This window comes from Manis pentadactyla, chromosome 1 (assembly GCF_030020395.1).
Source record: "Manis pentadactyla isolate mManPen7 chromosome 1, mManPen7.hap1, whole genome shotgun sequence".
NCBI classification, from domain to species: Eukaryota; Metazoa; Chordata; class Mammalia; order Pholidota; family Manidae; genus Manis; species Manis pentadactyla.
In genome coordinates this window covers 26,582,905-26,654,993 of record NC_080019.1, presented here as the reverse complement: position 1 = coordinate 26,654,993, position 72,089 = coordinate 26,582,905, and the positions used below count along the sequence as shown (strand labels likewise).

The 72,089-nt window shown below is 35.5% G+C and overlaps 1 protein-coding gene and 1 long non-coding RNA gene across 10 annotated transcripts; one reads left to right on the top strand and one right to left on the bottom strand.

Moving 5' to 3' along the window:
* Nucleotides 1-20,026: 20,026 nt before the first annotated feature.
* On the bottom strand, nt 20,027-35,258 carry LOC118913749 (uncharacterized). The gene is made up of 3 exons (XR_005025316.2): nt 35,108-35,258; nt 23,627-23,786; nt 20,027-22,659 (listed from the first exon to the last, which is right to left on the bottom strand). It is a non-coding gene; the product is annotated as an uncharacterized LOC118913749 (long non-coding RNA).
* An 85-nt stretch (nt 35,259-35,343) lies between these two features.
* On the top strand, nt 35,344-70,003 carry MAP9 (microtubule associated protein 9). 9 transcript variants are annotated; one of them, XM_057496933.1, is made up of 15 exons: nt 35,345-35,575; nt 36,393-36,558; nt 37,168-37,252; nt 38,346-38,666; nt 43,880-44,112; nt 49,616-49,712; nt 51,451-51,698; nt 54,419-54,489; nt 55,600-55,768; nt 57,577-57,666; nt 59,066-59,227; nt 59,348-59,493; nt 59,667-59,799; nt 62,604-62,670; nt 65,968-66,101. In XM_057496933.1, exons 2-14 carry the CDS (start codon nt 36,484-36,486, stop codon nt 62,649-62,651), a joined length of 1,878 nt encoding a protein of 625 aa, XP_057352916.1. In that variant the 5' UTR covers nt 35,345-35,575; nt 36,393-36,483; the 3' UTR covers nt 62,652-62,670; nt 65,968-66,101. The 9 variants fall into 9 exon arrangements, with proteins under 9 accessions (XP_057352913.1, XP_057352916.1, XP_036743760.2 ...); XM_057496930.1 differs by lacking the exon at nt 62,604-62,670 and having other exon boundaries at nt 35,344-35,575; nt 59,066-59,203; nt 65,968-70,003; XM_036887865.2 differs by lacking the exon at nt 62,604-62,670 and having other exon boundaries at nt 35,345-35,534; nt 65,968-70,003.
* The last annotated feature ends 2,086 nt before the right edge of the window (nt 70,004-72,089 follow it).

The following is a 72,089-nucleotide window of genomic DNA, read 5'->3' as shown; positions in this document are numbered from 1 at the left end:
CCCAAAATCGTTTAATCTTGCCAATTTAGAAAAACTGTCAATTCCAGATTAAAAATTGGTATTTTCTGAAATTTATCATTAAAAGATTTAGTTAATAAGGGATTCCTTCCCCTCACCTCCACTTTCCTTCTCTCTGGGTAACACAGAGTTTAAGGAGGGGCTCAGATAGTAATCAAGGTAGGGAAGGGGTGAAGACTGGTGCCCCCAAAGCCCGTGGCCCACACTGTTTCCTGGGTCAACCACTGCTAGCCATGGAACTTTTTCATGCCTTCATGAGGGAGGTTGATGTTCAGAGACCTCGGTTTCAACTGACCTACTCAGATCCTCCTCATTCAAATGGTAAAGAACTGCTCGATTCCCTGGCTTTCTCTCTTGCTTCTGGGCCCTTCTTGGGGACACAAGAAATGTTTGACAACTCTTCCAAAACTCATAGTCTTTGCAAGAGTAGAAGACCATTTCAGACTCCTTTTTCCCTAGTCTCACTTTCCCTCCCTTCCAATATGTACTCTGGCTCCATGCTGAGGTCTCTAAGAAGGATGTGGTGTCCTTAGACCATGTCCTGAGAAAAAAGACATGAATCCTTTGTGCTCCGGGATCCCTCTAAAAATGCCTGTTTTATGTTTTCCCTCCAGGTCATAGGATGTGGCCTGACAAGAGGACAGTGGGAGGTGTTGCTCATTAATCTTTAAATTCTTGTTCTCCTTTTTCTTTACCAAGTTCTATGCCTAGGTGTTTCTGTTAATGCAGTGAGAAAAAAAATGACTTACTTTGTCTCATGTTCTTTTCCACTTTGTACTTTATTTATTAAAACCATCTTCTGAATCCTTCAGACTTAGCTCTTAATAATCAATGCCAAGATGATCATGTTCAAAGTTGAGCACTGACACTTTTCTCTGTTCTTTGTGTATGAAGTAACAAGCCTACACTGAAGGTGGTACCTATAAAAAACCATTAATGAGGCCTGAATGAGAGAGGAAGGGGTAGTAGTGAGCAACATTGAAAACCACCTGATTTAAAATAAAAAAATTTATTCCATTAGTATGTCTTTTTTCCCTAACTAATATAAACTCTCTCTAGGCACTGATTTATGCATCTTACATATTCCCAGAAGCTAGGCATTTAGTATTCTTGACTTGAGTGAATAAACAAAGACAAGACAAGAAAAACAGATATTCAGAAATGTGTAAAATGCCTTACAGGCATTGGAAAGAGGAAGATGAATGCTAATAATTGTACTAATAATAACTGGTAGGCTCTGGGCCAGATGTAGCTCTAGTGCTTGGCATAAATTTACTCACTTAATCTTCCAAACTCTTCTGTGAGTTAGGTACTATGACGTAGCACACAAAGGTGCAGCGATGTGCCTGGGGCCAAACACTAGAACTTTGGGGAGCAGAATTCCACCCCAGGCACTCTGGCTGCATTATCTGACCTCTTACCAACAATGCCAGCGGCACCTCTCAGTAAAATCCTTTTTTATGGATATGCCAGTTGAAACATACAAATTAATACCAAATCATTCAATGCATGTTACACAATCTCTTCTTGGCCTCCAACCACTTTGAACTTGAAATTATTTTTTTATATTTATTCCTGAAAATCTTCCCTTGAAAATGTCAGAGGTTGAGGTAGCTGCTTCTTCCTCCTTTTATACATGGCTTCCTCCTTTCTCTAAAGAAAGATGTCCACACAGTGGACTTTCAGTGTGTGTGTATTTTACTTTTAATGAATATGTCTCTTATTCTAATTTCTTGAATGCTGGCCTGTGGAACTGATCTTCCTAACTCGTATCTTATGCCAGTTATACCGATCTGTGCTTTCTCATTCTGCTTTATTTTCTTCTCTCAGGGCATTTTCTAGGTTAATTTTCCAGGCTGTCCTGTCGTTCGTGACAAAGCCTCCTTTTACTCCATTAATGATCTGAAAACAAGTGCTGTTTGCATCAAGTGGATGTTGCAGCTACCCACTGCAGACTTTTCTCTATTACGGCTCCAAAATTGCATCCAAACTATCCTCCTCACATCTGAAATGGCTTCAAAATTTCTTCTACATCTGCTAAAATCCTAGGTTCCCATATGCCAAAACCTGTAATAAGTATCAGGTACTTATGAACATTTTATAATAAGCAAGAGCACATCAAAGCCTAACAAGCAAACTCAGCATCCCTGTCCCCCACCATATGCTGTGTCCTTATCCAGATCTGTGTCAGTACATCTCTTTCATGCAGGTCAAAATCTCTCCAGTGACAGGAACCAGGACTGCTCAAACTTAAGCCAATGTTATACATTCCATGGATGTTCAGCAAACAATAATCAAAGACAATGATGATGGTGACACATTGGTTCCAGTTGGCCTGAAGTTAATGTTATAAATGGGAGATTATAGCCTCCTGTGTTTATGCTAAATCAAGGGTATCATGATTTAATGAAACACAGGAAAATGTTTTTCATAGTGCAAAATTTTGAACAGAAACCTAAGTTTTACTAATTCTTCTATATTTCAATTGTTTATCCTTCTCTGATTATTTGGAAAGAAACTCTCAATTGGATGACTATAGCAATAAACACCACTCATTAATGTTTTGGCTTATAAAACAAAATATACTTGTTAGTTTTCATATTAGCATCTTGATAAGTGTCCAGATGAGAGCAAAGGAGTTATACTACCATATCAATTATGAGACCAAATTCTTTAACAGAAATAGTGAGAAAATAATCTGACTTTGCTTTGCCCCATCTAGCTCAAAAATAAGAAAGCAAGGAATCAAATGTGGTTATAATACCTATAAATTAAAAATCAAACCCATTTAGTTGTTTGGCATTTTTAAATGAAGTTTAATTGCAAAAATTATATATTTATATTTAATTTATCCTCTGATAAAATAACTAATAATCAATACACATTCATTTTAAATACATAAACAAGCATAAGAGAGTGGCAGGCCTTCACTAGTATTCTCACTGTCTCCATGATACTTACTGCACTCTCTCACACACACATAAATATGTGCATGTGCGTGCACACAAACATATAAAAGATTAGAATCTATCCTCCCAGGTAAATGACTGGAGCATTTTATTGTCAGTTGAAGATTTCCCAAATTAAATTGAAAGAAAACTATTTAAAACACTGCAAACAAACTGCCCATCAGTAATCCCCACCCATGCCCAAAGAGCTCCCAATCAGCATTTCGGTGCTTTACTTCTGAACAAAACTGACCACAAATTCTAAATATTTGACTAATTCTCCAATCTGAAAGAAATTTTCAAAAAATATACTAAGTAGACAGAATAGAAACAGACCCAGAAACAAATTTAAAAAACATATAAAATGTTAATCAATGATTTCACAGAGATATGGAAAGATATATCAGTTGAAAAACATGGGCGGTAGAAGTGAGCAGAAATCATAAAACTGGCTGGTAGAGAGAAAGATTCTAGATGATCTTTTAAAAATAAAGCAGAGAAGCAAATCATAGGACACTATGAGCAGGGGGCTGGGGAAGTGAGATGAAGAGCTGAAAGATCAGTCCATGATGTCTAAATAAAGGAGACTAAAAAGAAAGAATAGAAGATGAAAAGAGGGAATTATCAAAAGCATAACAGAAGATAGTTTTCTAAAAGTGAAGGAAATGGATCTTGATTGAAAGCAGACCAAATTGCAAGACCAAAGAATGAAATTATACACATTCCATTTTCAGAATACCATAAATAAAGCCATCATTTCTAAAATCTTTCAGGAAAAATAAATAACAGAAACAGAAATTATATTTCTCAACAGCAAAATCAGATAACAGAAGACATTAGTGCAAATCCTTCAAATACAAAAGTATTGCTTTTTATTTAAAAATCATAATGGAGGCTTATTTTATTGAATTGGGAGAATTCTTTTCATATACAAGGAGTAAGAAAATTTACACTATGTCCCTTTCTCTCAAGAAGTTCTTGGAGGTGATATCATCAGCAAAATGGCAAAAATAGGAACTAATTAATTGACTATTCTTTCTCCCATGGACATACTAATCCAACAGCAATACACGGATCACATACATTTGTGAGAAGTCCAGAAGTCCAGGAGTAGAAAGGCTCCTGCCTGGATAGGTGCTGAATGAGCCACACCTAAACTGATAGAAAAATTAGAGATACCCTCTCACCATAATCCCCATCCCTGGGACAGTGCCGCATGATCAGGAAGGAACCTCTAGCTCTCAGTTTTTCCCTGAAGAGGGAGAGGGAAAGAGTTGGATTGTATAACCAACTTTCAACTTTCCCAGGTAATGCTCAAGGGGCTAGCTCTTGTCTTGCCTGTCTAGGAGCACAGACATGGCCTGGCAAACACTGGACCCTGGGGACTATAAAGAACAAAGATGGCAGTTTGAACTAGTGCCTGGGCATTCACTACAGCTTGTCCCCTAGCTCAATGCAGGTGATTGGGCATTAAAAAAACATTTCCCGGCTTTATCCTGGAGAGGGAAAGAATTGGCCCACATGTCAAATGTTCCAATGATTCCAGGAGTTGTCCAAGGGACTGGATTTTTTTTGGAGTGCTGATATGACCTGGCATACTCTAGAAACCTAGAGGCCACTAAAAACAGAGTGGCAGTTTGAACTACCACAAAGGTTTGAGAGGCCTACAGAATCTCTGGCCAAATTGGTGAAGATTTTACTTTGTATAAGGCCAATCCATGGATTTATCATAGTTTTATTCATAATTGCTGAAACTTGGAAGCAAACAAGATGTCCTTGAGTGGGTGAATGGATAAATAAATGATGGCACATTCCGACAATGGAACAGTACTCAGCACTAAAGAGAAATAAGTTACAGAGCCATGAAAAGACACACAGGAACCCTACATCCATATTACTGAGTGAAAGAAGCCAAGCTGAAAAGGTTGTGCAGTGTATGATGCCAACCATATGACACTGGGAAAAGGCAGAAACTACAGAGACAGTAAAAGGTCAAGGGTTACCAAGGTTGGGGGTAGGGAGATGTAGCTGTGGAAACAGAGGAGTTTAAGGGCAGTGAAAATACTCTCTATGATACTATAATGACATGTCATCATAATTTGTCCAAATGTGTCAAATGTATAACACCAAGAGTAAACCCTAATGAAAACTATGGACTTTGGGTGATTATGATATGTAAATGTAGGTTAACCAATTGTCACAAGCATACCACTCTGATGTGGGCTGTTAATAATATGGGTAGCTTTATATGTATGGGGGGAAAGGTATATGAGAAATCTATACTTTCTCAACAATTTTAGTGTGAATCTAAAAATAGTTTTTAAATAATAGAGCCATTAAGACTTTTTCAGACAAACAAAACCTGAGGGAGTTTATCAGCACTAGACTTGCCTTACAAGAAATGCTAAAGGGAGTTCCTCAACTTGCAACAAAATAACACAATAGCATAAGAGTGTATGAAACTTTTTGGAAAAGGTGTTGTAGTAGATAAATATAGAATGTTCTATTAATGTAATCGTGGTGAGTACATCACTTTTACGTCTAGTATAAAAGTTTAAAAACCAAAAGTACTAAAAGTAAGTATAAAATATATGTTATAGATACACAATATAACAGATTTAAATTATAATGTCAATAACATGAAGTAGAAAGGGGACTAAAAGTGTAGAGTTTTGTATGCTATTGAAGTTCAGTTGTTATTAGCTTAAGATAGACTATAATAACTATAAGATATTTTATGAAAGCTCCATGGTAACCAGAAAGAAAGAAAATAATTAAAGAAATTATACAAAAAATAAAAAATAAAGGAATCAAAGCACACCAGTACAAAAAAAAAAGATCAGCAAAACACAAAATAAGACAAAAAGAGGAAAAGAAGGACAAAAGAAATACAAAACAAACAAAATGATGAACAAAATGGCGATAGTAAATCCTTCCTATAAAGAATTTATATAAATGTAAATGGATTAAATTCTCCAATTAAAGTCATACAGTGGCTGAATGGATAAGAAAGCAACATCCAACTGTATGCAATTTATAAGTGACTCACTTTAGATTTAAGAACAAAACTAAGCTGAAAGTGAAAGGATGGAAAAAGATATCCCACGAAAATGGCAACCAAGAGAGAGCTGGAGTGGCCATACTGACATCAGACAAAAATAGACTTTAAGTCAAAACCTGTCACAAGAGACAAGAACACTGAATAATGGTAAAAGGTTAAGCCACCATCTATCTAAAAGATAGAACAATTGTAAATATATATGCACCTACCATTAGACCACCCAGAAAATAAAGCAAATATTGACAGCACTGAAAGGAGAAATAGACAGTGATACAATAATAGTAGGAGACTTTAGTATTCCACTTTCAATAATGGATAGAACAACCAGACAGAAAATCAGCGAAGTAATAATGGGCTTGAACACTAGACCAAGTAGACCTGAAGGATATATACAGAAACATTCTACTCAGTGGCAACAGAATATATATTCATCTCAGGATCACAGGGAATATTCTCCAGGGTAGATCACATATGAGATTAAAAACAAATCCTAACAAATTTAAGAAATTTGAATCACACTAAGTATCTTTTCCAAGATGGATAGCAGAAGGAAACCAGATAATTCACAAATGTGCAAATTAAACAACACACTTTCAACAACTAATGAATCAAAGAAGAAATCAAAATTGAAATAAGAAAATATCTTGAGTCCAATGACAATTAACAAAATATTAAAACTTATGGAATACAGTATTAACAGGGAATTTTACAGCAATAATCACCTACATTAAAAAAGACTTGTCTGTGTTAAAACTACCCAAAACAATCTACAAATTCAATGCAATTCCAATCAAAAGATCTCAAATAAGCAACCTAAACACAACAAAAAAGAACAAACTTGGCCCACATTTAGGAGGAAGGAAATAGTAAACAATAGAGCAGAAATAAATGAAATAAAGAATAGAAAAAATATCATCAAAATTAGGAATATTTTTTGAAAAGTTAAACAAAATTGAGATGCCTTTAGCTACACCAAGAAAGAAAAGAGAAAATTAAAGAAGTAAATTTAGAAATAAAAGAGAACACGTTACAACTGTCTCCTCAGAAATAAAAAGGATCATAAGAGATTACAATGAACAACTACATGCCAAAAAACTGAACAGCTTAGAAGTAGATAAATTCCTAGAAACATACAACCTATGAAGACTGAATCATGGAGAAATAGAAAGTTTGAACACCTGTTAAGGAGACTTAATCATAACAAAAATTTTCCCAACAAAGAAAAGTCTAATACCAGATAGCTTCACTGATGAAGTCTACCAAATGTTTAAAGAAGAATTAATTAATTCTAATCATTCTCAAACTCTTCCAAAATATTGAAGAGGAAGGAACACTTGCAAACTCATCCTATGAGGTCAGTATTACCCTAACACTGTATTACCCTTATCAGACAAAAACACTACAAGAAAACTATAGACCAATATCCTAGATAAACACAGATGAAAAAATCCTCAACAAAATACTAGTAAACCAAACCACCACCACATTAAAGAATCTTTAGAAGGACCAAGCGGGACTTATCCCTGAGATGTGAGGATGATTCAACATATGAAAGTCAATTCATGTGATACAGCAGATTAACAGAATGAAGGATAAAAATCACATGATAATCTCAAGAGATGCAGAAAATGTTTTGATATTTAGTACCCTTTCATGAAAAACTTTAAACAAATAAGAAATAAAAGATATACACACTGAACACCACAAATCATTGAAAGAAATTTAAAAAGACACAAACAAATGGAAGGAAATGCTGTGTTCATGGATTGGAAGACTTAATAGCATTAAAACTACCCAGAATGATCTATAAATTCAATGCAATCCCTATCAAAATCCCAATAGTGTTTTTTATATAAACAGAAAAATTTCTAAAACTCATATGGAACCACAAACCAAATCACTTAGGAAAGAACAACAAACTAGAGTTGCCATACTTTCTGATTCAAATATATTATGAAGCTTCAGTAATTAAAACACTATGGTCCTGATATAAAGACAGAAATATATCCCAGTGGAACAGAATAGAGAACACAGAAATAAATCCATGGATACATAGTCAACTGAACTTCAATAAGGATATCAAGAATACATAATGGAGAAAGAATAATCTCTTCAACAGATGGTATTGGGAAAACTGGATATCAACATGCAAAATAATGAAATTGAACCCTTATCTTACACTATATACAAAAATCAACTCTAAATGATTAAAGACTGGAATATAAGACCTGAAACAGTAAAAGTCCTAGAAGAAAACATAGAAGAAATGTTAATGGTATTGGTCCTGACAATGATTTCATGGATATAACACCTAAAACACAGACAACAAAAGCAAAGCAGACCAGAGAGACTATATTGAATTTAAAAGATTTTGTTCAGAAAAGAAAGCAATCAACATAGTCAAAAGTCAGCCTATGGAATAGGAGGAAATATATGCAAACTATATATCTGATAAGGAATTAATTTCTAAAATATATAAGCACCCACAATACAGTAACAAAAACAAACCTAATAACCCAATTTAAAATTGAACTAAAGATTAGACATTTTTCCAAAGAAGGCATAAAAATGTCCAATAGGTATATGAATAGATGCTTACTGCATTAGTCATCAGGGAAAGGCAAATCAAAACCATAAGATACCTCCTCATGCCTACTAGGATGGCTATTATCAAAGAAACAAAAGACAATAACTTGTTGGTGAGATGTAGAGAAATCAAAACCCTGTATGTTCTCAGTGGAAATCCAAAATGTGCAGCCACTGTGCAACAGAGTATTGAGGTTTTTCAAGAAATCAAAAATAAAACTACTATATGATTCAGCATTCCCACTTCTGGATGTTTATCCAAAAGAATTGAAATGAACATCTAGAAATGATATCAGCACTCCCATGTTCATTGAAGCACTAATCACAATAGCCATGATATGAAAACAACCTAAATGTCCATCAGCGGATGAATGGGTAAAGAAAATGTGATATATACATACAATAAAATATCATTCAGCCTTTAAAAAGAAGGCTGCAACACATGGCAATATGGATGAACATTGAGGACATTATGTTAAATGAAATCTAAGCCAGTCATAGAAGGACAAATATGCATGATTCTACTATATGAAGTATGTAAAATAACCAAACTCATAGAAACATAGAGTAGAATGGTGGCTGGCAAGGGTTGGAGTAGGGTCAGAAATGGAAAATTACTAAACATAGGGCCCAGTTTCTGTTGTGCAAGATGAATAAGCTCTAGAGATCTATTGTACAACATAGTACCTATAGTGAACAACTCTGTATTATACACTTAAATATCTTTTAGAGGGTAGGTCTCATGTTAAGTGTTTTGACCACAGCAAAGCAAAAAAATTTTAAAAACAAGCTCAAGTTCTTGAAGGTTGTGCTGCAGGAAAATAGGGGAATAAATCAAGTAAGAGAAAGACATATAAAGAATCTAAGAAAAAGTGAACCAATCCAAGAGATGGAAGAAAACAAAATCAAAGTTGATATTTCTTTGTAAGAAGAGAGTAAGGAGTTAACCTAATAAAACAAGAGGGTAGAACGTAGGTTTACAATTGTCAATACAGAAAATTAATGCACTGATTGGTACAACAGATAAGCTCAGCAGTAGGTTTTGAGAAGTAGAACACATGATATCCCACAAGTCCAGACCTGGTCTAGATCAAAGTGGCACCAGTAAATGTATCTACAGCAGGAAGAGACAATATAGAGGACTTGATAAAACTTGATACAACTCTGGAGTCAGAATGCCACTTACTAGTCCAATGACCTTGAGTAACATATTTTCCAAAGATGGCCATAAGGGTACCTTATCTTCTAGAACCTTGTCCTTGAATCTTGGCAGGCTCGTGACTTGTTTGTAATCAATAGAATGCAACAAAGTGACATTGCGTGACTTGCACATGTTAAGCTAAAAAAGACAATTCAGTTTCTCCCTTATAACTGGGATACCTTCCTCCCTGCTTTGGGGTCAGGAGGCAGCACAGTAAAAATCTGCCAGCACTTGAGCCACCATACTATAAGGAAATCCAGATCACTGGGAGAGGACACTTGTAAGTGTTGCATTTGATGGGCCCAACTGAGATTGCAGCCAAAAGCAACCATCAACAGCCAGATATGTGAATGAAGAAGCCTGCAGATGATTCCAGCTCCTCCTCCCCCACGCTGGTCGGTCCTAGATGATCTTACAGCAGGGAGCGCCAGACTATCCCTACTGTGCTCAATCCAAATTTCTAACTCAGAATGGTAAATGTATTCATTGGCTACTTTATATCACTAAGTGTTGGGTGGTTCATTCCAAAAATTATAGTAACTAGAACAGATAAATGATGTAATCTCTGTGCTTTTGATTCTTCATCTGTAACAGGGACTAGAACAGATAAATGATGTAATCTCTGTGCTTTTGATTCTTCATCTGTAACAGGGACATATGGACACTGCATAGGAATGTGGTGAAGATTTAAAAGTACATAGAAGGTACCGCGTTCGCCCCTTGTTGCGGTGACGACAGCGATACGTACACAGACCTGGTTCACTTCAGTTCTTTATTGTTGCTCGGAAGGCCGGGAGAAGGTGAGTGAGAAGAAGCAACAGCCGGGGGGAGCGAATGAGAAGAAGAATGAGGGGAGAGAGGGAGACAGAGATTGAGAGAGTAGGAAAGAGAGTGAGTGCTTCTTTCCTGCTTATGCCTTATATAAAGGAAGCTGGCCTATGGTGATCAAGCCTATAGGAGCAACTTCCTTATGCTAATGCCACCTAACCAGGCAGGGTGGCGCCCAGGAAGCGTGCGCCACCTTAGGGCATTGGTCAACTAGAGTGGAAGGGCGGTGTTCAGCCATAGTGGGACTCAGCCTCGGCCGTAGGCCGGCCCCTACAGAAGGGATTGAGAAAATGCCTGATGCTTTCTAAACACTGTTTATTGTTGCAGTGGTAGCTATTGTTACTATTGTTCTTCTTAATATTCTTCTTCTTTCTCAAAAATCTCAAAATAGGAAATAAAATATAAGTATAGAGTGCTACCTATAACAATATGCTGCTAAGGGTAACAATATTATAAATATTAGCAGAAGTGACCTTAATCTATTGGCAACCTTGTTACCATACTTAGGTAAACTAACTATTTTTATGTTTTCCCTTTTGGCTTTAGATAATATATTATGTGCATTTCTATAAAGAAAAAGATAGTGGTAAGAAAGAGATGGAGAGAGAGTGAGTGAGACAGTGATTTTCTTTTTTATGTTTTCCTTTTTAAGTTTAAAGGAAACCAGTTGAAAAAATCCCAAAGTGACACAACTATATATTGATAGCAGGGATAAGTGAGCTAAATTACATGTGTTATAACAGGAAGTAGCTAGAATATGTTTTAAAATTATGAATCAAGATATAATCATTGAATTATGTTTTCTAGAGATGATTTTTATGCATTACAAATAAGCCCTCACTTAAACACTGCTAATTTTAGCACTGAGGGTGAGGCGTGATGGCTTGGGAGAATGAGGAAACATTCCATTTTATTGGAAGCTCTTCAGTACTATTTGATTTTTATGTTATACATTACTTACTTTGATTTAAAAAAATAACATTAAAAAATAAAATAAAAGGCAAGCATTATGTGGGAAGATACAGAATTAAAAGCTGCTTCTCAAGGCACATAATACCCTGCTCTAAACTTTCTGTTGACCAAATTATACTTAAAAGAGCATAAGCGCTGTTGCTTCAAGTTGAAAATTACTAGGATCTTTATAGAACTGAGTAAATGTCTAAGCAGTAATTAAATGAAATAGAGAGGATTTTCCTGACAATACAAAGGACTGCTTACAGAATCATATTAATTACAGGAATCATAATTACAGGAATCATATTAATGTCCAAATAAAAGGATAAAAAGTATCCTTAATAAAAAAATCTCTTGAAAATACCTCCAGTATCCATAACTAAAGTTCTGAATAGAATCCTCTATTTAAAAAATGGACAATGTAATAGCTGCTGCTTTAAGACTGCAGCTTTGGAACAGATGCAAAGTCCTTAGAGATGTCTACATCTTCAGATTCCCACCATTCCCCCCAAAAAAGGAAAAGGGCTTAACATAAAAGGTAGTATCTTCTGAATTAGGCAAATTTTCTGGGAAGTATAGCTAGGAAACATTCAAAAGTATTGTCATTCGAAATCTTTTTAAGGAAGCCAGAGAAAGCAATGGAAAGAAAATTAAACTAAATGTGTGGGATCTAAATATGGGAACACAAATTGGACATACTCGAATGACTCTAAATACAACAAGCTAATTTGGTGTTCCTTATGTAAATAAGTTCAAACAAATTGCAGAGCTTGAAAAAGAATTCCAGCTTCATAGCTGCAAAATATCACAAGAAAACCAAGAATGTTTTGAGCAGATTCATCTAATAGCATGCTAGTAGATAAACTCTTTAATGCTTATGTATTCATAAGCTGTACACTGTAAGGAACTGCTTATCTAGACTGAAATTATAAAATACGCATTAAAGAATTAAGTGCTATTATTAGAAAAGTTTGTTACTTCTAAATTCTTCTTGTTATGTTTTCTCTTTTGGAATAAGATAAGGTTCATCAAAACTTTTACCAAAGGCTCCTATGCAATTACTTCTTGCTTTGCCTTTTAGCCTCTATCTATTATGATTATTTTTAAACAAAAAGTTCCCAGCATGATCATGCAGACTAACTGGAGCAATCAAGTTAAGGTTGTCTCCATGGAAGTGAAAAATAGATCCTTGAAGATAAATACTTTATAAGTAACAAGAACGACATCAAAAGATCAGAGAAACTAGCTGAATCATAACAGCACAGGGCAATAGATAACGATTGGCCATCTCCAGTTAAGAGAATGTCTTGGGTCAGTTTCCCCTGAAACAGAGTCTGAGCCAACTTCATGTGCAAGTCATTCATTAAGGAATTCCTCCTAGTGGAAACTAGCGAGAGGTGGAGGAAGTAGGACAGAGGAGAGAGAGATAAGCAAGGATCTGAACTTAGGCAAAGTCCCGAGCAGCCTGCCCAGAACTGAGGGAAATTCCTGACAGAGGGTTTTCAGTGGCAGAATTGGAAATGTCACCAAGCTGGTCCCCAGCTCCAGGCTGCTCTTGCGGGGCACCTCAGGAGTGTAGACTGAGGCCTCAGAGTCATTCATGGTAGGCAAGGAAGCTAAGGCTCTCCTAATCACAGGCCAGTCAGTCACTTTTTTAAGGGCTATCCTGAAGGAACGTACATGTCCAGGGCCATTGGGCTTCTAGTACAGGAGCAAAGGGGAATCCAGTAGCCCAAGGTCAGTCCCCTGGGAAACAGCTGCAAGTTCTTGCTAGTAGATGTGGGAAACACCTCATAGGAGAGGAAATTAACAAACAAAATGATAAACAGGAATTCTAAGTATCTGAGTGGACTACAACCAATATGTTTTGCTAAGAGATAAGCAGATAATCTATCTCCAGAGCTATTTGGACCTACAGGAGTTCTCCAGTTGTAAAAATAGATTTCAATCAAGGTCTTATTGTTCCCAGATTGCCAACAGTCTAGAGGCTGTATCCCAGCCTTCCTTATTTTTGTGTGTTTTTCTTTTGATATAACCTGAGAGTATCTCTATTTGTTGAAACGCAAAGAGCCTAATTAACACTGAATATTTATTAATTAATGTAAGTCAATAAGGCAAAGACAGGAAATCCAATAAACATAAATGTGAACAGCGGGAAACAATCTAAGCATGCATAGGTGTATGAATGGATAAAAAATGTCTAAAAAAGTCAAACAGAGGACAAAGACCATATGATCTCTCTTATAAATGGAACTTAAAAAACAAAACAAACAAACAAGCTCATAGTTACAGAAAACTGATCGGTAGTTGCCAGAGATGGGGGCTAGAGATTGGGAAATGGTTGACTTGTTTTTATTTTTACTTTAAAGAAATTTAATTTTAAAAATATGAACAAAGGATATGTACATGCAAATAACAGAAAAAAAGTGACATAGGCCCATAAGTTTTTGAAAATATGATCTGAAAAATGTCCAAACTATTAACCAAAAAATAAGTTATTAAATCCATAAGAATGCTAAATATTTAGAGAATTGGATAATAAGACTTGTTGGCAAAGTTGTGGGGTTGATATTTTCTCTCAGTGCTGGTGCAAATGTAAACTGGCATAATCATTTTGGAAAATAGTCTGGTAGGATTTAGTTACCTTACATGTTTTTATGCCCAATGATTTATGATGTCTCTAATAAGTTAAACATACTTCAGCACAGAAAGTATGAATTTGTGTATATGTTAATTTAAATTGTACCATAGATGCAATCAATTGCCCTAATCGGGATGCAGACTCTAAGTGGGATTTTAATTCTAACTCAGAATGTTACTAGTCAACTAGGAAGCCATGCTCTAGAGTTAGCTACAATAAACTTCAAAAATTTTATCTTCCGTCAACACTAAGGGTTTGCTGAGTAGATTAATGGATGGTGGGAATGGGTTTTCATTAGTAAAATTAATAGTGTCAGGATCCTCCTCGCATACACGGGATTAAGAGTTTAGTGCATCAAGGAGACTCAATCCTAAGGCTTGGAACCCAAGTCTTGGTCACAAAATGTCTTGTATCCTGACACTTTCCCAGAGGATTTCTGGTTTGCTGGTTTGCTGAGTTCAGGAGATGAAGGGCCATATCTTGCCATTGGAATGTTGTTCTATTTTTCTGAAGAAGAATTTTCATATATAGGCATTTTTGAAGCATCAAAAACACAAAATTGGGATTCACTGGGCTTACAGGAAAGATATGACTGCTTAATTGTTGCTTGCTCATAAATGTCTGTTTGCAGCAGAATGTGCTAGAGGAGTTGTTCTCGTTATAATTTTATAACAAGACTATAAAGCATTGACTCTAATCTGCATTTAACTACTGGTGGATTCTGAGGTCTATTACTAATAAGCTAATGGCCAAATGAACCAAGTCAAATTAAGCCAGTTAAGTAGTCTTTAAACATATGCTCATAATCTCTTAAAGGAGTATCTATAAAGTATGTTTCTCTCACAAACATTTTTAAAGTTGACATCCAAAACTTTTTAGCCATTTCAATGATACAGAATTTCTTGATTTGTGTAAATATTGGTATTGTGAAATAAAATCACTAAATCATCTTTCCAATGTATCCAATAAAAACTAAGGATGTCACAATAATCAACTTAACAGAATTGGAACACTAGCATAACAATATCTGAGAAAAAGACATTTTTCTAATTAAATTTACTCACTTTCTACATTTTAGGGACAGTTTGTTTTAGATAAGATTTTGGGAACATTTTGCTTAAAACCCTTATAAATGTTCTGCTTTGACAAATGTAATTTAATGATCTCTGTTGAAATAAATAGCAAAAACAAGAAATAGATTGGTCCACTGCTAATTTTCAAGCTCACCAAATGTGTACTGATAGTTTCAATAAGGGCACTACCAACAGTAGGTCCCAGAACTTGTTTTTATTTTGCTAATCTAACTGTTTTTTAATTTAACAGTAGGTCCCAGAACTTGTTTTTATTTTGCTAATCTAACTCTGGCAACTACCAATCATTTTTCTGTATCTATGAGCTTGTTTGTTTGTTTTATTTTTTAAGTTCCATTTATAAGAGAGATCATATGGTCTTTGTCCTCTGTTTGACTTTTTTACACATTTTTTATCCATTCATGCACCTATGCATGCTTAGATTGTTTCCCGCTGTTCACATTTATGTTTATTGGATTTCCTGTCTTTGCCTTATTGACTTACATTAATTAATAAACATTCAATGTTAATTAGGCTCTTTGTGTTTCAACAAATAGAGACACTCTCAGGTTATATCAGAAGAAAAACACACAAAAATAAGGAAGGCTGGGACACATCCTCTAGATTGTTGGCAATCTGGGAACAATAAGACCTTGATTGAAATCTATTTTTACAACTAGAGAACTCCTTTAGGTCCAAATGAATACATGGTGTCACATCTACTAACAGTCAATGGTCAAAATAAGTCATACGGCAGAGCCCCAAATCAATGGGCAAGGAAATACACCGTGCCTTTAGAGAGAGGCATAAGGAAGTCACATACCAAAGTGCGTGAAGAAATAGGTGAACAATCAGAGATGAATTGGGTGATTTCTGCAGTTAAGTAAATAACAGGGCAGAAATAGCCATGAAACATTGCCTTTCTTCTCTCATCTTTCCTGTTGTACACTAAGTCCATCCTCTGGATAAGCAGCATATACCAGGGATAATAAGTCATTCTGATAGAAATGTAAAAGGGATAGTGAATTGCATATTTTTTAAATAGGTAATTCCATATAAGTAGAATGTCTTACTGAACTATTTCTGAAGAAGTTTAGTCAAAGTACAAATTTTTAAATTGGAAAAACATGTCTCTGGAGATTTACGCTCTATCTTTGCATCTATTGGTCAACTGATCTTTGATAATACAAGAGTCTCTCATTTTTTGGTCTACTTTGTCTTATTTCTTTCATTACAAACGAGTTTACCAGAGATGCAGACCCACTGGGTTAGAGAGAGCAGGGAGAGAGACAGAAGAGAAAGGGAGAGGGAAGCAAAAAGATAGACGGGAAGGAAAGAAAGAGATTCACAAAAAGTCAAGAAGGAAAAGAGGATGTAGACTTTGCTCTCCCTGTGATTTTATAATTTCAATTCCTGAAATCATGGAGAATAATACCACCCCTGACATTTTTCATGAGAATTTCTCCAGAAAAGATAGGAAAGAGGTAATCTATAGAGGCAAAGTCATCCAAAGGGAGCCAGAAGGAGGATTATCCATTCACCTTTTACTTGTGATCACTATTTGACCCCAGCCCTGTACAGTTATTTGCTACCTGAAATTTACGAATCAACTGTGTTGGCTAATGCTATTGAAGAAATGCAACGTGGACCAGCAGCATCTGTGTCAAATCAGAGCCTGTCGAATCCAGAAGCTCAGAATCTACCTGATAACTACTGAATTAGAATCTACATTTTAACCACCTCCTCAGCTTAAGGCCTGGACTGGCCTTTCAAAAACCCACATATATCCTGATCCCACCAAAGTCTCTGTGTGTTATTTTATTTTACAAAATCTACTTAGTTTGTTTTTCAAGGTTCACATTTAATGAACCACATTTGGGTTTCTCTTTTAATCAAAGTAAAAAACATGTAACATAAAATTAACTATTTTAAAGTGTACAATTCAGTGGCATTTCGTATAGTCACAATGCTAAGCAACCATTACTTCTATACAGTTCTAAAACACTTTCATCATCATAAAAAGAAACCTCAGAGACACTAGCAATCATTACTCCCCTGTTTTTTTCAGCCTCCGGCAACTATTAACCTCACTTTTGTCTCTATGGATTTACCTATTCTGGATATTTCACATAGATGAAATCATACAATATGTGGCCTTTTGTATCTGGTTTCTTTCATTTCACATATTGTTTTGAGGTTCATCCATATTATGGCATGTATCTGTATTTCATTCATTTTATGGCTGAATAACATTCTGTGTATGGATTCTGCATTTGTTTATCCGTTCACCAGTGCTGGATTTAGGTTTTTTCCTCTTTGGGGCTTTTGTGAATAGTGCTGTTATGAACTTTTTTTTATTATACCCATTCTGGTGGGTACAAAGTGGTATCTTGTGGTGTTTATTTGCATTTCCCTACTAAGTAATGATGTTGAGCATCTTTTGACATGATTATTGGCCACTTGAATGTCTTCTTTGGAAATGTGTCTCTTCAAGTCCTTGGCTTATTTTTTTTTTTGAAATACAATTAACATATAACATCATAATAGTTTCAGACATATAACATAATGGTTCAATATTTGTGTATATTTTAAAAATTACAATAAGTCTACTTAGCATTCATCACCACACACAGTTATATTTTTCTTGTGATACAACTTTTAAGATATACTCTTTTAGCAAATTTCAAATATATAATACAGTAATAATGAAGTCATCGTGTTGTATGCTACATCCCTTGGTTTTTAAAAAGTTGGGCATTTTGTTATTAAACAAAATGTAGGGTTTTTTGCACATTCCTCTTCCAAATCTGAGTTCAGAGCCACTTGTGAGCTAGATGTTGAAGGAAGGCAAATCTATTATTGATGAAACCATATGGAAGATACAGCTTAAACATGAGACATAAGTGGACTGGTAACTCAACTCCCCCTGCCTCCCTCTCCAGGCCAGATTCTCAACAGCTCACCCAAGACTGTTCAGATTACAGAACACTCTTATCCAGGATTGCTGCCTCACAGTTTTCTTTCTTTCTTTTTTTTATTGAAGTATAGTTGATGTACAATCTTACATTGGGCTCAAGAATAAAACACAGTGGTTCAGCAGTTACCCATATTATTAAATCCTCATCCAAACTAGTGCAGTTATTACCTATCAACATTGGAAGATACTACAGAATCATTGGCTGTACTCTGCATGCTGTACTACCATCTCCGTGGCCAATTTATGTTATGATGGCCTCACACTTTTCTGAATGGAGTGAATGAAATGTCTCCTTTCAGATTTTAAAATGGTGAGCTCCAATCACACAAAATATATGGATCAATGGCTTCGATAAAGTAGTTCATTCCACTTTCATGGAGAGGAATACAGTATTGGTTAACAGGTCACAATACTTGAAGGTGTACTCTTCCCCTCAGTAACCAGAAAGTGGGGAAAAATCACCTCCCTATTGGAACTATCAGACCAAAAGTATTTCAATTTTAAAATCACTCAGTTATTATAATAATGTAAATTTGGCATTTATTAAATATTGAGGTGATTTTTTCCATAATCCTTCCCATTTTGTTTTTTAGATTATATTCCTAAAATAAGTAAGACATTGATTATCAGGCTAAACATTTATAATACTCTATGTAACAATGTTAAGAGTTAAGAGGCTAAAAATAAAAATGGCCCACAACAGAAAATGTTTATATTGTATTTGGTTTTATGTCCTTGAATTATTTTTAGTTTTAGTTCTCCTGTTTACTTAGTCAATCAAAATAAATTATATGGTTGTTTCAGAAGACACACAATAGTCTTGATTACCCCATTACAGGGAGTCAAACAGAGACATTTCATGGTTGAAGTCATTCCTGTGCAGCATATTATTTGAAGTACTAGGCAATATGTGGGAAAGAACACTGCCTGCCTGATGGCTTCTGCGAGCCTCCTGCTAAGCGGCCACCCGGGTGCCGCAGGCAGCGGGCAACATTATCGTGGTTCCTGAAGATTCTTCCAACACCCGAGTTCCTACCTTAGCGGTGTTGCCCCTGCTCTTCCTACCCGAAGGCTCTTTTGTAGTTTTGTAAATCTCTTACTCTCTACATTACATCCCTTCTCGCTGTAAATACTTGGAGGGGTTTCTGCTCTCCTAACTGCCCTCTGGCTAATGCAATATTTGCCTCCGAAGTTGTTCTGAGCCAATCAGCTTCCTTGACGCTCAAGACTATCTTGTCGCTCATGGCCCCGAATCTATTGTTTACTAAAGCAAATCTAAATTTTATCCTCTGCTTATGTTAGTTGAATTAGAGTGCTACTTGAATTCATAGTCTGATGTTTTTTTTTTTTTACAGTGAAACTTAGGACATGATTGGGAAAGTGTGGATCCCAGAGTGTCAGACTTGAGTAATACGAGTGGATTCAGAAAAATCTGATGGCTTGTACCTTTCAAATTACACTGAGCCTGTTTCAGAAGAAACAGCCTGCTTTTCTTGGCCTCAGGGCATTTGATTTCCTTTCTTGGAAACCCTTTATTGCCTTTAATTGAGGCATTTTACTTATTCCGCAAAATGTGCTCTCCACACTTAATACTTATAAATCTATTACTAGGGTTAGAATCTGCATGTTTCTTTGTGAAAAAATGAAAGTGTAGAAAGGAAAATGAAAAGATAGCGTGAATACCAAAATAATCACAACATGTTTTCAATTTATTTCAACACAGATCTGGAGAATCCTGTGGGCACGGATTCCATGGGTGTTAAACTGGGGAGGGACTAACCTAACGCTGTCAGGCAGAATTTATTGGCAGGGTGTATTTATCAGAGTTTCTCTAATGTGCTAACCTAAGCCACTGGGAATGGTTTCAAGAGTTTACTCGGTTGGTTACTTGGTTTATTTAATCTGAGAATCAACCTTCATCTGTAATAATGTATCAAAAGAATAAGGAGAAAGAAATGTTGAAGTACCTTTATTATGTATAAGTTGTTCCCCTAACCTACTCCATGCCTCGAGGAATCTGGAAGGACATTCTCCCTAAAGCACTAAGACGTACATTGGTAAGAGAGTTCCAGTATCCTTGAAGAGCTCTACATTGGTTCTTTGCAGAAGTGATGCTAAATATTATACCTTGAAACATATTCCTTAATTTTATTGGGGAGGGATGGGATCTGTAAATGGCAGAAGCCAAGTAATAGCACTTAATTTCTAAATACAAAATGATCTCAGATTCAGTAATAGGCAGAAATTTGGAGCAATAATCAGAATGAAGTAACGAATAGAGATGTTTATAGGCAGCTAGCTGATGATGCCAGTTAGACAGATGGGCAGCCTACAGAAGTCTCATTTGGTCTCACGCGTAATTTCTCGGTTTCTAAATAGAAACCGGACATGTGGCACCACCACAGGCCCTGAACCAGTTCCCAGACCTAAGCCCATTCACAGACTCAATGCCATACGAAAGAGCAGGTAGGTATCCCTGGAGACCAGGCAAAAGGGCCTCAAGTATGAACTCTAAATTTCCTTCTCATTTTCAGGAAATAGAAACTGTAGCCATTTTACCATGGAAACAAGGTACTGGGGGAAGATAAGCACTGAAAAGTGACTCTGAGATGAAATTAGTATCTGCGAATCCAAAATGTCATAGTGCTTCATCAGTTAGAGGGAAAGTTTCCAGTGGTCAGGTGATAAATGACAATTTTATCCCAGTCTGTGTCACTGTAGGTCCATTCAGTCAAAGAATCAACCATCTGCTGATTCCTGAATTTGCAGTTGGCATAGACACGCTCTGCCGCTTGCAGGTTTCCTGCCTTGGATCACTGAGAAGGCTATTGTGGTAGGAAGGGTTCGGGAAACCCTGGAACAGGCCATCCCTTCCAAATTATAAATCAGAAGTATTACTGCAAACCTGAGGTAACTGCAAATGCCACTGCATCCACCCAAGACTAGCAGAGTGTAGAAAGAGTGATTCCTGTTGAAGCTTCATTTAACTCACCTATTTAGTTTCTATGGAGGACAGAAAATACAATGGTTTCCTGTAGACAATATTAGGTGGTGATTCCAATGCAGCTTCTATTTCAGATGTGATCTTATTACAGAAAGAAATTCACAGAGCTCTTGAGACATGGTTTGAAGTTACTAGAGTTATTAAAAGCCCCTTTTTTCTATTTCTATGTACTAATTAGCAAAGACCACCAGAAACAGTTCATTTTCACATGGTAGAGAGAACACCATACCTTCTCTGTTGTAATTTAAGGATATATGATCTATCTCTGTCTTAATCTAGTGCACAAGAGAATTCACAGGCCTATCTTCTTTGACATTATCTACCACTGTCCCCCATATTGGTAAGTTCATGCTGATTGGACCTGGTGAACAGGACGTGGCAAACATCCTAGATAACTTGATAAAATACATGCTACCAGAAGGTATGTGGTGTATCTCCATGAATATTCCCCACTTTTAAGAAGTGTCTGGAGGCCCAGTGCTCTAGACATATTGAGATGTTTCCTTCAACCATGAAGACATGTTGCTGGACCCTTATCACCAAGAAAAAGGCACTGTATTTGAACTATATCTGGTGTATTCTCTGTGTATTTTGGAAGCAACATGTAAAATAAGTGAATTTGCTGCTCCAACCCACCTACTAAGTAACCTATAAGGCTTTGGGTGGATCTAGAACTAGAAAGAACTATGCAGTAGTCACATACTATTTTGCAACTCTACCTAATGGCCCAGTAGATGCAGTGCCTCCAAGTATCGGAGGCAAATAGAGAGGTTGTATGGAACTTCTGGTAAGTCTTGATAAAGAACCACTGCACAGATCCAGTAGCCATGCTTACTTCTGCAAATAATTAGTCTCTTTTTGAGAAATAGCCCCTGGCTTCCTACTGGCTCCTTTCAGAAATTGATTATTTTAAAAGACATGAATTGTTGTCTGACCTTCCAAGTTATTAAGTAGAGGCTATAAAGCAGCACTGTAAATGGAAGTAATTCTTACAAGATTAGGCTCAAGCAAGTCCTGAAAGCACAAGTAGAGCTACATGAGTAAGCGCTCCATTATTTCCATGGCACCTACTCAGACTACATTTCACCTCTTCTTTAACCTAACAAAGACCACAGTGAACTAACTAAACAAAGACCCCATGAGCAGTTGACTGAGAGGAAAAAAAGAAACTTAAACCAAAAAACCTGAGGCAATATGCTGACACCAGTCAGAAGTGGACTGCTGCATCACTACAGCTCCTAAAGGGCAGTGAGAGTGGGAAATCGTCCAGTGGGCAGAGCTTCAGGCAGCTGATCTGCTTAGTCACTATTTGTGTAATAAAGCAGGAATGGCGGTCCCTCCACAGTGGGCTGAGGATTTATGTGATGATTTCTGCAAAATAAAAAGATTAGAGAATTGGTGGCAAGGAGGTTTGTGAATGGACCATTTGGAATGGACACACAGTGGCGTCTGGTAGCTCGCCGTGATCGTATGGTGGTTAGTACTCTGCGTTGTGGAATGGACACACATTTATAGTCTATTGTTGTTCCAAATGAATGCTATAGATGAATGCCAGGAGGAGTATTAACCAGATGGACAAAATTAGTTGACGTTCTGTGACTGCTAGTCAGCCTTCAACCACTGCAGGGTTTACTCAGTGTGGCATCTGCAGCAAGGATTGAAGTTACCTGAGGTCGAGAAATTAAACTTACCCCCATCAAGGCTGATTCAGCTACTGTTAATGTTAAATGACTAACCTCCCAGTGACAAACACCAGCCACGAGCCCTGTCAGGGCACTGCAGGCAGAGAGGGCCGACCAGCCGCCTTTAGATAGTTTGATTCCACTGGACTGCTCCCATGATGGAGGGAGCTCAGATTTGGGATTACTAAAGCACTTATACTTATTTTGTACATAGTTTTGTCTTCTCTGTTTCAATGGCTTTGCCAGCATCACCACCCAAAGATTTACTGAGTGTCATATTCACTGTGATGATGTCCTTCAGGGCACTGCACTTGACTAAGGAGTTTCTTTTACAGAAGGAAGAATTAATTGTGCTGGCTGACCCCATGGCATTCCCTGGTTGTATCATGTACCTTCTTACTCAGAAGCAACAGGCATAATATAACGGTTGAACAGATTATTAGACTCAATTACTGTACTGGTCAGGGTGGGGTGCTCTCCCACAAGATACAGTGTACACATTGAACTGGTACCAAAATCTGTGGCTCGTTCTTCTAAAGGTACACAAGTTCTGGAACAAAGAGTGGAAATAGAAAGTCTCCTTACTGTTTTTACTAATGAATTGCCTGAAAACTTTGTGTTCCCCATCCCTGAAATGTTAGGTTCTGCTCACTCACATGAAGGTCTTGTGTCCCAAGGGATTAATGCTTCCCGTAGGAGATGAAACAATGGCTCCACTGAACTAGAAGTTGAGACTGTGACCTGGCCATTTTGGCTCCTTCTGCCACCACATGAATACTAGAGAACACTTGATTATTATGGGGAACTGGGTTGCTTCTGTAATACAGACAAGAAGGAGTTTATCTGAAACATGTAGTATGTATTATATAACATGATAAGTGGTATAATATTTAATATAAAATATGGAAAGTATGTCACATGCAAGTATATATTCACAGCTTCATAATGTTTATTGACTGCTGACTGTGTGCTAGCATTAGGATAAATGTGTTGCATGTTTATCTCTTTTAGCACTCTCAACAGCAGTCAGAGGAGGAGACTGAGACTGAGAAAGGATGAGTAACTAATGCAAAGTCACAAAGCTTTTAGGTGGAATAGTCAGGATTTTAGCACAGGGCACTGATCCTAAAGCCTAAATCTAATTGACAAAATAAGACAAACAAAGCATCAACTTGCAACATCTACTTTCAACACTTACACTGAAACTGAAGATGTAAAGAAAAGTAAAAACATGAAAAAATCATTTAACTATAGAAGTTGAAGAAAAAAAACAAAGAATACAGAAGATTTAAGTTTAATAAGGAAATAGAGAACATTAATGAATTAGGACACAAAAATGATACATAAATCTAAGAGCTTGCCCTTTGAATGAGTAAAATATTTATATAGAGTTTATATATATAGTTTATATATACAGTTTATGTATAGTTAATATATTGTTTATATATGGTTTATATATAGTTTGAACAGACATCAGAAAAATTCATGAGAGCTGCTGATTGATATAAAACAAAAGAATGAATTCCAGGTGTGAATGTAATTCAAACAAAATTATTTCTGCTAATTAATCAGAATTCTTTCCCCACTGAACTGATTTCCATTTCTGCCTATTACCTTACTTCTGATGTTTTCCTTTCTAAAATATATTTTGATTCATTTTTTTTCCAAAAATTAATTTTCCTCTATTTACCTCCCATTTATACATGTCCAATAATAAAAAAATTCTAAACTTAAAGGGGACATCAGTAATTAATGCTAACTTTGAATCACATACATCCAATTTAACCTTGTAAAATCTCTTGGTTCCCTGAATGAGTAGTATTACCACCTACAAATTAATAAGAAAATGCCAGGATATAGGAAAATAAGGAGAGGTGAATGCACAGGTTTATTCTAACATACACACATTAAATTTTTGAAGTCGTGTCCTCTTTATTGTTTTTGAATATTATACTAGCATATACTTCTAATATGTCACAAAGTTGTCAAAGTTTGTACTATTTGGGAGCATACCGAGGAAAAGCATAAAATACTCAATGCTGAGAAAGATATGGGATAAGATGACTGAAACAAGTTATAATAGTAGATTCCAGAAACAATCTGTTTTTTCAGGGTAAAATTAGCACCATTATTATCATTACCAGAATGTAAAAGTATCTAAACTCTCCTACATTAATTGCACTATCCTTGGAAAAGACTGTTAATTAATAAATTTCATCCTTATCCACTAAAAAAAAGAAATACAAAAATGGAAATAAACACAACCCTTATCTGAAGTAGCATTTAACTAAAGAAGACATATAGTTACATAAGATTTATATCATGTCTACACACACACAGAGCATACAATATCCCTAACAGCATGCATATGTTATGTACAAGAATTATTTTACTTTATTCTGTAAATGCCCACATATAATTGAGATTAAATGGTAGAATCTCTCTATTTTAAGATCAGACAGTGAGAATTAAAGGTAAATACACAAGGAGAAATCATCGCATTGTATTTGATTAATTATGGAGGGTTTCTGGATAATGTAAATGTAAGAAAGCGTTTTGAATGATGATTTGCAGGAAGATTGAAGAAACATTTCTGTTTGAAAGATACTTCCAAAATGAAGTAAGTGTGCGTAACAATAAAACATAAGTTTGCATGAGTAGAGTGGGGAGGCAGGCTCAGAAGCAGTTGTGCAGTCATGGAATTTTATATATTTTGTAATTCTGCATTTTCCATATACTTACTATACATATGGAAACAAAGTCATCCTGAAATAGCACATACCTTACTGATTTGTAAAAGACAATGGGTGTTTGTATTATTCCAGTCTTATTTATGCCAGGAATTTCTTTTTAATCTTGATTGCAATCAAATTAATGTGATGACTCCTTAGGGGGTCACCACCCACAAGTTTGAAAAATGGTGCACCTCCTCACACGACACTCACTGATTTAGTCTAGAGTATTCATGGCTTCCTTCCATGCCCCATTCTTTCTATCTTTTGTGCATTGCTCCTGCTTTTCATGCTCTTCCACTCTGCATATATCCTTACTGCCTCTGATTTTGAAGCGTACAGAATTTTTTTATTTTTGAACATTTGAGTAATTATAAATGCCTGCTCATTTTTTTTTTTGTGCATGCTCTTGCTGCCCTACCAGTTCTTCTACCAGAAGTTCTGTGTGGCTTTCTAGAAGAGTAGCAGAGACTACTTTGTGGCCCTCATTGTATGCTTCCCCATGGCTATATGCACATTGAAATGTTAAAAAAAATTTTAAGTACCCCTATATTCCCCTCTTTCAAGATTTAGCCTTCTATTGACATGGATATAGAAAATATGGCTGAGATTTTATAGGAACAAATATGTTAAGAGTAGTATGATAAAAATATAGCAATATCTAATTCTAGGAAATAAAAGAAGCAATGGCCAAAGTGACAAAACATTCTTATTCAAGAAAGACTTTGAATCCTATTAAAAAACTGAAGTCTGTATATGTGTATTTATGTGTATGTACACAGAAGTCTAACCACAGAATCAAGTATAGACAAATATGTTCACCAGTAACAAAATGTCTAAAGTTAAAAAAAAAAAGGAAAACCTGTCTGTTGGTGTTTCCTATAGTAAAAATGTAGCTTATCCTAGGATTTTGGATAATTCACTATGTAACACTCAAAAAAAGAATGCTTGCAGTCCATGAAATTTAGTCAGCCTAGTCTATCAATGTTCCCTAACTAATTTTAGAACTAATAGGACTATTTCTTTTCTCACTTTAACTTTATGTTTAAATTCTTTAGTTCTCTAAAAGAAAGTTATTACTATCTCTTTTAATAGTTCAATAATTGAATAATAGTGGTCTGGTTGCTGATATTTTTTGAAGTGCAATTCTGTCCCCCAAAATTTTTTGGAAAGGAAAAGCAATTTTTAATAAATCACAACAGAGAAAAATAATAAATTGTGGATTATAGAAAAATACATGTATTAATTTCTATGAAGGCTTCACTCATTAAACAGTTCTTGGATAGTTCTGATTTTCTATACGTTTTAGATTTAAATCATAGTATGTGACTATTAAACCTCTTCATAGACTATCATTTAAAAACATACAGTTGCCACTGGCAATTGTTGCTGAAGGACAAGAGATCCAGCTCTAAGGGAGTTCTGACACTGCCACCACAGCCTGGGGAAGGAGAGAGAAGATTGTGGCTCAGACTTAGATTCCATTTCTCTAAACCATTTCTGGATAAGAAATAGCTAAATCACCTCGCATTGATCCTGGTTAGGAAGGCATCTATGAATGTGGATAAATTAAATATCCTCCTATTTTTTAGTAATGACTTGCATGAACACCTGCCATATACATATTCCTGTCAAATTTAAGGGTAATGCAAAATGAAGAATAGTATGCTAGATGACTAAACTGAACTCGGGAGGTTTTCTGTACATTGAAAGATGAAAAGATATGCCCTAAACCAGGCAATGGTATTTAATACATTAAAATATCAATTTTCACACTTAGGTTCAGAGAATCTTTTGACTCATACGCTCATATGGCCCCTAGAAAACCACAGCATCCAGTTAGGATAGTTACAAGTTAGGACTTGATTACAAGTCCATAATGTGGGCCAAGAGTGGAAGCCACCTCTTAGAAAAATGTTTACATAAGCTCAGACAGTGTTAATAGTGTTCAGAACTTTAAAAAGAACTATTCCTTTGCACGGGTTAAATCACGTATGTTCTGGTCATCTTTAGACCCAGCCCTTGAAAGACAAAAGCAAATTATATTGTCCAGAAAAGACAATCAGGATGGTGATGGGTTTTTGAAATAAGCAGTAAAGGAAATAAGAAATAGTGGTAAATGAAAATAAATTGCGGGTGTGTGCTAAATCTTTCCATAATGGAAATTTTGTCACGTGAAAGGAGGATTAGATATATTCTCTGAAAGTCTGCAGAAGAGATCTAGGATCAAAATATAGAAAAAGTGTGAAGATTAAGCATGAAGAATGCAATTGTGATAACATTGTCCAACAGTGGAACACAGGCATCATATGCTGAGGTACTCAGTGTCACTGGAAGTATTCAGAGGTGTTTTCCCGTAATATCATCAAAAGCATTCACATACCAAGAATTATGACATTGTTTCTTTGGCATTCTAGGACTCTAACTGCATTCTCACAAAGGTAGCATAGCTTCAACTAGACAGTAGAGCTCTCTAAGCGAGACATAAGGTACTTGAATTGATTTGTCTAAAAGAAAATGGTCTAAAACACACTTGAATATAAACTTTAATATTGATGTTCATAAGCAAGATGCAAAATCATTTCTCATACTTTGTCTCACCCTATCTAAAACAGTGAGATGTCATTTTTAAAAAGGTGAGTCCAAACTTTTCAAGAATTTGGAATTTGTAAGATAAACCCTCTCAAAAAAAGGATACAAAATCTGTACTATCCATTACTTTTCAGACATAACTAATTTACTAATTTTACCCAACACCTACCAATTCCAGACAAATAACACTCCAAAATTTAAGAGGAAACAAACATAAAAACAGAAAGATAAAAAACAGATTCACTGACAGCTAATAAGGAAATTTTGTTTTATCTAACAGACATGGTATTGGCTTTTTAAAGGGAACATTTTATGGGCTTTAGTTGTAGAAGGAAAAGAGACATTGTAATATGTAATGCAGGAAAAAGAAGTCTATATCAGATTTTTATAGGGAATGTTCTTTATTCTTTCTCTATAATAACAAAAAAAAAAATCAGTTGGCTACGGGCTGCATGAACATGCTATTTAGAATGAAAAGTTGACATCTGGATCCAGGCCAAGGAGTAAAAGCATCATGTTATATATTTACTCAGGAATCACAAAAGTTCATTTCAAGGTTAAGAAACTTGCATAACAGAAAGTTTTTAGCAAAGTTTACTCTAAGTTTGGCTACAATATATGTACATAAAATGTCTAAAATTGAATCCATGATTGGGCAAATATAGTGCCTTTGAAGTTACATAAAATATTTAGTAATGCCTTAGCATTCATCATTGCATGTTTTAAACATGAACAGCTTTAATTTATGTTATTAATTCCTTGACCAAATGGATTTCCTTAAGAGAATTATATCAAGTGGTATCTTCCTAATGCCAGTAATAATAGTTACAAAATTAAGGGTATTTGAAACATTATACTTTTATCCACAGAACATATTCTCATTATATTTAAATAATTCCTCTGTCCTTTAACCCTTAATGTTCCCTTTCAAAAACTTAAGAAAATATTTTATATTTATGTTTGTATTTGATATCCAGATTTTTTATTATTGTGTGTCAAATAAGGAATTGTTTTTAAAGGAGACCATAAATAGAGCTGCACAGAATAAAAGAACAATATTTTAGCAAACAAAATTGCATCTTACAAGGGTACAATAAGGTCAACTAATGAATAAATTTAGGTGAAAAATATTCCTATGATGTTTACTGGAATGTATGTCATAAAAACTTTTCTGGAAGGCATTTTGGTAACAAATAGAAAAAGTTTATATACACATACTTGATTCAATGATTCCACCCCAAGGATTTTATTGAAAATAATTAGCTAAGTGTGTTATAATGTTTATTCAAGGTTGCACATAAACAGTGGAGACAACAGCAGTATGGGAGAATATATTTGTAAACGACATATCTGATACAGGGTTAACATCTAACTATATAAAGAACTCACATGGTTCAATACCCAAAAAGCAAATAACCCAATTAAAAAATGGGCAGAGGATATGAACAAACACTTCTTTAAAGAAGAAATTCAGATGGCCAACAGGCACATGAAAAGATGCTCCACATCACTAATTATCAGGCAAATGCAAATTAAAACCACAGTGAGATATCACCTCACACCAGTTAGGATGACCAACATCCAAAAGATAAGGAACAACAAATGCTGGTGAGGATGGGGAGAAAGGGGAACCCTCCTACAATGCTGGTGGGAATGTAAGCTAATTCAACCACTGTGGAAAGCAATATGGAGGTTTCTCAAAAAGCTAAAAATAGAAATACCATTGACACGGGAATTCCACTCCTAGGAATCTACCCAAAGAAAACAAGATCCCAGATTCAAAAAGACAGATGCACCCCTATGTTTATCGCAGCACTATTTATAATAGCCAAGAAATGGAAGCAACCTAAGTGTCCATCAGTAGATGAACGGATAAAGAAGATGTGGTACATATACACAATGGAATATTATTCAGCCATAAGAAGAAAACAAATCCTACCATTCTTAACAACATGGATGGAGCTAGAGGGTATTATGCTCAGTGAAATAAGCCAGGCAGAGAAAGACAAGTACCAAATGATTTCACTCATCTGTGGAGTATAACAACAATCCAAAACTACAGGAACAAAACAGCAGCAGACTCACAGACTCCAAGAAGAGACTAGTGGTTACCAAAGGGAAGGGGGTAGGGAGGGCAGGTGGGGAGGGCGGGAGAAGGGGATTGAGGGGCATTATGATTGGCATACATGATGTGGGGGGGGTCATGGGGAAGACAGTGTAGCACAGAGAAGACAAGTAGTGACTCTATAGCATCTTACTATGCTGATGGACAGTGACTGCAATGGGGTGGGGGAGAGACTTGATTATATGGGTGAATGTTGTAACTACAATGCTGCTCATGTGAAACTTTCACAAGATTGTATAACAATGATACCTTAAAAAAAATGGAGACAACATAAAGGACCATCAATAATGGCTTTAAAATGTACATAATTGTCTAACCACAGAGTCATGCACAATTCAAATTTTAATTAACATGAAGAATATTCAAGTGGAAAAAACAGGCTATGGAAGAAAGTAGGTAATATGAATATTTTTATGTGTGTAGAAAAAATAGTAAGAAAGAGAATTCTAACTATTAAAAATGATTACAGTTGAGTTTGGGACAGTGGAGGATGAACTGAGGAAGAAAATTTACATGAAGTCTTCTAAAAAATTTATTAAAAAAAGATTTTGTTGTCATCTTAAACTAGTAAGTTTCTAACTTTCTAATATAAAGAAAAAAACTGACCATTCAAAAGCCTCTATGCAATTACATAAAAATAAATTTATTTTTCAATGTGACTTTTAATCACTTTAAGCAAAATAAAATATCCCCAAAATAGTAATGATAATGTTTCGATTGTTAATTCCCAGGTGCCAAGTCCTTTGCTGCCATCTCCTGGAAGTCGGTGGCTCATGCAGGCCATGGCATTTCTTTCCCCTTCTGGAAAAGACATCCCACAGAACGAAAACAAGGAATAATTACATTCTTATGAGTGCAATGCTAAGGCAAAATTAAATTTTACACATAGTCTTGCAGAATTTGTTTTATTCCTATCATCTGTACCTGGACTTTGGCCTTCCTTTCCTTGAAAATTCATAAAAACTACAGAACTTTTGTGTAAAACATGAAATTAATAATTTTTATTTTTTTATTCCCAAACCAGATGTCTTAAGGGAAGTGGCTAGGAAGGTGCCAAGCAATTCCAAAAAGGTAGATGAAAGGGGACTACACATGGAAGAAATGACACAGAAAGATACCTCCGGGCTAATACATCAGCAAAGATAGAAAACAGGAGAACCTAAGAATAGTGTAGTTTTGCACAGGAAAATGTTATTAGAAGTGAAGATTTCTTAAAACCACAGTAACACCATAAAGTCTATATAACAAATCAGTCTTATTTGGGACATTTTTTAAGTGAAAATAATCACCTGATTATTGAATTGAGTAACTTTTTTTCAAACCTACTTGAGTCTTAAGATGTTACCATAACTTTGTCTTTCTCTTCATCACTAACATCTGGAAAGAATGTCAGTTTCTTTCTGAGTCCCACTCCCTCATCTCCCATTCACCTCTAGACTTAATGCAATTTTTCCTCACCTTCCTTCTGATCTAGCTGAGTGCTTAAATGTTTAACTCTGGGGTAGGTGGGAGGGAAGTAGGTGATGGAAAGGATTTCTCGGAAGTGTAGTGCTGTATTGCTTGCAAATTTAAAATAATTCTATTATGACCGGTTTCAAGCTAGCAGCTCAATGTTGCTGAACTAAGAGTTGGGACTGGCTTTGTGCAATAGACCCCTGAGCAAGTAAGAGCCGGTCCCAGCTCACCTAAGAGACCCTCCAGGGAAACTGCCGTGCCTTCAGCACTGCACAGATCTTAGGGTATGGTGTACGCACTGACAGATGCAAACTTGTAGTTTCCATCCCAGCTGCTTAACTACTAGATAACACTGGCCGCTCCTTCACTGGTGCACCATTCTCCTCCATTTCTCGGGCAGTGCCATCCTGCTCTTTGCTTCCCAGAGCCCCTGCTCACCCCTGCCTGCTTGATGTTCCTCAGGGTTCCGCCCTCCGTCCCTTCTGCGCCCACCCTCATCCTACCAGCCTCACACCTACGCCTACCACTGCAGGCACTTCCAACTCAGTGAGCCCAAATCCGGCATCAGATTTTCCCTGCTTCCTTTTTTGCTTCCCCTACACACACGACTTTTGCTATGTTATCAATCGTATTATAGAAAGTACCTTGACACATATCCATTCTTTTCCATTTTCACTGCCTTTGCCTTCTTCCCTGTCTGGGTGGCATCTCTCCTGAGCTGCCTGGGTGACCCCTTCCATGGAGCCTTCTTCCAGCTCCTTTGGTCCTCAATTCATCCTTCAACTCATCACCAAAATGACCTTTTTAAATCACAGTCAAGTCATGACACTTCCTAGTTTCTCCCATTTTTCCTATGACCTAAAATATTAATTTGATAGCAATTACTTCAAGGCAATTCATTAATTATCCAGCCAATGCCTGGAAGACTAAGACCCCCACTAACCTTAGCTTTTAGCCCCAGAATAGGCCATGATTGTCCCAGTTTCCTCGCATTGTAGCAGGAACCAACAGAAATAAGACGTATTAACTATAATAAGATAGAATTACGTAAATACTTTCAGCTTTTCCCATTCTGAACAAGAAATTTGACTGAAAATGTTATGTACATGAGTAGAAAATATGGTATGGAGTTTGTATTAATTCCATATTGCTGCCATAGCAGATTACCACAAACTTGGTGCTTCAAATAAATTCCTTACTCCTCCTTATCTCCTAACCTCATTAGTCAATTCAAACTTACTTTGTCTGTGAAAACTTTGTAGAACCTCCAGGAAGAATTCTTTCCTCTCATGAAAGCTTCTTACTTTGTACTTCTATGGAGAAATCATCACGGTGATAGATAATCATGTGTTTACCAAGGTTTTCAGCTATCTCTAGCCTGTGGGATTTCTAAGGCAGGGACCTACTCTGGTTACACTTGAATTCACAAAGTCTGACCCAGAACATTATTGATACGTGTATGTATACTAAATGAATGAATGAATGAATGAATGAGTGAGTGAATGACTGTGTGAAGGCAAGGCTCAGAAATGAAAACTACATTAAACTCAAAAAAGTTTGCTTTGCAAATACTTCTGAGATCAAATATATATTAGAAAAATGAAAATGAAATAAAGAGGAAAATTTACATAAACTACTGAAATTTAGAGTGTTGCAGTGTTTTCACTTTTTTTTAATTGAGTACCTGTGGGCTTCTTTTGGAATGTTCCAAAAATTGTTTTCAGTTTAAAATGCAATTTGTTTACTCATGAGTTCATTTAACAATTATATGTGTATTGTAAACTATGCTGTAGATAAAATACTATTAATTCAAATATTATGTAATGCTTTAGTAGCATATTATACTGAAAATATTAGCAAATATATACTGCTGCTTAAAATAAGACAACAGTAGAAGGATATTGTGCTTTAACTCTTGTGGAGAAATTAACCTGAGTTATTGAGTTTACTATAGCTTTGTAAGATATAGCTTTATATCCTTTATTATTTTGTTTTAAGTTGAAAATAAAAATCTAGTGGGTTCTGTAGAAACCATAGGATATTTTCTGTAAGGCTCTTTAAATTAATTTTTTGTGTATTTTATTTTAAATCCCATCTAAATGAGAACTATATCAGATAAAAGGATTAAAAGTGAAGTATTCTGAATGAATGTAAATATTCAAACATGAACAAATTAATACTTCAAAGATAAGAAATGTGGATACTGTCTTCTCACTGTGTACACAGGTACCACATAGAATCATATCTGTTGATTAATAAATTACATGGATCAGAAACTGGTGAGAATGGAAAATACCTTACGCAGAGTCTCACTCAAAAACATTTGAAGCACCAAAATTAAGCAAATGTTGATCAAACTGACTTTTTCAAAAAAGGACAAGTTCAGCAAAACCCAAACACACTTCTTAAAAAGTTGCATTGCAAATGCCATTAAAAGCATAGGTTTGGGTAGGTTTGGGTGTTTTTACTAAATTTTGTATTTTTTATTATACATGTTTAGTTTTTTAATACATTATTAAATCTATATCTCATTGTGATTTGTTTATAAATAATTGTTGAATAAGTGAAAAATCATTAAATTTTAGGGATATGGGAAAAAATACCAGGTATAAGTTTAATTACTAGCCAATGAATTCATTTAAATGAATTTTTAATTTTAAATTTAACTAGGATTACACTTCTGTTAAATTAAAAATAGTAAAATCCATGTTATTTGAAAGCCTTTAAAGAAGTGTTTTTATATATATTTAAAGATTGTCTCTGCTAACTAGATGTTGGTTTTGTCAGCACGTTGTCCTCCAGTTTATTAGATCATCTTATTTGTTGACTGGCGATTTTAAGGGGACTATCAATTGCTTATAGAAAGGAGGAAACTTTACATTAAAGAAATACTTGGAATGGGTTTTTATCCTTAGAGACTGAGTGGCATAAAAACGTTATCTAATGTTGACTGAATGCAATCCCAGGCGCTCTTGCAAGTATTCCACCTGCATTATTTCAGTCAATACTTACAGCAACACTTTAAGGTAGCTATTATAATTATTATTATCTTTCCCCCCCCCCAGAAAATTAAACTGAGTCATTAAGACGTTAACTTGCGCATCAACCGGGTACAGGGAAGGGTGCCAGGATTCCCACGTGCAGTTTAACTCCTGGGCCTGGAAACGTCACTATTGTGCCATTCTTTTTGAACTATCAGTACCCTATTCTGTCAATACACTTCTCCGACTTACAGAACTTCACGTCCTAACTGGTAGAACAATGCACGTGCTGTGGCTCAAGCAGCAGGTCAAGACCCTCACTCCACCAGCAAGCGCCAGGCTCTCGACACCCGAGGGCGAGCTGGGAGGGTCCTGCCCCCCCAGCAACAGGGAAGCACCGGCGGCCGAGAACGCTCGCCTCTCCCAAGACACAGAGGTCTGACGTCATTTCCGTCGTCTGGGCGGTTGCCCCAGCGACGCGTCGGCGTCAAGGGCGACGTTCGGTACCCGAGATACCTGGCGATGGACAAGTCACTTCCTACCGGAGATGCTGTTTCCTAGCAACCGCCTCCCACCTCGGCCTTTTGTCCCTCCCCCTGGCTCGGGCCGGGCCTGGTCTCCGAAAGCCGGCAGGCCCGGCGGAGGCGAGAAGCTCCTCCCCGAAGCCAGCCTCTCAGTGGTGAGGCTGCGGGGAGACCGCCGCCGGAGAGGCTGGAGTGGGTAAGGGTCTCGGGACAGAGGGCGAGGAATGCGGCGGGGAGGGCTCTTGGGGACGCGGCCGTGGAAGTGCCGGACGCCAGGCGGGCGGCGCGGGCGGCGCGGGCTGGACCCGGGCGCCTCCTGGCCGGGCCCGGACTGCCCCCGGCGGGCGCCAGGCGGGCTGCGGGACGGCAGGGCCCGGCCTCGGCGCCCACCAGGGGAAACGTTTGCGGCGCCTCGTACAGTGATTGTAACGCAGCCCGTCGCTTAAGCTTCGTTCTGTTTCTCTAGCAATATTAACACTTGTGAGAAGGAAGAGCGGCGATTTGTAGTTTCGCGTTATGATCTTTATCTTTCAGTAGCTGTGTACACAAGCAATGCTTTTTTTGTGTATTTTTTCGTGGGGGGTTGATTTGGTTTGGTGTTGCTTAGTTGTATCTTTTATTCTGACAGCCCTCCTGGTAGACTTTTAAATAAGGTATGACCGTTTTGTAGGCAATGCTATTACAGTTTTCGGATCAAGTGAAAAATGAGGCGTTTTATTTTAATTGGCAACATCCTGTAGTAATATGTTTCAGTCATTTATTTGCTCATCCTTAAAATAATCGCAAAGCTATTTTAGGATAACCTTTTAATTTGACTTTGATAAGCTAGTTTTGAGAATTTTGTATTTGTTTACAGGAACTGTTTTCATATTTAAGTGAATATGTAGCTCAGTGTTCATGTAATGTTTTTCTTGTTTTCAGTTTATTCTCCATTTTTTTGTTTTTAAGCACTAAGGGTAGTAATGGAAGTTCTCAAGCATGCAAAACAGTCTTTTTTTTATTCTATATTTCAGCCATCATCTGAGGTTGAATTATTCCTGTTCTTAATTAGTCATTTTATAAAGCTAAAGAGTTTAAAAACCAACAACAAAAAACAAAAACACTATGTCCGACGAAGTTTTTAGCACAACTTTGGCATATACAAAGAGCCCAAAAGTCACTAAAAGGACCACTTTCCAGGTAAAGTACTTCAAAGCACTTTTATTTTGAATGATTTTGCAAGGTAAACACTGTGTTATTCGAATGTAGGATAGGAAATTATTCTAGGAACAATCCTATATAATGCAGGATTGTATGAACTTTGAATTTTCATAAAAATTTTTCTGTTGTTTTTCCTGTTGTACCTATCACATTAAGTTTTTTCTGTCTAGTCATTACAACTTTGATCTCAGCCTTTCAATTTATACTATTGATTACATTCATTACTAAAATATGCTAAAAGATCTTAAAAAGTATCAGCTATTTCCAAAATGCCAATTTATAATAAATCCTGTCTAGATTAAGTCCTCCCTTGTTTATTAAGCTCCAGTCCTAATTAGAGCTTGTAACTAATTTATTTGACAGTGTCTGTCTTTTCCAATTTTACTGTATGCTCCATGAGGAGAGGGATCTTGTCTGTGGTGCTCTGCCTTGAGTCTGAGGGCTTATAGACATGGTGGGCTTTCAGTGTATATTTGTTAGATGAATGAAACCCAAGTTTGAAAGCAGTTATTAAGCATTATTTGAGACCTCCAATATATCAAGACCTCCACATTTGGCTGGAAATTGATTTTAATTATTTCATTTTAGGATGAGCTAATAAAAGCAATCACAGCTCGCTCAGCCAAGCAAAGGAGTTCTGAATACTCAGATGACTTTGACAGTGATGAGATTGGTATGTGAGACTATGGAAAAGTAAACCACTTTTCTTCTTTTTAGTTACATTTAGCCCATCCCTCAAAAAATAAATCACTTATGTTACAATAATGCCTATGAATTTACTGGCTTTAGATTTCCAACTTTTGAATGAGTTAAAATACTCTTAGTTTTCAAGAAGTTGTATGATTGTTCTTGTTTCTAAATATGCATATGAAAATTTAGATTAACTGACAGTAGGTTTGCAGTTAAAGGATGCCTGTCAGTGATAAATCATATTGGGGCCAATCATATTGGGCTCAAGTTAAAAACTAGAGCCCATACAGATAAACTTTGAAACACATTGGAATCATTTTGTGATGCTTTTTGTTAATCATATTTTTTTGGCTGTAATAAGGGCTAATTTTTAAAAACCCAGTATATCAGTACTCGTGTGATTTAATTTGGTTTCTTTTGATGATGTAAAAATATTAACATTTTAGATTTCGTGGATAGGCATACAGAATTCTAAACTTGTGTTGGGTGTTTTATGCTTTAATATTCATTGAGTAACTCTTAAAGTTCTCTATAAAAGTAATCAGAATGATAGTTAAATCATTTCTATTTAGTTAGTGTTCTTTATGATTTTATAGTAAATCTACTAATCTGGAATGGATGGAATTGTATTTCCAGAGTTTTTATGGAACAAAATATAATTAGCAAAAGGTAGTTATATTCTTCCATTTACAGATGTTCTTGATTTTACAAGATGAAGTTGCTTACAGATAAAAGCTTTTAGTCCAAAATCTAATTTAAGTGTCCCATGGCTGATTGTTATTTTGAAGAAACTTTACACCACTTTTCTCTGAGTAAGCACAGTGCTTGGTACACTATTCACACTTGATAAGTATGCTTTGAATAAATTAATGACATTGAAAATTTTATTTCATAAATACCAATAAAAACCGCCTAAGATAGATGATGTTTAGAGCTGTAAATCTATATGTAAATAGATTTGTGTCAATTCATGATTGTAAATTCATTTCTAGTTGTCAAGGTAATCTTTTCGATTAATGTAACCTTCCAAACTTTAAAATATAGTATTGAAAACATTTGTCTTTTCCATTTTTCAGTTTCCTTAGGTGATTTTTCTGACACCTCAGTGGATGAAAACTCAGCCAAGAAGAAAATGAATGATTTCCACATATCAGATGATGAAGAAAAGAATTCTCCAAAGCTGTCTTTTTTGAAAACCAAAAGATCAAAAACTAATGTAATGAAAGATGAGTCAGTATTCTCCATGAAAAATGAGAAGGAATTGGCACCTGATGGTAGTGAGGACGTGGCTGTAAATCCTTTATCTGAACCTCAAAATAAAGACCACGAAATTGAAACAGAGAAAATTAAAGTGAAACCCAAGCCCAGAATTCTTCCAGTCAAAAGCACGTCTTCAGGTAATTTGTTAGGTCATTGTAATTGCATTTTTTGAAAATTTATTATAAGATAATCACAAAATACCTTTGTATGGTAGCTAGTAAATTTTTAAGAAAAAAAGAATCAAACTTAACTTTTCAATTTTATGACACAAATCGAAATAATAGAACGATAGAGAAAATCCCAGAGTTCTGATGTCCAGCTGTGTGTTCAGTCTCGCTTCTGTGCTGGTGCCTGGCAGAAGTGCCCTCAGGTTTGCACAGCTCTGGCTCTCAGAGCTCCTCGGTCCAGCTTTGCCTAGGCCTGTGAGATTCAGTTTTGTTTGTAGGGAAGGAACTGCAATGGAATCCTTTCTAATCCATCTCACACTCCAGGGATTAGTTGTAGCAGCATTGGCACTGGTCCTTAAAGCAATCAATTCCACACCAGAACATTGGCCAGAACATTTTCTGGACATGTATATATTTGAAGAGAGGCAGTTTTATTGGTGCTGCTGTTGTTTAAGCCTGCAGACTTTCCTGAAGAAAAGAGAATCTCCATTCAATTTCTCTATTCCCTGGGAAAATCCAGTGAGACACAGTTTTCCAAGGAGAAGCTCCTGGTGTGATCTGGGATTACAGTAGTTTCTCCACAGTCCTACTCTAGACACAGTAGAGCAAAGATGGGGTGAAGCATAGAACCAACCCCTCTGAGGTCCCCTGGGCCACCACACAGAAACATGGGCAAAAGGGTTATGGGCTTGTTGTCTTCCAGTCTTTCTTTATCTGTTTTGTAAAAAAAAAGTTAGTCGATGCAAATCTTCATTAAATACAATGCTGGTGAATATTTCATACTTTGCATATTGGATATTACTGGTAACATCAGACAAAACTTTGATTCAGACATGTATTAGGGAACCACTCCTTTCCCCCACCCCCCAATCCCAGCCCCACCAACTTTCAAATGAGGCGAAGATACATGAGCAGAGCAGGAGATACTGGGGAAAAACCCACTATATATTAATTGTGTGAAACCTCAGCAAATGGAGTTACCCTTCCTGTCCTCAGAGGAGGAGGATTAACCTTTTCCTGTTCTGCAGAATTGTTTTGAGAATCCATTGAACTATCTCATAAACTAAAATTCTGCATAATTGTGAGCACAAAGCATGATGAAAGAGAATTAATTTGCTAAAACGTACCTTCCTAGTATATTGAGTGGAATCAGAAATGGAGAGAAGGGGAGCATAACTGAACTTGGTGAATAATCCTATAGTTCACCATCTCTCAAGTGTATTCCACAGTTTGTTCTTTGGCATTGTGGAGAAAATACAGAGTTATAGAAATTTAAAACTGACTTCTTTATGAGAGAACTTCTCAGAGCCATTAATAAAGAAATACACATGGTGCATCTTCAAGGATAAAGTAGGCAGTGTTTTCTCATCCAAGTTGACCTTAGAAACCTATTTTTGTGGATTGTATTTATCCTTGATTTGTCTTGATTCTGAAAAGCTTTTCTTTAGGGTCATAACATTTGAACATGTAGAAACTGAAAATTGGTCTGTTATAGTCAGAATTATATAATTAGAACTTTAAGGTAGACAATCAATAATCCACCTATTGAATGCCTTTTTTTTAACTTGACAAATTCAAATGACTAGAGAAATACTGTATTTATCCACAAGATGGCACCAGGATTCTAGATGTTGTACCCAAGTGTGTATGCAATATGTATTGTTAAACAATCATTAGCCATTTGCAATTCAGTATATGTAATATAAAAATAATTACCAAAACAGGTAATCATTTACATGGGATTATAAAACAAAACATTTTGAAAATTTATAGACTTTCTTTTTCCTTTCTGAAGACTTGACAGTACTTCTGGAGGTGGACTTTACACATAAAATATATTAAAGTCATTATTCCTAGGTTCTTCAGGTTGAAGAAAAATCCAAGGCTAATGTTTAATACCTAGCGTAGAGTATGGAATTCATTAAATATTTGAATGTATAAATACATAAGTGACTGATTCATCCATGAAAGAAAGAATGTGATTCATGAGCTTATCTTTATCCTTCTCTAAATTTTTAGACTTTTTTTTAAAAGGGTTTAAAACTTAACATTTTTAATGTGGGGTGATATTATTGAGTAGCAATTAATAGTTTATAAAAATATTAGTGCCTGAAAGTTTCCCTTGTTCTTGCTTGTCTTTTGTAAAACGTGCAATAACCAGATACATTATCAAGCAACTGCCACCCAGGTGATGCTTAAGCATTCATAAAGGCCTTTATTATTCATTTAATTTTTTAGCTTGTAGTTAAGCAGATCATTTTATTATACATATAATTTATTGTGAATATAATATGTTTAATTATATTACAAGCACTATAATGGTAACTAAGAATATGACATTAAAAAGACATAGTACCAATCCTCCCAGACTGTATTAGATCTGGGCTGTTGTAATGAGATACCACAGACTGGAGGGCCATTGCTCACAGTTCTGGAGGCTGGAAGTCTGAGATACAGGCTAGCATGGTCAGGCAGGGCTCTCTTCCCGGTTGCAGGCTTCTCACTGTATCTTTACCTGGTGGAAGGGGCAAAGGAGCTTTGTGGCGCCTCTTACGAGGCCACTAATCCCACACGTGAAGGTTCCGCCCTCTAATGTCATCACCTTTGGGGTTGGGATTTCAGTGTAGCATTCTTGGGTAACACAGACATTTAAACCATAGCAAAGACTTAGCAATTTAGTGGGGAGGTGTACAAAAGGTGCAGTGAAAACACAGAACAGTGGGCACTTAAGTTTACCTGAGGACATTAGGGAAAGCTTCCTGGAGGAGATGGTGATAAGAGCAGTAACTGACAAATAACAGCACCTATATTCAGGACTCTTGGTTGCAAATGACCTGACTCAAAGTTCAGCAGGAAGGAGAATATATTGCCTTTCTGAGCATGGATGTCAGACGGGCTTGCTTTAGGTGTGCTGAAGTTCAGAGACTTGGTACTTTTATCTCTTCTGGATTTTCTTTACTTCTGTCCTCCCTCCCTGACTCTCTGACCTCGTTTCCTCCTCCCATCCCTGCCACTGCCCCAGTCACTCCCTTTCCTGGTCCCATTCTTCTGTCATTTGTCCTTTCTGTCTCGGGCAGGTCTCAGCTCTGTACTTGGCAGGGGAGCATGCCGCTTGCAGTCCCCAAATCATTACCTCTCCTGCTCCCTGACCGTAAAGCATATCCTCCAGTTCCAACAGAAAAATGCCTCCTGACTGCTTGCTGTGGGCAGGGGAAATGATGTCTCTGATAAGCTGGGAGGGCTGGGCTGTGCATCCTGGGCCCACCTTTTTCACTTCCACGTGGAGGAGGTTGTTGTTAATCCACCAGAATTGCACTGCTGGGAAGGAGGGGAGGTGACTGCCCCAAAGAAAACTGGAGTGATAGACAGATCCAAAAAAGAAAAAGAGAAGTGTTCACCACAGCTGTCAATATCCACTGAGCACTTACCATGTGTCAGGCACTGTGCTATCTTTATTATCTCATCAGGTACCTTAGGAATTCTTAACTGATGTTACCCGTGGGATATCTGGGGTGTGGGAGGTTACATGATTTGGATAAGGTTACATTGCTAGTAAGTGTCAAAACTAAGGTTCAAATGTGAAATATCTGAAATAGACAAACTCATCCAGAGAGTAGGTGGAATGGTGGTTGCCAGGGGCTATGGGGAGGGGGAAATGGGGAGTTGCTCTTTAACAGGGATAAAGTTTCAGTTATCCAAGATGAGTAAGTTCTAGATATCTGCTCTACAACATTGTGCCTTTACTTAACAATACTGTATTATGCATTTAAAAATTTGTAAAGAGGGTGGATCTCTTGTTAAGTGTTTTTATCATAATAAAAAAATTGACTCAACCTTCTTTCAGGCATTGTACAATATTCTGCTTAAACTGAGGTTCGAAAGACATGCAAGCATTTGTCAGGAGGAGAAGCAGGAAGCGGACATTCTAGGCAGAGGGATCAGCTTGGGTAAAGGTATGGTAGCAGTAGGGATTGTGGCAAAGCTACAGAACGACAGGTAGTCCCACATTTCAGGAACACCCATCACAAAACGGGCGTGCCTGCAGCCAAGACAGCACAGGCTGCCAGGGACGCGATCGTGAAATCTTCCATTTTGTTCAAAGGCTATTAAGCTTTCATTCTGTAGGACTGGATGATGAGGCCAATGAAGGATTTTGTGGAGAAGAGTGATGTGATCTGATGTGCATTTTATAAGTATCACTGAGGCAGTAATCTAGGAAAGAATGGATGAGGAGCTGATGGATGGTGGGGATGTAGAAGGTGCAATAAATGAGGGAGATTTAACAAGTAGCATCAATAGGGTATAGTGATGCTTTGGATATAGAGGGGACAGAGGGAGGAATCATTTGGCCAGAGTTCAGGGCATAGCTAAAATTGGCCATGAAACACTTACAGAGACTCCAGTTTGGTGTGGCTGTGGAGTCTTCCGGCAGCGTTCATAAGCCCATGTGTAGATTAAGAGGAGGGTGTTAATTACTAGTTCAGTTTTGGAGTTTTGTCAGAAGGATGCATTGGTAGAACAATGGAGAAATCAGTCTGTATGACAGGTAAAATTGAGGCAAAAAGTTTATGTAAAAACTCCTAGAGAAGCTTATGGATTTGCAGAAAAACAGCTCACTAATCATCAGTTCTTGCCTTCGGTGAGAATTAGTGCTTCTGTCCCCTGCACCCGCGTCGTATTCATGTTCATAACAGCACTTAGCTTAGTCCTGTGATTTTTCTTGTTTAGAATTATCCCTTTTCCCAGTCTAGAAAATCCTTGAGCAGGGTCACAGTCATTGTCTTGATCATGAGGTCCAGTCATGATGTGTCTGCAGGGCCTGGCAGCAGATTTAATAAAGCATTGAGGGATGAACCCCAATTTCTTATAGAGGCAGACCTGGGGCACAGTTTTGTTTGTTAAACTTTATGAATACTGTGAGAGTTCATAAAGTTGAAGAGCTAAATTCTCACAGAACTAGAGTGTACTAGTTACTGCCAGGATGGTAGCTGTGCTTTTTTTATTTTGCTTATGAGTGAGTGCTTGTTTGTGGAGCTCTGTGGAGAGAAGGGTTGGGGCTTCTGGCTGCTGCGGGACAGGCAGCCATGGCGCATGGGCACAGGAGGGAAGTGTGGCACCCTGGGGTGTAGCTGAAGCCAGGGCCACTTTGTTTGTATGCCTACCTTCAAACATTTTATTTCCAGTAGAAAACAGCAGCAGCCTTGAAGCTGACAGCCACGTCAAGCCTTCACCTCGGCCAAGGAGCATGCTGAGAAAGCGCAGCCTCAGGGAGGAGACAGACGGGCCAGGAGAAGACAAAAAAACTGCCCATTGTGAAGAATCAGAGGCACATTGCACACCATCATCCCTTCCAAGACTGGATGGCAGACAACTTGCAGCTGAGAAACAAGCATTCTCTGAAAACCTTGGACCTGAGGTTAGTATGACTGCTAAACTGCTGAACTGTGTGTTTGAATTCAGGCCTTTGCATCTGATTGTGAAAGAGAATATTTATGTGGATGCACATGTGTGGGTGTTTTACACATCTTCTGCGATTGATAAGGAAATAATTTTAAGGTTTTTAGTATACTGTATTTCATTGAGTCAAAGACTCCATCAAGTGTAAAGATGTAACAAGTATTTAGCATTATTTTATGTACTGCTAAGAAGAAAACTGCCAATTAAGTGATAATACACCACTAATTATAAGATGGATTCAATGTCAGAAAAAGTAAAATGCAAAACAGAAAAAAAGCTGCCCTTTTGAATATATGCAATACTGAATATCTTTAATTGTAAGAATTTGCATGTTTATTTTCATATCTTTGTGTTATGTAATGTATGGCTAAGGACAGTATAGCCAGTGTCATTTTATTCATTTGGTTTTATTCACTCAACAAATGAATACTGAATGTTCATGGCACTGTCCTATATTTTTTGGAATATGCCAAATGGGAGTAGATGTGATCTTCCAGGATTTCATAAAGGAGTTTACTGTGTATTATTGGGAGAGAACACTTGGCCCCATCTCTTTATATTTCACTGGTTCATGAACTTCCACCCACATTTCAGACGGAGTATGTATGAGAAGAGTATTTCTCCTTCATAATCTGTTATGGCAGATGAGGGAAAAGGAACTAAATAGTCAGAAACCTGACTAAGGCTTCTTTCTTTCTTTCTATCCCTTCCCTTCTTTGGAATTGACCTGTGTAAGGATCTGCTCCCCAGGAGGAAGCACAAAGGAGGCCGTGAGGAAGGCCTTTGCATCAAGGAGGAATGAGAATGGAAGTATTAGCACAGTCGGCTGCTGATTCAAACTGTGTTCTGTAGTTTAGATTTACTAGTAAGGCTGTCAGTTTGACATATATCTGTCTGACTTCGATGTGCTATTTCCTAATTTGTACTGAAAATCAGGAGAAGAAAAGAGGGTGAAACCCAAACAATTATTTTATATTTAATAAAATTATCAAGTGGATATTATGTTAGTTTACTTAGCTTGCTGTAACAAACCGCCACAAACTAAATAACTTAAAACAACAGAATTTATTCTCTCAGTTTGGAGGCCAAGAGTCCAAAGTGACAGTGCGGGCAGAGCCCTGCTCCCCTTGGGGACTCCGGGGGGGTCCTTCCTTGCTCCTGCAGCTCATGGTTGCCGGCCATCTCTGCGCCCCTTGGCTCGGGCTCGGGCACTTCAGTCCTTGCCTCTGTCATCCTGTGGCCTTCTTCCCTGGGTCTCCCTCTCTTTTAACGACAGCTGTCAGTGGGTTTAGGACTCACCCTAATCTAGCATGTGCTTACTTTAATCAATTCCATCGAGACACACTTTGTTTTCAATTAAGATCATATTCTGAGGTTTGGATAGACATGAATTTTGAGGCAACACTATTCAAGTTGGTTCTGATACCATCTTTAAAAGTTCTTCTCTAGCAGTTCTGTCACCCTCAATTTAGGGGGAAAAAAGTATTCCTAAAATTTTTTAAGTAATATCATGTCATGACAGAAAATTTAATCAAATAATATTTTACTCAAAATCTCACCACCTAATAACATCTATGTTCATCCCCTTTAGGCTCCTTATCCACTTTGTTCTTATCCCATTTAGGCTGTTTTTCTGTACTTTTGTCATATTTGTTATCTTAATATTCATAGCATTTTGTATCATGCTTTTTCTCTATCTCTTAGCATTAGGTCGTGAAGTGCTTCCACGTTACTGAGTGATACTAACACTACCTACGTTCACCTTCGAGAAAATAATATAGCCTGTAACAAAGAACTATTGTTTTATTGCTGGGTATACTAGATACTTCTGTTTTTAATAATCTAAATTTTCCTTACTCCTCCTTACTGTGCTCTGAATCTTCTTTCAGCCCACCTTCTCAGGAATTTCCCACCTACTTTTTGTTCAACCCTTCTCCCTCTTAGATCTATAACCTTTGACTCTTCACTGGTCTTTTTCTGGCCAAGACTGGAAAGGTCTTTTTCTGTTCAGTCCCACTACGCTCAAACCTGTCACTTTACGTAAACTTCTGCTTGGCACCCACCTCTCCTCCAGCCTCATCTCCCTGCATATGTCACAGTCGGATAGTGAAAGGGGAACGTTTGCTTTCTCATCTTTCCTTTGTTAAACTAATTTTGCATTCCTGGAATAAAATCTGGTTGACTGTGATAAAATATTTTATTGTGGGATTAAAATCTAAATTTTTTTTCAGACTTTTATGTCTGTATAAAATGAAGGCATTCCATCTATAAATTTTTCCTTAGAATGATGTATCAGGCTTAAGTATCATATGAGTTTGGAAATTTCTCTTCCTCCCAGAAGTTTAGTATCATTTTTTTCCTTATTTAGGAGAATTCAGCAGTGAAATCAGCTGTGTCTGGAATTTTTCTTTGTGGAGAGGTCTTTGACACTAAATTTGATTTTTTTTGGTAGATATTTTGGCATTCAGATTTTATATTTCAATCTGTTTGGTAATTTATGTCTATTAAGAAATTGGTCCATTTCATCTGAGATGCTGAATTTATAAAGTTATAAATGTTTATATTTATAAAGTTGTGATACTCTTTTATTCTTTTAATGACAATAGATTATCATGACATTCTATCTTTTATTTCTAATATGTAATTTCTGTTTTCTGTTCTTGTTATATCTTCACAGGAATTGCTCGATTTTATTAAACTTTCCTAAGAACTAATTTTGGCCTAATTACTTTCCCCATTGTTTGTTTCTAATTTCAGTGATTTTCATCCTGTATTATTTGTTTATTTTACTTTCTTTGGGTTGAATTTGCTTACCTTTAAGTTATGAAAACTATTGAAAGCTATACATTTTCCTCTGCACTCCTTTAGTATTTTTTTTTGATGCTTTCTATTTTCATTACCATTTCTTAAAATATATTTTCTAATTTCCCTCATCATCTCTTTTTTGAGCATTTTTTATTTTCCTTTCAAACTATTTGTATCTTTTTCTTTAAGTCACTGTTTTGTAATAACAGTTTTGTGTCACATTTTTCACAAGTCTGACAGCTGCTTTTTAATTGTGATCCATTTATGAGCATTTAGTCTATTTACTTTAATGTAAGTACAGTTAGGGCCAATTTGTTCCTGTTTGTTTTCTATTTATTTTATCTGTTTTTTGTTTGTTTTATTAATTGAGGTTGTTGTTCCTCTGTAACTCCTTTCCTGCCATTTTTTTAGTGTTAATCATATACATTTTCATTTTCCATTTTAATTCCTTTATTGTCTTTTTAGCTGTACCTATTTCATTATATTTTTAGTAGTTACTCTGTAGATCACAAGGTACATCTACAAATTATCACAATTTATTTAGACTTAACACTGTATTATTTCCCTTTTAATATAGAAAACTCATAACCAGATAGCTCCATATACTCCCTCATCCATAATGCTCATATATATTATATCTACATATGATATAATTCTGGCAATACAGTGTTATAACTTTTCTTCAAAGAACCTTTTAAACTACTTAGACTTTAAAAGAAGAAAGAATAAATATTTATAGTTTTCTTAAATATATAACATTTCTGGGGCTCTTCATTCCTTCCTATAGATCCAGATTACCTTCTAGTGTTATTTCCCTTCAGTCTTAAAAACTTATTTTTGCATTTCTTGTAATGTAGGTTTGCCAGTAATGAATTCTCTCAGTCTTTACTTGTTTCGAAAAATATTCATCTTCATTTTTGAAGGATGGTTTTGCCATGAAAATAGGAAGTTTTACAAAAAATTTTTGCTACTCTATTTCTCTTCCTTTTCCTTTTATTGTTCTAAATGCATATGCACTGACATTTTTTATATGTCTCAGTGATCTCTAAAGTTCTGTTCATGTTTCTTTGATCTTTTTTCCTTTTGTTTTTCTGATCAAATCATTTGTATTGCTCTGGTTTCAAGTTCATTTCCCTTTTTGAAACACAATCCCTGATCTACTGTTAAGTCTATCCAATGAATTTTTTCAGTGTGGTAGTGTTCAACTCTAGGTTTCTATTGGTATTTTTTGTATTTTCTGTATCTCTAATAAGATACCCTGTCTGTCCAGCCACCATGCATGTATTTCCTCTAAGTGACTGAACATATGTATAATACCTACTTCAGAGTCTTTGTTAATTGCAACATCTGGGTCACCTCTGGGTTGTATTCTAAGACTTTTGGTTGTTTTTGTTTCATGATTATGTGTCACCATTTTCTGTTTCTTCACCTATTAGCAACTGTTTGATTGAATATTGGATATTATGAATGATATGTTATAAAGATTGTAAATTCTGTTATGTTCATTTGACATGCATTCTAGCACACAGATATTGTGGCTAGACTCAAATTCCCAACTCTTTTTCCTTTGCCATGGATTTTTGACGAATCTTTGCTTAGTTATTTCAGTTTCTAGCTGCTATGATTGATTTGGTAGGACCTTCTGAGGTCTTCCCCACACCATGCATAGATGAGCCAAGAGTTTAGGGTGAATTTTATATGCAAATTTGGGGGTTCATGTCCTCTGCAACTCCTCCCCCAAATTACTGGCTGATCTTCCAGGCCTAGCTCTATCCCCTGACCCCTCAAGCCAGCCCAGGAAGGCTGCAGCCTTCTACTACTTGAGCTGAACAGATAGGGGAATGCCTTCAGTCAAAAAAGCAACTGTCTTGCAAATCTCAGGCAAAACTTTGTCTTCAAGACAGTCTTGAGTGTTTCAGCCCTTCTACCATCTTCCTGGGTGGTTTCTATTTATCACTTTTGACATATAATTTTCTTTGTACCCATTAAATATTGTGAGAAAGAAAATCAAGTTTTATTATTTATGCATCAAAATCAAATGTCTTACATTATATCATCCCCTTTAAGCTAAATTACTATTTTATAAAGAGATGTTTAGTTTTGGTGCACAAATATTATTTCATTTTAGATACAATTTTTTCAGAATCTTGAGAAAACTTATGTGCATGAAATCTATGTATTTTTCCTATCTAAGAGTTTTGGAAATAGCTGGCTACTTGTTTTTTTTTTTAATTGCTTTCATTTGGATGACTAGTAATGTTTATTTGAAACTAAGGGTTTTTACCTACTATTTTCTGTGTACTTTCTAAGAAAAGAGAATTAGAGAAAGAGATATCAAATCTTTGTCTTAAATATTTATGAGATCTGATTTTAGAGCAATTAGATTCCTGAAAACAATTGGAGGTATCAATTGCTAAAAACAGAGAAGTGCCAGGTAAAAAATTAGAATAGCTCTTCAGTGACTTATTTTAATGAACAAGGCATCAAGGCTTGCAAGTAAAGCATATTAGCTTCCATTGGCTTAACGTTTCTAGGGTTTCAGCAGCAAAGTTGAAATAATGTAAAGTTCAGAGTTATGATGATCTTAATAATGCTTTGCCCCCAACAAATCTTGAGAATTAAATCTACATAATAAATACATTTTTTTTTAAATACAGGATCCATGGTTAACAAGACTATCATCATCAGCACCCCCTAAAGAAAGTCTTGGAGAGTCCTTTTCACCAGAACCTGGGGAAAAAGCATCTGTAAAAGGTGGTTCTGTCAAATTATTATATCTTATATTATTTGTGAACTGTGTACTGCTTAGAATTCTATTTGTAAAAGAAATAATACTTTACATAGTTACAGGAACAATATATGTGTTGATCTGAGTTTTAATACCAACTATACTATTTACTAACCATGTGATTTTAGATACAGAGCTTATTCTCTCAGTGCCTCAATTTCCCTAAGTTATAATAAAACCAATCTCATAAGGGTGTTGTGGAAATTAAGTGTGTCTTGGGCACTAACCCAGTTCTTGGCCCAAGTAGGATGATCACTAAATGTGAACTGTTATTTTGTATGTATTGCTGCAGTTGTCTGCAATACAACATACTAGTTAGGTAATCGTTAGAGTGAGACTAAGTTGGGCTTAAATGCAAGCTCAAGTACCTGAGCTAAGTCACTAATCTCTCCTGCCTGTATGTTTATCTTTAAAATGTAGATAGTAAAAGTAACGTACCTCACAGGCAGTTATTAGAATTAAATGATTAAAGGTATGTGTAAGACACCTAGGACAGTACCATAGTAAGCACGTAGTCAGTGTGAGGTATGAATTGTAATGTTATTTCTTTCCTTAGTCCTATGACATGTAGCTTCATGAGGGCCAGAAGGCATAGCTGTTTCTAGGACTGGGATGTGTAACATTTATTAAGTGCTTACTATGTAGTATAATTTTTGTCATTTTTCAGATGAGAAACACTGCAGTACAAAGATGTTGGGAAACATACCCAAGGTTAGTGATGGAGCCATAATTTGAATCATTGGCTCCAAAGTCCTTGTTCTTTTCACTGAGTATGTTGATTAGCAGCTCTAAAGAATCCATTAATAATACTTCGTCAAGTGTACTCTCCAAAAGTGAATATATAATTACAAAGTGATTTTAAATCTAGTTTGTCTCAAAACAAGTTACAAAAAAAATGACTGTAATGAAAGTAGCAGAACTAAAACTTTGACAGTCATAATACAGATTTGACCAGTAGATGGATCCTAGTAGAACTGAAAGTTGGTTATTAGCACAGAAAACACTAACTGCTTTCTGTTGAACATTCGAAGTGTGGTAGAATCAGAATAATGGAAGCAATTCTGTAAAAGCAAAACTGAGCCCTCTCATGCCAGAGCTTGAGCCTGGCCCTTGGAGCACTGAGAGGATAAGCAGCGGGTCTGCCTTTAGTATCCCTTTGGCACAGAGGCAGCATTATGTCTTAGTGGGAATAAAACTGTTGAGAGGATGGCTTAATTCTGCACGGTGGACTCTTCTAAAATTGCATGAATTTAGAATTCATTTAGATTCCCTCTGAATTAAAAATTTTACTTAGGTTCTCTGCATTTTATACAATTTTACAGCTTTACTGCTAGTAACTGTAGGAGCATAGGATGTGTCTTGCACTTACACCGCCTCCTGTTCCAGCTAAGAAGCATAGGCTTTGTAATGGCACAGATATTGCCATTTCACTTAATTCAGTTTATTGTAGTTATTCCATTCTCTTTTCTGATTTTTTTTTCTAAGTATTAGATATGTCAAATGCTATAGTAGGTTGAACAGCCATTTTCTCATTTGTAGATCACTTTGGAAAAATTTATTCAAGTTAAGTATAATAGTTTTCTTCATGATTTATTTTGCAAGAAAAGGGGATTATAGACATCATCTAGTGGAAAGGAAATGAATCTGTTAATCACCTTATTAATTCAGAAGGGAGTTACAGTTCTGTTATCTGTCTCAAAATAGATCAGACTGAAGAACTCACTGAAAGCCATAATTCTTTAAAATCAAATGAAAATGAAGAAAATTCATTTTTGATAGACCTTGTTACTACTGCATTTGAGAAATCCAAGGAAAGTCAAGTGATTACTAATGACCTTAAAGAAGAAAAGGAGAAAGCTGAATCGATTCTGAATGACGACCTAATAGTTGATCCTCCAGTATTAGAATCTCAGGGTATCTTAATATCTACCAACGCAGCGGAATCTGCAAAGGTATTTATATAAAGTTATACTACAGCTTAAAGCTTGAAACAGAACTTTATTTCTAACTCTTTTTTAAATTTTATTATTCTTTTTATTTTATCAAATGTATGCCACAATGGTTCAACAGTCCTCCTCCCTCATCCCCACCCACTCCCCTCCCCCTTGGTGACCACTAGTCACTTCTCAGTGTCTATGAGTCTAATGCTGTTTTGCTTTGTTTTTATATTCCACAAATAAGTGAAATCATATATTATTTGTCTCTCTCTGCCTGGCTTATGTTACTGAGCGTAATACCCTCTAGTTCCATCCATGTTGTGTTGCAAATGGTAGGATTTCTTTCCCTTTCATGGCTGAATTATATTCCATTGTATATATGTACCACATCTTCTTTATCTAGTCATCTATTGAGGACACTGAGGTTGCTTCCATATCTTGGCTATTGCAAACAGTGTGGCGATGAACATTGGGGTGCATGTATCTTTTTGAATCAGGGATTTTGTTTTCTTCAGGGTAAATTCCTAGGAGTGGAATTCCTGGGTCAAATGGTATTTCTATTTTTAGTTTTTTAAAGAACCTCCACCACCATACTGTTTTCCACAGCAGTTGCACCAATTTGCTGTCCAGAAATAGAACTTTTAAATATTTTATCTTTAAATAAATTATCTCTGGAAAACTCATCTTTTGGTATTGGTATTATATTGTCAAGTAGTTATTTATTAATTCAATAGAATTTTAATTTCAGGGAAGGTTTGCGGTGAATATAATAAAACACAATGTTGCATTAAAAATTATCCAAATGTATGTGATCATAATGTACTTTTAAATGTCACAGAAATATATACCTGAAAGTGGGTGGGCTTCTATAGGTCTTCCTGTTATAAAAAGGCAGCCATTTGGAACAGTTTCTGAGGTTTTGAATTAGTAAAAGTTACGCCTTGAGAAATCACTTTTTAAATATTTTATAAACTTTAATGGAAATCTATAAGAAATGTTTATCAATATCCATATTTGTTTAAATGGGTGGACAAGGTCATTATCAGGAATATTATAAACTTTGAGAACCAGATTTATTATGTGTAGGATCATTTATTCCTACACTATACTACACCAAAGTACTATACTTTTAAAATTTATGGTCTAGCAATTTTCATCTTTATTTCTTCTGAATTTATTCTTTATTTCTTATAAACAGCTGGGGGCTATGTGTATTTGTTATTGAAGAAGAAAACAGTGCTAGCTGAAAAACTTGTGGTTGAATAGCACTTGTATAATACGGAATAATAGTTTTTTATTAAAATTTATGGAGAAGGTTCATTAAGTCATGTTCCAGGTATATTTTCTTAACCACTTTTCTTAGGAAAATGTGCTAATGCCAACTTAGGAATGTGTTTACATCTGTTCTCTCACTTTAATTCCAGCACTCATCTGTCTCTTATAATAGAAATATTATAATATTTATTGAAATGTTTTTATATAAAATGTTAAAATAGAAAAGTTAGTTCTCAAAAGGAAGAAAAGTAGTCTGGAATTTATAGTCAGGGTCTTAGAAATACTAATAAATAATAATAAATGGCTGTGATCACTTTGGAAAGGAGTTTATTCAAGTTGAATGTACTAGTTTCCTTCATATTTTATTTGACAGGAAAAAAGGATTATAGATAGTCCTTACCTAGTGGAAAATAAATGAATCTGTTAATTTTCTTATTAATTCAAATTCTTATTAATGTTCTAATTCTAAATTAGAACAGGCAATTTATATATAACAAGTAAGATCATTTTTCTTTTCTCTGCATCCTTGGCTTTATTCTTATTCTCTACAGAGTGGTCTTTCTTAAGTATAAATCATTCCCCTGCTAAGGTCTCTTTGTCGGACTCTCCTCATAGAATAAATGCAAATTTCTTACTATTCCTAGAGACCCACATGATTCTTCTCTGACCATGTATTCCTCCACTCTCCATGCCATTTTCTGTACTGCAGCACCATTCACATTTTTTGTTTCTCAAAAGTAATGTCACCAAAATAAAAAAAAATTTTTTTTAAGTACACACTTAAAGAAAGAGGACTACAGACATCCTCAGGAGGTGCTCTTAAGGGCTTAGGATTCTGTCTTTTAAGGCTCTTAAGAATGGGGCACCAGATGGGGGTGGGGATTGCTGGGTGTAGGCTTGATTTGTGGTCTCATGATGTTTCTTTCTTGTGGGAGACATTGTCATTACCCACACTCAGTCCTTTATATAATTCTGTAAGATAAACTTAACAAGGGAATTTATTGATCCAATTTCTCTCAAATACAGTGGTTTCCCTCAAGCACTAGGAACATACCAATTAGGAAAGAAAAAAAAAAGTACCTAGCTCTTTCCCTTCTCTGGCTTTTAGCACTTACTGTTTTATTCTTTCCATAGATCTTCATGTGGCACCTTCCTGCTCATCTATTTTAGCTCTGGTGTCAAACCCTCAGGGAGATCCTCCCTGGCCGCTGCCCCTCACTCCATGCTAGGCACTCTCCATCACCGGGCCCTAGTTTATCTCCTTCATGAGTCACATTTGTTTACGTGTTTATTGTCAGTCAACCCTCTCTAAACTATAATATCCTTATTTGTTTCCATTGACTACTGTGCTTGACACCCAGTAGATATTTAAAAAACATTGATTTACTGGTACTTTGGCCTCTAAGCTTAACTGTGATGGCTATGGTGAGTAATCCACTCTAGCTTTTTCTGTTTAATAGAAAACAATTGAAGATAGAAATCTGGAGAATAAAAAGTCAACAAATAATAGAGCATCCAGTGCATCTGGCAGGTAACAAAGTTATCATTATTCCTCACTTACCGGTTTACATTCCATCAAAGCTAGTTCTAATTTAACTTCTGTAAATTTTATTTGCTGTTACTTGATTTTCTCTTATTTATACCTTATAAGATAAATGGGTAAGTTGCTTAATGTTAAACTCCCTCAGTTGATTATAATCTTCTGTAAAAAGGAATAAATTAGGGATTCTTTATATTCTACATTGCTTATGGGATAGAGTTTCTTTCTCCTATATTGTCCTGAGACAGTAGATATAAAGTGGAAATAAAACTGAAGTCCAGCATTATACTTCTCTCTTAAGTGTCTTTCTAACACATGAAAATTGTACTCAAAGCTTTGAAGTTCTATGGACTAAATTGTTTTATTAAAATTATAAGAATCTGTGTAGCTTTTTTCATATTGATGATAATGAATGCCTGACTCATAAGTGTTAATCAAAACCTTATGAATCTTTTAAATTATAATTTATCAAATTAACATTAATCAAATGGTGCAGGAGTCAGCAAACTTTTTCTGTAGATTGCCAGTTAGTACGTAAGCTAGGCTTTGTAAGCCATACAGTTTCTGTTGTAACTACTGTTCTGCTGTTGTAGCTAGGAGTAGCCATACACAGTATGCATCACAACTGCTGTGGTGCCATAAACCTTATTTACCAAAACAGCAGAGCAAATTTTCTGCCAACTCAAATCAAGGATACTATTCTAACTTTACAGTTAGAGTAGTTATGTAACAAAATAATATAAGGAACTTTAAAACCTACTTTATTAATAATTGTTCTTTCCATGTAACTTGAAATGAAGTATATATTTCTTTAAAGTGTTCTAATAACAAATACCTTAAAAAGAACAATCTTTGAAGCTATATAACTTAAAGTCTTAAAATTTAAATTATGTAGAATGAGACTCTTTGTATACCAAGAAAAGACTATACTGAACAGTGTTTTCACAGTAATTATACTTTGTATTATAGTATTATAAAGTATTATAAATAACATTAACTTATAATGTTGTTTTCAAATATACCAATCACAAATTCTAATAAATCTTTCTTTTACCAAGTACAGTTTTAATATTTTATCTTGATTCATTTGTATCTTTTCAGATTAATGACCACTGAGTTTTTAAAGAAATCTACTTCTGTGAGGAGAAGTCCATTGACAACTACCTCTTCTCACTATTTAGGGACCTTGAAAGTCTTAGACCAAAAGCCCTCCCTGAAACAGAAGACAGAACCTGACAGAGCAGACAACATAAGGGCAGCTGTTTATCAGGTAAAAAAGGAAAATATATATATATTTTAATTAGTATTAATCACTTACATAATGCTACCTGTTTATCAGGGAATAAAATGACCCCCTCAGAAATGATATTTAATGCCTAACTTTTTTGGAAAGGTTTTCCTTTATAATATATGAACAAGCCAAAGTTTTTTTTTTTCTAAATTATATTCTTCTAAGCTTTGCTTAACTGATTATAGTTGCTTTTAAAGAAAGATATATGCCATGGCAATTTATAAAAATATAATAAGAGCAAAATATTATTAAGGTATGTATATATATATATTTTTTTTTTTTGTGAGGGCATCTCTCATATTTATTGATCAAATAGTTGTTAACAACAATAAAATTCTGTATAGGGGGGTCAATATTCAATGCACAATCATTAATCCACCCCAAGCCTAATTTTCGTCAGTCTCCAATCTTCTGATGCATAACGAACAAGTTCTTACATGGAGAACAAATTCTTACATTGTGAATAAGTTACATGGTGAACATTACAAGGGCAGTCATCAGAGAAGCTTTTGGTTTTGTTCATGCATTATGAACTATAAACAGTCAGTTCAAATATGAATATTCATTTGATTTTTAAACTTGATTTATATGTGGATACCACATTTCTCTCTTTATTATTATTATTTTTAATAAAATGCTGAAGTGGTAGGTAGATACGAGATAAAGGTAGAAAACAGAGTTTAGTGTTGTAAGAGAGCAATTGTAGATGATCAGGTGTGTGCCTGTAGACTATGTGTTAATCCGAGCTAGACAAGGGCAATAAACATCCATGTATGCAGAAGATTTCTCTCAGAACATGAGGGGGGAGGTTCTAAGCCTCACCTCTGCTGATCCCCATTTTCTCACCTGATGGCCCCCCTGCGACTGTGCCTGTCTTAGGTTGTTCCTCCCTTGAGGAATCTTACCCGTCTCTGGCTAACCAGTCATCTTCCGGGGCCATACAGGGAAATGTTAAGTTGGTAAGTAAGAGAGAAGCCTTATTGTTTGAAAAGGTTAGCTTTTTACTTCTTTGCATATTTATGCCCTGTGGCTTCTATGCCCAGCGTTTGTCTTGAGGTATCTTTACCACTTGGAAGAATTATGATACTCGGTAAATTCGACATGTGGCACGAGTTCTATTTAAAGGTTGTAATTAGGTAGGAAGAAGAAAAGCTATAGAAGTAGCAGGCAGAAGAAAACCTGGGAAGATTGATTATTTCTTTGACATATCTTCTTTTAGAGTAACTTCAGCATGTATAGGTTTTAAACTACTAATTCAGTTGTGCGCACACATTAACATAATAGGAGTATAGTTACATAACCAAAGCATTAAGGTATGTATATTTTTATACATTTTCTCCTTCAAATTTATGTTATTTTGAACAAAAAGAATTTTTTTTCTGAGAGTTTGTATTTGAATTATGCTTACACAGACAAAAACTTTCCTAATTTTTTCACAATTCCAAAGAAGTTTTTTTTTTGGCTTGTTTCTTATACAGAACAGTATACTTTAGAAAATTGTGCGTTTGAATTTCAGAGACAAATGTTAATATATGTAGCCATTATATTCAACTCTGAAATCAGTTGTTAAAATTAGAAAGGTAACATATACATATAATTTTCTTAATTCATGCTTACCCATGTATATGAGAATATTGTCAGAAAAATTTAAATGGTACTGATTTACATAGAATTAATAAATTTTGTTTTGCTTTTTTAAAGTTTTAATCTCATTATTTCAGAAAAAGGTAAGAATTCAATTCATTTGGGAAACTGAGTATGATATAACCTTTTCCTTGTTCTCATAGGAGTGGTTAGAAAAGAAGAATGTATATTTACATGAAATGCACAGAATTAAAAGGATTGAAAGTGAAAACTTAAGGATCCAAAATGAACAGGTATTTTGAAATACAGGAGTGATAAAGATTCTGGATTTTTTAGTCAGTATAATGTCTCTGAGTATTTAACATTTCTTAATCAACTGTTTTTTAACTGGCAAAATAACTTCTGTATAAAAGAATTGATTTCTGATTTTGCTTCTCTGGTACTTTTACATTTTTAGTTTCATATAAATATAACCATTTTATCTGAACACTGATACACAGAGATTTTTATTTTTCATATGTGGTGGAATAGCTTTGGCACTACTGATGATGAACTCACTGCTGCTTGTGACCACCAACCTATTTCATTCTTACAAACTGACTTCAATATTACAACTTAGCCAAGAATACAGTCAGTAGACATTAACCTTCAGTTTTCCTAGTTTCTATCTTGAATTTTATACAGATCTTCCAGACCAACCTCTACCTGAGTTTTTGTCCCATATCCTTCCCATGCCTGGAAGTGAGCTCCTGTTTGAGTCTCCCCTGTACTTCAGTGTTTACCTCTAGCTTCTGCCTAACAGCCTGCAACATGCTCAGTTCTTTCCCATCTTCTAAAGTGAAAGCCCTGAAAAAAAACCCTTGATTGTTCTATTCAGTACTACCATGGGTTTAGAAGGAAACATTTCCCCAGGGCACAGGTTGCGTGGAGCTGCCATGCAGGGGTGGCACGGTGTTGGCAGCATTACTGCTGCGGCCAATGTCAGACACTTTCTCATCCCATCTTCACAACTCCATGAGAGAGGCAGTATTTTTATTTCTGAATTATATTTTCTCCATAGCAAAGCTTTATATCATTTAACATTAAGCAATACTGTAAGGCAAACATAGAAAAGTAAATAAAATAATAACATACTTGCCATACACTCACCTACATACTTTCCAACATGGTGCATCTTTTCCACATTTGGGATACACTTCTGTAGCAAGATTTTGCTTTGGTATCAGTCAGAACTTGAGTTCCAAGCAAAGATATGTGACTTACTGTGTGACTTAGCCAATTTACCTCACTCTGACTTAATTTATAAAGCCTGTAACTTTCCTGATATATTTCTTTTAATTAAATATTTTACTATGAGCATTTTGCAGTACTACTCAGCCTCATATGGTTTATTTTGATAACATTTCTTTAGTACACTGCCAGAAAAAAGAATGTTCCTTCCCATGAAAGAAGTAGATCAATAACTGATAAATGTTTTTAGAAAAATGCAATGAAGAATTCAGATAACATTTTTTTATACATTCTAAATAAATGGCCTGCCTTGAAACATAACTTTTATATATATATATATTATAAATACAAAGGGAATTAAAGATGAATACATATGTGTATGTCCGTACTTACCCATATTTGTCTATTTGCATATATACATATGCATATATACATATGCTGTCTATTATTTTTCCAAAACAGAAAAGAGTGGCTAAGAGAGAAGAAGCCTTAGCATCATTTGAGGCCTGGAAGGCCATGAAGGAAAAGGAAGCAAAGAAAATAGCAGCAAAAAAAAGGCTTGAGGACAAAAACAAGAAGAAAACCGAGGAAGAAAATGCTGTGAGGAAAGGAGAAGCACTACAAGTATTCAATACATTTGAATGTGTTTCGGAATTATTTTTAAGTATTTGAAGTCTAAATTAGTGATTAACTGTTTTTCTTACAATAGTCATTCAATAAGAAAATGATTCTGAACTTTTTCAGGCTTTTGAAAGATGGAAAGAGAAAAAGATGGAATATCTTAAAGAAAAAAATAAAAAGGAGAAAGAATATGAAAGAGCAAAGAAACAGAAAGAGGAGGAAATTGTTGCTGAGAAAAGGAAGGATAACTTAACTGCTGTTGAAAAATGGTAATCACAAATGTTTTGGTAGATTTTAAATTAGTTAAAACTTTGGGTGTTTCTGAAGTGTAGTTACTTGAAATTCACTAATGCTTCTCAGTTTCATTATTGCAAAGATATATTAGGCAATCCTTATTATATATTGTCCTTTAACCTTCCAGTGTTTTATACTATCTACATAGGAATGAAAGAAAGGAAGCTTTCTTCAAAGAAAAGGAAAAAGAGAAAATAAATGAGAAAAGAAAAGAAGAATTAAAAAGAGCTGAGAAAAGAGACAAAGATAAACAGGCTATTGATGAGTATGAAAAGTGGCTGGTAGGTGTTGTTTCCTAATGCACCTGTGGCTTTTTAATGACGTTTTTCATGCCTTTTCTGTCTCTAACTCCAGTTCTATTTGTCCCTGCCTATTGATCCTGTCTACCTGCAAGCTGCCTTGTTGAATTCATTCTCCCTACATACTACATATTCTCTCCTTTATATTTTCCTTGGTTTACTCATGTCTATTAGTGCTTCTCCTGTACCCTAAAGCATTGAGGCTTAAAACTTGAGTCATTATAGTCTTCCTTACCTGCCTATCTACATTTAGTCAATTACCTGGCAGGCCCATTCTTCCTTTGTAGTGATTCTTACATCTAAAATCATAGAAAACTGACAAGTATACTATTGAAGCCTGCTAGATAATTTTGGGTGGAACTTAGTCATGACACACAATAACATGAATTTAATGGTAAAATAATTATTCCAGTTTTTATTCTCTTTTGATCTTTCAGATGACCTTAAGAAGGTCTATATAGGTGTTTTTTAACAAAAGGAAGCAAGTATGAAGTTTGGGAGGAAAATATCTAGTGGGATTTTATTTATTTATTTATTTATTTATTATGTTTTTTGTTTCAGGGTACTTATGTTGTAGTAACTTTTCATTGATGTCAAGAAAAATGCTGTTTTCTGTCTTAAAATATTGATATAAACATGCTCTTTTAAATTTTTGAATAAGTAATACATTCATATGAGTAGGTACTTTACGTGAGTAGATGACCTAGTCATATGAGTAGTTAATACATACCCTGTTTCAGCAATCAAAATGTGCAAAACTTCATGGGATTTAGGATCTAATAAGGTTTTTTTCAAAAACGGTTTCCTATCAAACTTTTTCTGAATTCATGCCAATCTGCTAGTTTAAAAATATCATCCAGGGTATTTTGTAGTTTCATTGCTCTGGTTAGGATTGAGTCTACTTAGAATTTATTCTTTTCATTTGTATAAGAATCATTTGTATTTTATTTTTCCCGTAAATTGTCAATTCATAGACTTTGCATATTTTTCTTTTGGCCTTTTTCTCACTGATTTCTAGAAGCTTTTTTATATACTAAGGAGATTAGCCTGTCACTTCTGAGTTAAAAAAATTTTCCCATTATTTTGTTGGTCTCTCAATTTTGCATATGGTATTTTATGCTATGAAATTTTTAATTTTATTTTCTAATGTCATATCTATCAATCTTTTCTTCTGGGTTCTGATTTTCAGGCATAGTTGAAAAGACCTTCAAAAGTGCTCCCATTTTTCTTCTGATAACTTTATGATTTTAATATCTTTAACACTTTAGCATTTAGTCTACTTAGAATTTATTCCGATCTATGGTAGGAAGTGATTCCAAATGCATTTTTTTCCAAATGTATCTCTTATAAGGTAGCCCATCTTCTATCCATTGATATGAGGTATTATCTTTATTATATAATACATCCTCAGATTTTTAGGTTTGTTTCTTGATTTTCTGCTCCATTGGTCAATTTTATTGTGCATAGTGCAGTACAACACTGTTTAATCATCAAGACTTTATATGTCTTCATATCTGTTTGAATTAATCTTCCTTGATAGCTTTTCTTTCAAAGTATTTCTGATATTATTGTCTATTTGTCCACATAAACTTTAGAATCAAAAACAGCTAGAGAGGCATGTGAGACCCAAAACAGCTCTTTAAAGATAGGATAAAAAGATGAAACACATAGGAATAAACTTAAATGTGAAAGACCAATATGAGGTAAACTATAACACTCCTGAAAGATACAAGTGAAGACTTGAGAAAATGGATCAAAGCTGCGCTTGGATAGAAGCACTCAATCTTATAATGATGTTATAAATATGTCAGTTCTCCTGGAAGTACTTTATAAGTTTCATGCAATCCTAATAAAAAATACCAATAGGATATATGGTGGTTTATGTGTTGGCTTTAGTGCTACTATATATGCTATTTCCATGAGGAAAAATAGTAATAAAATATGGTGATCAAAATTGGTTCAGCAGTTTAAATAAGGAATGTCATATTCCATGATGTTTTCATTAGATAAAACTCTTAATGCTTTATGAAAAATAAATGCTTTATTCTATGAAAAGTCTTATATTAAGGAGAAATATACTGACTGCTAGCATTACTTAGCATAATTAAATGTATAAGTTTAAGGTTTCCATTTTATTTTCAAATACTCTTGAAAATAGACTAACATTTCCTTAATAACTTGTCACACTAGATGTATTATGTTTTATTGTAGTACTTACTCACTTTCTCAGTCACTAATAATTTAGTCACTAGTATTTAGTCATTCATCAGTCCTCTACAAAACAAAACCTCATCAAAGACCTAAGATGCAAATAACTTCTTTTGATGTGTAGTATAACCTCTGCAAATACAGTTTGATCCATAAAAACATCCATATACAACATACTACAGATCTACTTCCTATTACCAATTTCTTACTGAAATTCATTTGCAGACAGAATGGAAAAATATCTCTATATGGAAGTGATGACTTCAATTTTCATGTAAAGTGACATCTCAAAATTTTGATATGCATTCTAGCTTGGGTAAGGAATTGATGAATAATTATTTTGAGGGAAAATTGTAGCCAAAGATCAGGTATAAGACTCTTCTTCATGCTGGTTCCCAGATTAATTCATAGTTATCTTTAATAAGAAAATTAATAAAAGGTTTAGTCTCTAACAGACAACAGTCAGAAGGACTTTTTAACAAGGCTCTTCTAATTATTACTGAAGATAACATTACTGATCTATCTTAATTGATATTAAGGTCAATAATTAATTGCTTATTTCCTGTCCTGACTTTTAGTACCTGCTGTTAAATTCAAACTGTTTCAAGTTCCTCTCCTCATGTTAAATGGAATGGACAAGAAAAGGTTTGTTCAGTCAGTGTCTGTGGGCATAGCCTGCTCGCTGCTTTTCTCCCGCCTTGCTCTCTCTCAGATACTATAATGAGTGACAGTGATTCAATTACAGCTTTTTTCTTTTCTCAATTAGGATTCTTCAAGGAGGTCCCCTCTTTGCTTTACTAAGAGTAGCAAGTATGCAAAACATTTTCATAACATAGAACAAGATATTAAGACAAAAAAAAATCTTGTACTTCTCTTCATTTCTTTCATTATGTGTGAATAATTGTATGCTAATGAAACCTTACATTTTTGTATTCTCCTTGAGACATCAACTCCATACATGTACGGTTGAGAGAAGCTTAGACATCTAACAATTTACCAAAGTGCCACCTCTTCCAAGCCATTCAGTCTGCAGAAGCAGGATTTTCCAAGGGTTCCCTGATACTATTGCTCTTTCAGGAAGTCAGCAATATGAGGAAACCCCTAAAGTTTGTAGTATTAGCAGAGACTTGGAGAAGTGGAGAGACAATCTGAGCTGCAGGATGAAAAGACTAAGTACTGGTAACATTTCAAGTATCCTAAATTAGTGTTTAGATTTCATATTAATCCTTAGAGACTCAGTCATTTATTTGAAGGGAGTATATGCAGTATGAAGCAATGGTTCTAAAATTCATTTTTGTATAATAAAAATGTGGAAATATTATCTCCCATATTCTCACATTTTTATTATACCAAAATGAAGCTTATCTGGAAGGAAATGAGGAATGAAGAGTTTCAAGATTAAATATCCTGAACATAATGGTAATAACTCAGGAGAGAAGAATGCTGGTTCACAGGAGAGTAGAATGGCAAGTTTATATTTCATTGCCTGGTAGCAACAGTTCTGCTGCATCTGTTGCTATCAGGCAATAAAGCTTCCACATTGCACAGCTCTTTTATTTGTAGCTAAACTTTTTTAATGTTTTCTTTGCACTTCCTTAGTTCTCTGTACCCTTTCACCCTCCTCACACTCCTGTCTTACAACATATAATCTCTTTTGCCATCACTATGCCAGAACCATTCTCTCAAACTACAGTTTCGCTAGACCATCTAACCGATCAGAAGTGTTTTTTTTTGCCCTGTTTCTGAGGACACTCAGCTTTCTACTCAGGCAGTTTCCCCTTCTTCTTGCAACTCTCCTACCCCAGCTCTTCTGCTCCCCTAGTTTCTGCCTTGTTTCTTGCTGTCACTCACTGGCCTCCCTTCTTTTGCCTATGTTCTGTATGTTCCCATGGCCTGGAAGGCCCCATACAATCCTACTCATCACCTTTTTATTCTCTTCTAATACCATCTCCCAGCAAGTGTCAGTAACTGGCTCTTGTTTCTTGTCACATCCCCAATTTTTTCCCACTTATCAGAGCCTCCCTGCACCCACTGTTCTCCCTGCTTGAAATGCTGTCTCCCCATGCCTGTCACAAATGGCATCCCTTACCCATCATGTCTCACTTTAAAGTAATTTTCTCCAAATCCACCTTTTTTTGAAAGTAAGTCCTCCCTTTTATTCTTCAGCAATCACAACAGTTTCTTTATATGTTTTGTATAAATTCACACAATGTGAAACTATCTCTTGTTTATTTGTTACCTGTCCATTTTGAAAGTACTCTGAGGGGCAAGGACTGTATCTGTGTGCTTGGATTTCATAATCACTTTATACTTGGTACTCAATATACTGCTTGGCCTGGAGTAAGATCTCAGTGCTTAACAGCTGATGAATAAACACAAATTGAAGCAGAATAGTACCAGTGGAATAACAACCCCACAGGCCACCTCAGAATCTATTACGTGGAAGGATGTGCTATATAATAAAATAACACAAAAGATGCAAGGAAATAACAGTAGGATTATTTGTGTGATATTTGGACCTAAAATCACTTCAAAGTACCTTACAGAAATAGAAACTCCAGAAGAATTAAACTGTTAAGTATAAAATGCCAAATAATAGAAGAAATTTTTAAAAAGTAATATCAAATTTCATGGGGTCGAGATGCCTTTTAAACCTAGAAGGGCTATAAAAAACCACACAGGAAAGGAAAGGATGAATAGATACTGAATTTAAAATCATTAACACATCAAAATAAAAAATCAGTGTAGGTGCTGGTTGGAGGTGAATTCCTATAGCTGCTTTGGAGAATAAATCGCCATTGTCCAGCTAAGTTAACATATTCACCCTACAGCACTTTTACTGGCTAAAAATCTTGGCTTATAAGCACAAGAAATAACACAGGCATGTTTATAGCAGCATTGTCTTTGCCTGGAAAGAAGTGAAATACCATGTCTTCAACAAAAAAATAGGTTAATACGTGGTGATATGCTGATATGGTGGAATTCTGTGCATCAGTGAACTACATACAGTTCCATAAGGATGGATCTTAGAAATACGAATAAAAAAAGGAAGCTGCAGAAGAATGTATAGCATGATAACTTGTTAAACAAAAGTTTAAACAGAATTATTCGTTCTTTGGGAATGAATACATGTGTAATAAAAGTATTAAGAGATGCACAGCCATGATAAGCATCAAATGCAGAGTAACGACCTCCCTGGGCTGGAGAAGAAGCGAAGTGTGACAAGGGAGTGGCACAGGGAGCTTCAGAGGTCTCCGTCATGTTTAAGTTCATAAGGCAGTGGGTTCACAGGTTTTGATTATCTTCTTAAAAACATTTGTCAATGGCTGAAATATGTCTTAATATATTTTGTAAAAATTAAGGACTAAAAGTAATATAATATGTTTACTGCAAAGGTAATGCTTCCATGAACACCCGCCAAAGCACCGATACTGCATCCGTGCGGTTAGGTGAGCTGAATGATCGAGAAGAAAACTCACACAAGGGTTAAGGAAATGGACATGTGCTCAAACTCAATATTAAGCAAAGAAATATGAGGCTCAGTTTTCAACAATTTGTAAAAAATTTGCAAATCCCATTCTGCCATGGCATATTTAGCCTTTGCACCCAGTAAACTACTTCTAAGAATCTGTTTTCAGAAATTCATTGCTAACTTCTCACAATTATTCTAAGTTATATAATTATAGATTTTTTTCCCTATTTTACATAATGCTTTTTAAATATGACTTTAAGTATTAAAAAATTAATTTTTGCATTAATACCTAGTAGTATACTTGTAAATGAGTCATCAATTCACTAGCTGCTAGTACTTCATAGCCAATTAAACTAGGAGATGATATTTAAATATCCTACAATGGATTACTTTATTCTTTAGCAAGCAACTTGATTTGGAAATGTGTTCATATGTCTATGTAAATTTATAGTTTTCTATTTTATTTTTAGGAAAAGAAAGAAAGGCAGGAAAGAATTGAACGAAAACAAAAGAAGCATCATTCGTTTCTTGAAAATGAGACACTTCCTCCATGGAGCCCTCCAAGCCAAACTGTCTTCTCAAAAGTGTTTCGATAATTCTAATTCTTACTTTAGTAATTTATCAATTCACCAATGTTAGCCATGGCTTTAAAACTATTCATTCCATTGTTCTTAGTGAAAAGAGTCTATTTTAATTAAATACTAGCCACTTCTGCTGACAATGAAAAACGATGCTTTGGAGCTTAATCAGTGAAAGCACTGAAAGCATTTTTTTAACTGTAAACTGCCTCAAATGAAAAGCTAATAATCAGATTGCTCTTAGCATTAAAATGCATTCCTCTTATGTCCTGATAATTCTTACAGTCAGACAATCCGTGATCACTTTTATTACACTGTGCAAGTTACTGAAGTGTTATTATTACCAGTAATAAAAAGGAAACCATTTAGGTACCATAATCATATAAATAATTGTGAATAATTATGCATTTAGATTCAAGTTTTAAAATGAATGGGGAGTTAGCATTTATTATTTCTTCTAAAATATTCTTAGCCCAAACAGTGAATTTGTGCTGTGCAAGTTAGCATTTTGGTCAATTAAGACATTAGTTCAGTAGAACTTTAATCAGCAAGACAATTTCTTAGATTTTAATAATTTTGCCTGATGTTTTAGTATGAAGTATACTTTCTCTGTTCCAGGCTTACATGACAATCAGGAATTTTATAATGAGTGGACCTCTGAAACTTGTCTTTATAAATTCCATCTCACTTTATTATTACAGTGATAGTGATACTAAAAGTTATTAATTTCATGGTAGTGATACACTTACACATTAGTTATGGAAATTCCATAAGAGTTCAAGGTCATTATCACTATTGTTTTCCAAACTACATAAAGGTGGTAAAGGCAATTTTATTCTCTTAAGTAATCCATAGTCTTATAGTTTATATTTAGAAGATAGCTATATAGTAATTAATTTATATTAAATGTCCAAAGACTATTTATTTGATCTCTGCATGTTCTTGTAGACAACTGGACTCATACTTGAACTGGTTACCTAGGTTTATCACAGACCAATTGTATACTCTCAGATGTGAAATGCTACTTTAGCCAATGATGCAATGCAAGAATGAGTGAGAATAAACAATTAGTACTTACTAAGCACCTATTGTATCCTCTCTGCTAGATCCTTACCATTGTTATTTCTCATCTTTACAGCAACTATTCAGGGTAGATGTTATTAGCCTCATTTTACAGATTAAATACTGAGACACAGAGAAATCAAATAATTATCACACATTTAGTATGTGTCTGAGTTGGGATTAGAACTGATTTTAAGTCTGTCTCCCTCCAGAATTCATGTGTTCATGTTCTCATGTGACCTCAGAGAATGGTAAATTCTATCAAGACCTCTCTTTATATCAACCTTATAAATACATTTACCTCTCAGATCCTAAAATCGTGTATCATTACCCAGAGATTATCTGTCCCCTAAGAAATAGTTCTTTTGTTATTAGGGATGGTGAGCCTCATTAGAGCTATAAAATAAAAAAAGAGTTCATAATATTTAAGGAATTAGTCAGACATCTTGTATCAAGTATTAGAATGTCAGAAAACCCAGCAGGTTATGGAACATAGGCTTTTAGATAGTCACTTGGGGTTTCACACTCAAGATTAACCTTCTTACAGCTGTGTGTGTGCAAGAAAAAGATGTCAAGGTTCGCTTTGTAAGGTCACATCAGTGCCAGCAGTAAATAAAAGAAATTTCATAAATAAAACTGGAAGCCTTTTTATACTGCTGTAAGTAGGAAAATACTCATGAAAATTTGAAATGATTATGAGCAATATGTATTATCAATGTGATTTAGGGCCTCTTTTTCATCTGCTTGTCCCCCATAGTACCAAACACAGTGCCTACTAGAATATATTGTTTAGTGTATCGAATTAGCTATTCAGAGCTAAAGTGCTATTTGCAAATTACAGAAAAGGAAAAGAAAAAAATAGAAAAAAGTACAGCAACTTTTAGGGGTATTAAATCCTAAGTGTGTGTGACACAAATTCCATATTAAATATTTACTTAAATTTCCTGCTCATTTTCTTTTATATTATAATATTTAGTAGTTTACCATTATCCCCTCTTAGTTGCTCTGACAACTGAATGAGATTAGTTAATTAATATGAAGCATAGGGCATATAATAAGTATTTAATAAATGTTCAGTTTTATTTCTTACTACCAATGAGCCCTACCTTTCCCCACTTCTCACCTTTTGTGAGAAGAAAGTTAACATAGAGTTGCTAATAGTTTTTGACATTACATATTTTTAGCAAACAAAAAATTTCTGCTTTCTGGCCAGCCTAGACTATAGCACTCAAAAGAGAATATAGAGGTGACCTGTACTGTGGACCTCCTAAAAAGACTTTGAACACTAATTTCTTAGTGTTGCTCATGAGAAATCCCTCAAATGGAAATCTTTGTCTTACACGATAAATAATATATTATTTCTTGTTCATAACAGCCTGTGCTGGTTCAGTTGTCTAGTCACATGAAGTAATCTCTTCTCCTATAGCAGAAATGAACCTGAGATTTGAAAGCTGGGTGAAAATATAGTACTGTTTACTTTCTGAGATCCAAAGAGGAGAATCCAGCCTGATGATACTCTCTTGAATATATTTACCTATTAGGGTATGATTTCCCTGTATTTCCTTTAAAAGTATCAAATGTCAATATAGATATTTGTTCATTAAGTTTTCAGTAGTGTATAAGGGAGTCTTAAATTGAGGACACTAAATGCCTATAGACTTTCAGATTAAACCTCCAGTTTTGTAAATGGTATTGAGGACTTGAAGAATGCTGACACTTCAAAAATAGGAATTTAATGAGTATTCTAAAACATTACCAAAAAATATCCCTAGAAATTTAAATATTAAAAAATTAAACTTTTATAGAGTTCCATAATAACCAAGAAAATAGTAGTATTGCACAAATAAAAAGAATTATGGTATTTTAAGTCAAAAGGAGATTGAATTTTCTTAATGAAAGAAAATAACTGCTCAGGGATAATATTCCAGTGTTTGTATTGTGTCACATTTTGCAAATGTTAGTAGTTCCGTTTATTGTTTTAGATAGTATTGAAACATGTTTTTCACTGTTGCCAAAGCAGTTCGTAATATTAGGTGTCCACAGTTGTCCATACCTTAGAGTAATATAATATGCATTTGAAAGGGATTTTAATCATTTGATAGACCTGGCCCAAACTGTTTCTAAGATGAAAAAAACTGATTTGCAAAGACCTGGACTTGCCCAAGCTCACACTGACTGAGAATCTGCACTTAGAACTCAGGTATCGGGCTTCCTGCTTGTGCTCTGCCCATCATTCCACAATTTTGACAATCTGATAAAAGTTACATACTAACTTTTGTAAATGTGGTCACTATTAACTTGGTTGATTTTTATCCTCTCAGATGATCCCTTATTCTTCCACCACCACCTCCATAAGTATCCACCAGATCTAAGCTGTTTAGGTGCCTACAATACATCAGTGTTGGGGTATAGTAGAATTTCCTAAATCCTGAGTCAGGGGCTAAGATTTTACAAAATGGGAGAAATTGCATGTTAGTCAAAATAAACTAGTATGGGATTCAAATTTCCCTGATTTAATCTTGCTTCAATTTCAGTAGTGCTATATTTAAAAAGTAAACCGATATACTTCCATTCTATACAATACAAAGATAAATTGTCCACTTCCTAGGTACATTGACTGACAATAATAAATGCTGTGTAAAACTTTAACTGGAGACTTCTCTGAATTCTTTTACTTCAAAATTTCATGTGATTATTTTGAAACATGTTACATATAATTGTATAATGTTAAATTGGGTGAACTAAATTCTTGGTATTCAATTTAGGATGTTGTTTTAAGAATTATTGGAAGAGATGTATTTAAGGTCTGCTTTTTAGTAGCATATTTTCATGTAATGCTTAATTAAAGTGAATAATTCAAATTTAATTTTATTGGGTGATACTTATTGACTGTGCCAAGTTTCATTTCATAACATTAGGAAATGTATGAGTTTTATTTGTGAACTAAAGATGAAATAACCATATTATACTGATACATCATTAATAGAAATGACTGAAAACCTGGATATAAAACAATGTTTACTTGAAACACTACATATATTACAAAGGTAATGCAATTATATAATTATCAAATAATTAGAAAATGCAAATAGCAAAAATAGCATACTCCTGTCTCCCAGAGACAATTGTAGTTATTTTCCAGTCTCCAGTTCCCTTTCAGTGCATTTTCCCCTGTAGCTGAAATTAAGCTGAGAGTGAAGGAGGCAGAGATATGGTTCCCTCTGCCTGTTTCTCTGTCTCCCATGCTACCTCTGTGTGTATACATATACATGTGTGTGTGTGTCATACAACATGTGTGTACCTACATATATTCAAACATACTTTTATTCTTTAAATAAAAAGATCAAACATGTTTGATAACCATATTTTTCCACTCAACAGTATATAATAAACATTTACATGCTATCATACTTTTCTAATAATATATGTGCCTAAGTGTTTGTAATGACTAATAGTATGTATATCAACAAAGACCCTATTTGATGAACTTACAATTTTATAAATAGTATTAAAATGGTGTTACAAATTGAGTATTGTAATTATTGAAAATAGTTAAAATTTTTACTTTAAATATTACATTTTTTCCATTCCCAAAGACAAAGATTTAAAAATTAGAAACCGTGTGTGTGTGTGTGTGTGTGTGTGTGTGTGTGTGTGTGTGTGTGTGTGAGATTGCGTTCAGTTGAAAAGCTAACATATATTCTAATATTTACAGTTAAATAGGTAGAGCCCTGTGGAAAGACGTCTTTTCTTTCTTTCTTGGTGTCCTCCTGTGGTAATATTAAGCAACAAACACAAAAAAGAAAAGGAAAAGCCCAGACCTCACTGACTCATTCAGTGTCTAATGGATGAATCCTAGGTAGGACTATCTTGGGACTAGAGGTGAAATTCAGATACATCAAGTGCAGACGCTGAAACCAGACTCCGTATGTGATGCCTTACTCCTGGGGAGTTGAGTTCATGCCTTGCCTTGTGGCTGCTTTTACCTCATGACTAGGTCTAGAACTCAGAGTCACACTTTCAAAGCTTGTGGCTGTGATCACAAACGCTACCAGATGTCGGTCATTCAGTGTCACAACAATTCACCGAGCAGTGCCCAAGTTGCCATTTGCCTGACTCTTCTATGAATCTAGAAGGAACATGGCACCTATCATAACATGGAGGTAATAGACAGACATAGGCCCTACTTTCAAGGGCCTTACATCCAGATCTGGAGGAAATAAAAGTGACATGAACAAATACACAAATAAAATAATTTCAGTCTCTGATGAACTCTAGAAAAAGATCAAATAATGTGATATATATAGCATGACTAAGATGTGGAAGACTTGTTTTTTTAGCAACAAGATTAGAAGAGGGCCTCTTTGAAGAAATAACATTTGAGCCCTCACCTGGAAAGAGCAGAAGAAGGCAACGCCGGGGTGACTTGTTGGCAGCGGTCCGAGCAGCAGGCACAGGGGGCAGAGGTTTTGAGGAGGGGAGAAGTCAGCACGGCTGGTGGTGAGCGATGAGCAGAGAGGGTGGAATGGGGCCAGAGTGCTGGGTAGAGTCCAGATTTTGTGGAGAGTCTGAAGGCATTTTAAGGAGTCTGTCTTTTATTCAAGTGCAGTGGGAGGGTTTTAGTTGGGGATTGAACTGATAAGACATATACTGTAAAAGCCCTCCCAGGCTATGCTGAGGGAGATAACCTGTTGGGAGGTTTCTTTCCAGTCCAGGTAAGGACTGATGGAGACTTGTCTGGGGTCATACCAGTGGAGGTAGTGAGAAGTGGTTGGATTTGAGGTATTTGGGGGGAGATAGAGAAGTAGACTTTTCTAATAGATTGAATATGAGATACAAAGGAGGAAGAAAAATCAACAGTGATTTCAGGGTTTCATCACATCTTGAGTGAATGGTAGATGTGATGCCCAATATTCAAATAGGCTTTGAAGGTAGCAAATGTAGGGGTGCAG

Coding starts and splice junctions, on each gene's coding strand:
- MAP9 (XM_036887865.2), top strand. CDS start 36,484: ATGTCCGACGAAGTTTTTAGCACAACTTTGGCATATACAAAGAGCCCA. Junction 57,667..59,065: donor TAAGGATCCAAAATGAACAG/GTATTTTGAAAT, acceptor TTTCCAAAACAG/AAAAGAGTGGCTAAGAGAGA. Junction 59,228..59,347: donor GGAAAGGAGAAGCACTACAA/GTATTCAATACA, acceptor GAACTTTTTCAG/GCTTTTGAAAGATGGAAAGA.